Source organism: Mytilus trossulus, chromosome 6 (assembly GCF_036588685.1).
Source record: "Mytilus trossulus isolate FHL-02 chromosome 6, PNRI_Mtr1.1.1.hap1, whole genome shotgun sequence".
NCBI lineage: Eukaryota > Metazoa > Mollusca > Bivalvia > Mytilida > Mytilidae > Mytilus > Mytilus trossulus.
The window spans coordinates 62,432,679-62,504,767 of NC_086378.1; the positions used below are offsets into that span (position 1 = coordinate 62,432,679).

Here is a 72,089-nt window from a genome sequence, read left to right on the forward strand (position 1 = left end):
TCATGAATTGACCGGTGAAAAAGGTTCAAAAATGTCTGAAGCCATCAAGAGAATATGACACCCACTTAGCGCAGGTGTCATTTTTTAAAGTTTGCATTTTTAATGTCTTTAGCATATTAAAGAAATGCACTTCGAAATAACTGTGAAGAGACCTAACAAGCTTTTAAATTTAGAAAAAAATCATTTTATGACAAGACCGCTTTTCCTGATTAGGTAGTAAAAGTTTTGTTTTTCTCTCATGAAGGTTCTGTAGGATCAAATATATTAGAGGAGGGTAAGGAAAAGTTTTAAAGAATAAAGAATAATGCATGTAATGTTCACAATACATTTGTAAATAAAGAAAATAGACATACATGTAACAAAAAAGAAAAACGGGTTGTTAAGTTATAAGAAGTACAGAAAAATGGAAAAAAAAATAAAAAAAATAAATAGAGATAAATGGTATAAAGAATTAGATACGAATGAAATGAAGGACCCTCAATCCAGACCATCGGTAAGAAAGGTAGTTTTGTGAAATGATTCATTTTTTAAAATAATCTATACAGTCTAGATCCTGCTAACTTGTTTTACCCGCCACATTATTTATGTATGTGTCTGTCCCAAGTCAGGAGCCTGTAATTCAGTGGTTGTTATTTGTAAATGTGTTACATATTTGTTTTTCATTAATTCTTTTTATACAAATAAGGCCGTTTGTTTTCTTGTTTGAATTGTTGTACACCATGTACATCATGTACATTGTCATATCTGGGCCTTTCATTGCTGACTATGTATGCAGTATGGGCTTTGCTCATTGTCGAAGGCCATACGGTGACCTATAGCTGTGTATGTCTGAGCCATTTGGGTCTTTTTTGGATACATTGAAGACTTTGAAGTTGTCTAATTGGCAATCATACCACATCTTTTTTATATATAATAGATGGGTTTTGTTCTAACATGTCTAAATTTTAAGTGTGCATGCTTAACCAAAAATGTTTCGACTGGAATCAGGGCAAAATCAACTGCATTCACATTCGAATACTCCATGTTAAATCATGTTTACAACAATAAAAATTCTGTTTGCATACATGCAATTATATAAACCCCCTAATTTCATGAATCATGACCTTTTCTCCCAGAAACCTAAATGGTCTGAACCCTATGCAGATGACATATTTCTCAGGTCCATACATTTTCAAATCTATTACATGATAAAAGTACCATGAGCTATGCCTATCGTAACATTAAAATTAATTTACAGCCTGAAAAGGGGGGTGTCATTGTTTTGTTGTTCGACACGGATATTGTTTTGAAATTATTTATGCTTACATGTTATTTTTCAGTGGTCGTGCATCGGTTTTTAACATGTATAGTCAATTCATTAGTACTTACATTGTATTTGTCAGTTTATATTTCCCGCTTTTCATTATTTGTTTACATCATCTTTTCGCATGTTTGTCGGACCTTTTCTAGTGTAAGACAAGGGTGAAACTGCTTCATAAGCTACCAAAATGAAGATCGTTATCTATAATTTCGATCTGCATTACAGTATTCATGAAAAGCAGTTCACGTGTTCGATAAATATGAGTTATTCTCTCTTCATTCTTCTCCTTCGTCAACATGCTCTATATTTATTTTTAGAACGGAAGTACTATTTCAGCAATGACAATTGTAACAATAAATTTTATTAAGTTTTAAAATTGCATTTAAACGTTATTCAAATCTTTCTCAATAAATTTGAATAAAAAGATTATTTAAATGATCATATTTTACTGTTATTGAAAATTACGACACTGTACATCACTTACGATATCAATGCGCAACTTTACAAAGTTATTGTGAAACTGCCTATTCTAGAGGTGGCGTGTCAATTCAATCAGATGTGGATACTTAAAAATTCCAAAGATCTTTTAGAGTACATACAATCTAACTCTCTTTCATCTTGTAACAGTATTAAAACATTTGACTTTTCTACTCTTTACACAAGTATTCCACATTCCAAACTAAAAGACAAATTGAAAGAGTTGGTTTTACTTTGCTTCATAAAAAAGAATGGCCAACGTAGATACAAGTATCTTGTCTTAGGGAGGGATAAATCATACTTTGTAAAGAATCATTCTGATTCAAACAAAAAATTCTCTGAAACCGATATCATCAAGATGCTTGATTTCTTGATTGACAACATATTTGTCACGTTCGGAGGACGTGTTTTTCAACAGACTGTCGGCATCCCAATGGGAACAAACTGTGCCCCTCTACTTGCTGACTTGTTTCTTTATTATTATGAGGCTGACTTCATGCAGGAACTTCTTAGGAAGAAAGATAAGAAGTTAGCAATATCCTTTAACTCTACTTTCCGCTATATAGATGACGTTCTTTCACTAAACAATTCAAAATTTGGTGACTATGTGGATCGCATCTATCCCATCGAATTGGAGATAAAGGATACTACAGATACAGTTAAGTCGGCTTCATATCTTGACTTACATGTAGAAATTGACAATGAGGGTCAGTTGAAGACAAAACTTTACGACAAAAGAGATGATTTCAGCTTTCCAATTGTGAACTTTCCATTTCTAAGTAGCAACATTCCAGCAGCACCTGCATACGGGGTATATATCTCCCAATTGATACGATATTCCCGTGCTTGCATTTCCTATCTTGATTTTCTTGATAGAGGGTTACTGCTCACAAGGAAGCTATTAAACCAAGAGTTCCAAATGGTGAAGTTGAAATCATCCCTTCGTAAATTTTACGGACGCCATCACGAGTTGGTTGACCGTTATGGAATAACCGTTTCACAAATGATATCGGATATGTTCCTTACGTCGTAACTACAATCCCCTTCCCTTTCATGAATTTGACCTACCGAATTAGACTATTTACCGGATTTGTAATCACATAAGCAACACGACGGGTGCCGCATGTGGAGCAAGATCTGCTTACCCTTCCGGAGCACCTGAGATCACCCCTAGTTTTTGGTGGGGTTCGTGTTGTTTATTCTTCAGTTTTATATGTTGTGTCATGTGTACTATTGTTTTTCTGTTTGTCTTTTTCATTTTTAGCCATGGCGTTGTCAGTTTGTTTTAGATTTACGAGTTTGACTGTCCCTCTTTTATGCGCAGACGGCGCGAAAATTTAAACCCCCGAACTACCTTAACAGCAAAAGAAGGCGAGACACTTGGTTCCGTAGAACCCTTACGATTTTGTTGTTGTTTTGAAATGGCAATTTTAGCATTCTCTCCTCCTTCAAATGCATATAATCTATATAAAGTTCATTCCAAATAAGCAAGGGAGAACAATTTAAAATACCAAATGAATTCAACGGATAGATTAGCAGACAGATAAGCAAAAGATTTTTTTTTTTAAAGAGCAACTTAAGCGAATATTCTAAAATTGAGCGGAAGGAACACACGAATAAAATTAAAGAAAATGATTGTTCGAAGAAAAAAAATGAAAAGCTTAAAATAATATTAAATAATATCAACCACAATTAGTGCATTAAGTGACAACACAGAAATCGTTTTATAATTATCATCGATACTGAACGAAAAGTAATATACACGTGATTTCCCGAAACAAGAGATCTACAAGGAAAGCAGTTGTTCATGCCAGTTTACCAACCCCCCCTTAAGTCAGTGATTTGAGAAGGCAAAACCCTCATATAGGATCCAGTTAAAGGTAACCAAGGAGACTGGTACGCAATTTCTTGAAATGGTGAATAAGCAGATTCATTGAATTTGGTAGAAGAGTGAATAAGAACGGCATATCAAGTAATTACTCTAATGGCCAAATATGACAAAGCCAGCGTAAAGCCATATTATACATCAACAATCATTTGGATGTAAAAATGAAATAAAAGCCAAAATGTACATGATGTGATTAGGTTTCTGTGTCACAATTTATCTATTGATTCAAAAGTAAAGTTACAAATTTACTGCACTCCGAGGAAAAAGCTAGACGGAAAGTCCATAAGCAAATGTCAAATTGAAAAGCCCCAACACATCAAACGAATGAATAACAACAGTCAAAGTTATTTAGAAAACGGTGGTGGATTTAACCTGGTTTTATACATTTTAGTAAGCCAAACCTCTCACTTGTAAGGCAGTCGCATAATATTCCTGACCATTATATTGAACAAAACAAACAGACATATTAGGTAAAAATGTCAAAAACAGGGATAAAACAGTCAAAATTTCGTTATAATCTTAATCACTATAAAAGCAAGCAAATGTGTAAAGAAAGATAAATAAAAAGGCATATTAACAAAGCGCAATAGCAAAAATGAAAGACAAAAATACCAAAATTTACCATAGCCTAATGACGGGATGTATAAATACCGAGCCACGTCAAATGGATATGTATAAAGATAGACAAAACAGTAAAAGCAACCGACACAAACATTGGAAAGACGAACTGACAATAAAATAACTATCTACAAATGTATACATGCACCAACCGCTTCTAAAAGCTAAAATGTACAATCCATTTAACGCATTGTTTAAATTTTCTTCCGAGTCATATTTTTGGTCACTATTTTTTGTCTATACCCGACAGACAAGTTTATGTATTTAACCCTTCTACTGCCACTACTTTCATATTTTGGATCTTTTGCACTGTATATAAACGCAATGATTGGCGGAAGAGATTCTTGAAATATCGCAGTTCTAAGTATTTCAATTTATGTTTTTGTCGTTTGATCATAATTATCTTCCGTTTTCTCACCGAAAAAATGATCATAGGTTTCCTCTTTTCTCTCTTCTTTAATGTGTTGTTCAGCAGAATCATACACTGTATCGACAGTTCGGCTATACATGTCTGTATCATTAACAATATGCCTTCTATCATCTGTCTTGTCATATACCCCTTCTTCAGATAGGGCATACGGGGATTCTATGTCTTTGGATGGATGACTACAATCCTGTCCGTCTTCGTTCTTTGTCGTGTCTGTGTCGCGCTTCTGAACCTGGCTGTACAATACCTTGTTGTTGGTTGGATACTGAGGGAGTGCTATATCTTGCTGACCTAAGTAGTTCTCATCTGTTGCATTACTCATGAAGTTTGAGAATTTTTTATCCGAATTTTCACGTGTACATCTGTAAAAAGAAGAGTTTTTCCCCATAATACTAGATGGATATTTATTTAGTTTAGTTTGATGCCTTATACGTAATTCATTACGTCAGACACACGTTTGGTCTATAAAAGAATCATCATTGACGCTCGCAATGAAAAAGGTAAAATGCCAAGTGAAATACGAAGTTGAAGTGCATTGATGACAAATAATAATTTCAAAAGGTTTTTAAACATAATTATAGTTACATTTGTAATTTAAAAACATGATATACTCCATGGTAAATTATTTCTAGTTTGTCGAATAAACATTTGTAAACAGTTGATTTATTAATATGATCATACAATAGTTATCAAAGGTACCATGCTTATAATTGAGTACGCCAGACGAGCGTTTCGTCTACATAAGACTCATCATTCTAATGCAATTTGGATGTAACACTATTTTTCATTGGCTGAAAGTTGCCGTCAAATCAACAGTTGACCAGGCGTAACTAAGGAGGGACCCGCCATTTTGAATTGATGAATCAACAAATGTTCGATTACTACTATATTATCGAAAATAAAACAACACCTACCTCGAATTCGCCATTTTAATGTAATTTTATCCGAATGTGAAGCGTACAGGTAACGTACTAACCTCCAGTATGTAAGTTTTCAATTGTATGACGTCACGTTTAGCCATGACGTCTTTGTGCCAAAATCATTCCTGAAGTTTCGCGGATTTTTTTTATTTGACAAATTTAGACATTTTTTCAAGTTTTATCGTATTTTTTCTTTTTGTAATGCATTAGAATCGGAATAACAGTATTGTAGTTGAAGAGTTGCCACCGTCAATTTTGATTTGACGGTCGCAAATCTCCGTTTTACTGTCTCCGCTACGCGTCGCCAGTAAAACTGCATTTGCGACCGTCAAATCTACAATTGACGGTGGCAACTCTCCAACTACAGTTACTGTACTGTTATTCCTTAAGTGACACTCAGATCAAAATACAACTGACATTTTATGTCAACAACGTACATAAAAATGTAAACAGATCCAATGCGTGCACCAGATATGGCAGTGATGATGGTTACAACTAAACATATTTGGTTAATTTGACAGGTAAAAAACGTGTTTTGTTCACATACCGTCAATATGCAATTGTTTATGCTATATACGATACTTTTAATAGAATATTGTTAGACCTTTCATTTTGAAATATCATACTTCAGATGTAAAGACCCTTTGATATGAAGTGTCACATGAACTTCAAGTATATTTCATAATTGTTAACAATACTAATTTAAACATATCTATATCACACCTTCGTCTTATGAGCACGATGGCAACGATAATGCAGACCATACCAATTATACTAGCCGGTACCCCTACAGCAACTGCTGGATACAAAGAAATAAAAACAAAACATATCACTCTTTCATATGTTTCGAAGTTTAAATTTTAAAAGTCATAATGATTGAATTAAAAAATATATATCAATAAGCTAGAATTTAAGGAGGGGATAAGGTCTCTGCGCAATGCTAGGCGGTGTTGTCGTAGAAGTTAGAAATAAAAAGTACAGGTTCCAGCCACGGCCGGGGAGGAAGTTACGAATCAAATCTACTCTAACATCGTTAGGTTGATTTTCTAAGCACTTTATATATAGTATATAAATGTAAAAAAGAAGATGTGGTATGATTGCCAATGAGGCAACTCTCCACAAGAGACACAGAAATTAGCAACTTCATTTTCACACACCGAAACTTTTATTCGTCGTTGAGTGATATTGTATTGATGAATGTAAATCATAGACTAGTTAATTGCTTTTACTTTCGTACAATGTAGTGTTCGGTATGAGTCGTTTAGTGAGTAAGGATTTTAATTCATTTCGATTTTTTTCGAATTCGACCGAACAAAATTGATTACAAAGTCAAAAATTAATTATTCAAAATGTTTACCAAAATTAACTACCACGATATCGACTATATATATATATATTTTGTTATTAGTCAAAATGTACTAATGAAGTGTAACGCATACCAATGGTTTGAAATCCAGATTTTACTGAGGCCAGTTTCTTAGAAGAAGGATTCAGAACACATTCCCCCGGAATGCCGGTACCTAAAAAACAAACGATATATATTGTAATCGACACAAACAAGGTACATTTCCGAATTGTTTTTCCCTATATACCTTTATATAACACTTTAAAGGTATATATAAGAAATTTTTTTTCTGAGACGAGTGCCTGTGATTAGTTGGAATATAATTATACATGTACAGATACTATGGATGGATTAAGCATCTTACAATTGCAACGACAGTATGATAAAATAACGTGCTATGAAAAAAAGAACATGTACAGTGTAAGGAAAAACACTCAAAACTAAAAAGTTGAGAATTTGGCAACGCCATGAACAAGACAAACAATACGACGAAAAGACAAATAAGTCTACAAAACACACAGCTAAAGATAATGCAAGAATGATCTCGCAAATAACTAGGCATAATCTCTGGTATTCTTAAAATGAAAAGGCAGGTCATGCTCTACTACAGACACCTGTAATGTCGATTATGATTTTGAATTCCTACTAAAGGTGAATTACGAAATTCAAAGTTAATTTTCCCTCGTGACTTCATTTCTTTTATTGACTTCTCAGTCAATACAAGTGCCGGTTATATATATTCATATGAAACCTCAAATAAAAAAAAAATGATGCATATGTTTTTATAACTAAATGGATAGTTTTCCGAGTCATTATAAAACTTAGGTACATCTACTTTTTCTGAAAAAAATTCTTTAATTTGTCCATATTTAGAGGAAGTTTACTTTTTTTTTAATTGCTTGCTTTAATGAAGCAGTTCGCCGAAATATTTTCTGTATGCAAGTGACCTTAGCTTGACCTTTCTCGTAAAAATCCGGTGATCGCAATACGTTTGGATCTGTCATTAAAATAAACTATTATCTGATTGTACATGTTATACACCTGCTCAATAGCTATGCGTCTTTGTTTATTGTTTACTATAAGATGACAATCGGTAAACTAAGGCTTTAAAACACGACAATTAAGTAGCTGCCATATTTTTACATCATAACAGACAGAGAGATAAAACATTGACGATTATACGATATGTTTGCGTAAAAAGTGATAAAATCGTGCACGGAAGACTAAGTGATATATACATGCACTGGTTTAAGAATAGACCACTTTCGAGTTTATCCGTCACCGGCAAAAACTTGTCAATTATAGACGACTTTATGACGTCATTTACCAGATAGAGGGGCTCGCCTGTATCCCTGCACTATTTACGTTCATCAAGTGTCTTAGTGATCGTCTTTGTGCAGGATAAACTAGAAATAATGGTTGCTCTGTAGGTACTTACTGACATTTCCCTAATGACAGCAGTGTTGATTGTAAATTTTGAGAATTCAATTTGCCGAATAACTCGTACAATATAGAATTATAGTTTTCCAACCACTCGCTCAACATTGGAAGGAAGTGACGACGCCCCTGAACGCACAAATGACGATGATAAAGGCGCGTATAATTGACGAGTTTTTTCTGGTGACGGATGAACTCGAAAGTGGTCTATTGGATTAACTTTATTTTTCACCAGTCACTCGTTTCATATGACTTTAAAATAAATCACCTACGTTCGTTATTGGTACTGGTTATGATTACTTTAAATAACGTATTCTTAATCAGTAAATAACAAGTTTTGTACCTTGACAGCATGTGGCACCAGCTACTGTAGTTGTATTACAACCGTTGTCATCCTCTGTAAAGTTGCATGCTGACAAACTAGATTCAAGTCCACTACAATGCAGGGAATACGGAAGAGTTTGTATATCTAACAATTTGTCAACGGATGAAGCATTACCTATCCAAGTTCTGTTCAAGGATTTACAGAGTACCTCAGCAGCAAAATCATCCCACCCAACACTACAAAGGGACAGTGTTAGATTGCGCGAAGGGTAATATATTTCTACCCGGTGATCAAAATCAGTTCTAAATACAGGCAGGTTGTCATCTGAGGCTAAAGAAACAAATAAAATTTGTTATTTATAAATTAATTGATTCCCTTTAAAATATAAAACACATCTTATCAAATACCTACAACAAGCATTCAAACGAATTATAATACCTCCGAATTTCTTTATTTTCAAGCTATAACAACAGTGTACAGAAATAGTCCATTGCACAAGGTCATGATTTTCTCTGACTGTTTTTGACGTCTTTACACTAAATCCATTAGATGTTGGATATGTACTGATTGATAATTTAGTCTTAGATGCATGATTTTTTTATAAGTTGTTAGTGGCTTTGAACTACCTGTCAGTAACTGCGAATACTCTCAGATCAGTACTTTATGTATTTTTGTTGGTGCGATACACAAGTACCCAGCCACTTCCCCTCTGTGTGTTTGTTAGATGTATTTCTATTTGTATCCATTTAAGCCTTTTTCAACTGATTTTTACAGTTCTTTCTTATGATGTACTGTTACACCAATGTCCAAGATTAGGGTTGAGCTCCTGCTAACATGTTTAACCCGCCACACTCTTTATGTGTATGCCTGTCCCAAGTCAGGAATCTGTAATTCTGTGGTTGTCGTTTGTGTATGTGTTACATAGATATAGGAAGATGTGGTGTGAGTGCCAATGAGACAACTCTTCATCCAAATAACAATTTAAAAAGTAAACCATTATAGGTTAAAGTACGGCCTTCAACACGGAGCCTTGGCTCACACCGAACAACAAGCTATAAAGGGCCCCAAAATTACTAGTGTAAAACCATTCAAACGGGAAAACCAACGGTCTAATCTATATAAACAAAACGAGAAACACGTATATATTACATAAACAAACGACAACTACTGTACATCAGGTTCCTGACTTAGGACAGGTGCAAACATTTGTTTTTCGTTCATTTTTTGTACATAAATTAAGCTTATAGTTTCCTCGTTTTGAATTGTTTTACATTTGTCATGTCGGGACATTTTATAGCTGACTATGTTGTATGGGCTTTGCTCAGTGTTGCAGGCCGTACGGTGACCTAAAGTTGTTAATTTCTGTATCATTTGGTCTCTTCTGGAGAGTTGTCTCATTGGAATCATACCTCATCTTCTTAAACAATTAACATACTTCAGTTGAACAAGACAATCTACATATACTTACTTTTAGTAGTAGCACTTGCAGCATCGATAGTAGTTGTTTCAACTTCATAATTGAAAGAAAACAAATCATTTAGTTATGTATAATTAAAATAATCAGAAAAAAACAAGAAAACATGACTTATTTGACAGAAAGCAGAAGTAAAAAGTAAAATAGGAAAACATTCAGAAAGCAGACATAAGGAAGCATAAAGAAATTATAGTTATTTTCAGTCTAATAAAAAAAGCTTTGTTTGGATGCAAGCTTTTTATCAGCATTTTAATTGTCTGGGAGACATTTCGTGTGATACAAGATAAAAATTGAAAAAAAGCTCTAAAATTTAACGAGTTTAAATATCGGAGATGAAACATTTTACAAACATTGATGCTACATTTCATTACACACACACCTCTGACGTTTACCCTTTCAGATGAGACAACCAAGGTTGTGGTGAAATTTGTTTTGCTCAGTCTTTTTATTATTTTTTTCCCCGTATTTTTAAATCGTTGTATGTCATTTTGTCCTTCACACACATACACACACACACACACACATATGTCTGCATTATTCACAGACACCCCATTTTGACATGCATACATTTTGATACTTACTTCAAAATTTATGCTACATGTACAAAAACAATATTTCATTTAAAAAGTTAGTAAAGGTTTCATATGATTATAGCTAAGCTGCTTCAAGTACACACATTAGAAGGTGTGGTATGCTTGCTAATGAAACAACTGTCAATCAGAGACAAAATGGCGTTGATGTATGCAATTATACATCACATTAGGACTTTTCAATGATAAATATAGTACATTATTATATTAAAAGTAAGCTATAAAAAGCCTAGAGATGACAAAATGTTAATAAACAATTAAATCAAGAAGACTATGTGTTAGATTTTTGTACTTAATAATAAACGAAAAACAAATATGATAGACAATAACAATCGATGGCGAATTCCATTACAGTCTCCCGATCAGGGATATGCACATACACCTTTGGTGGATTTGAATTATTTGCGAAGGTTCAATGATATTTTAACCTTGGATAGTAACAAGACAATATACAACCAATTAAAATGGATAGCAGTTTAATTTGCAAATTTACCACAATTCTGTTTATTTATCAAAATTAAAATCATTAGATCGACAAAACAACAACTACCAAAAAGACGTATTACACTAATTACAGAATATAAATAGTCAAACACCCATTAACTGAAAGCTAGTATAATGGTCAATTACACTTGATTTAATCTAATTTTCAGGTTTCCATATCATTCAATGCACATGCATGCATACAATGAAGTAGGTATAAAACACCACAAACAGCCTGATATGACATTTGTTTGTTATTTTTCCCTATATTTTGATAATTCAAAACTCAAGACATCTCTTAAGGTCGAAAACAACGTTAAATTTAAAACTAATATAATATATTATTTATGATAGAACACTTTTAACCTGATGATGAGCTTGTTAAGGTCTCTGTAACTAGTGGATCCATTTGTCCTGGAAGGAAAGGGATACATTTACAAATGTCAGAAATGCATAGAACTGTACAAAATACAACCAGATACAACATTAAGTAAGCTATGCATCGTAAAAAGAATCGAAACATCAAGTTCATTTTAAAATATTTATATATACATATATGACTATTCGCTGTAAAACCAGGTTCAATCCACCATTTTCTACATTTGAAAATGCCTGTACCAAGTCAGGAATATGACAGTTGTGGTCCATTCGTTTGATGTGTTTTATCCTTTGATTTTGCATTTGATTATGGACTTTCCGTTTTGAATTTTCCTCGGAGTTCAGTATTTTTGTGATTTTACTTCTTAATATCAGTACAACATGTTAAACATGATTTTTGTTCTTCCCTCGCTGGGATTCGAACTTATACTATTAGGATATTGTTACAACTATATCACTGCACTGTGTCCAGTGCACTATACCAATCGCTGAACTAAATTGTCGTGATCGGTGGCCTTTTGTTACATTGTACCCTTTTTCTGGCGTTAGATGAATCTAAAGTTATAACACAGTACATGATATAATAGGCATGAAGATGGAATTGATTGAATATAAGCTAAATTATCTGTCCTCAAGAATCGTAAGATGTAGTCATAGACCGTTATGGAATAACCGTTTCACAGATGATATCGGATATGTTCCTTACGTCGTAACTACAATCCCCTTCCCTTTCATGAATGTGACCTACCGAATTATACTATTTACCGGATTTGTTATAACATGAGCAACACGACGGGTGCCACATGATGAGCAGGATCTGCTTACCCTTCCGGAGCACCTGAGATCACCCCTAGTTTTTGGTGGGGTTCATGTTGCTTATTCTTAAGTTTTCTTTGTTGTGTCATGTTTACTATTGTTTGTTTGTTTGTCATTTTCATTTTTAGCCATGGCGTTGTCAGTTTATTTTCGATTTTTAAAAGAGTTTTACTGTCCCTCTGGTATCGTTCGTCCCTCTTTTAAGTACGTTATAGATGGCATATTAAATTCCTAATTATTCATAATATCAGCACAATAATGTTAAATCTACAAATTTGCGGAAGCAAATGTTTTTTCCTTGCCGGGATTAGAGCTCATGCTATTGGGATACTGACAAAACCGCCTGTATTGTGTCTAGCGCATTTGGACACATAGCTATAGACTTAACTAAAATCTAAGCTTTCAATGTATATATATGTGTAACGCCGATATCCATTATATGCTTACTAGATGTGCTGTTCATTATAATACTGTTTATACTGCACTTGTTCTCTTTGAGCAGTCAAAATGCGTTGACTATATATTTCTATGTCATATACAGTCACTGACCCGATATCACTTTTCCTCATGAATATCTAAATACAAGTTGCCGAAACTATACATGTATCTAATTATTCATACAACCTCTTCAATCTGTTCTTGTTTCCAATGTATACAACGAAGCGTGGAATATGGAACCTATTGCACACAGCAAAGTTTTGCAATCACATATCATACAATTGTTTGACCAAACAAATAATTAATTTTACATAACACAGAGATGAAGTGTCAGGAAATAAAGGCTCCTGCACATAACATTAAGAAGAAATGACCGGACGTAAAGGCAGTGCGACAAAACACATTAAATATTTACACTATAAGACAGTTCTGGCGTTCCATATTTCCACGTCTCAAACTTATTTCTTTGCAATTTTTGGAAAAACATATTTCACTTGGTTTTATTTTTTATTTGAACCCTATAAATCATTATGTTTTATGCTTATTGTTGAGATTTTTGTCCAAACTCAAACAAAATTCGTTCGCCATCGATTGCAGGTTTCAACAGGTAATATACATTTCATTCATTGTGTTGTATATTTCTTCGCCTGACATGAGGCCTTTTTAAAGGGGGATTGTCCCCAATATTTAAATCAAATAAATAACATTAACACATTAAACAACAATTGAAAATGTGTTTTATTCTAGATTGCACTATAAAGACAATAATAGTGCATTAACTTGGCATATTAACGATCAGCACAGTCTCGCAGTTCCTCGTTTCTAAGCCTCATTCTTATATCGTTGATATGTCAAGTCAATGCACTATTATTGTCAGATTTTCACTATTGAACGTGTAGCTATATACTAGTTGTTACATAGATATTGATAGCAGCTACGTAGCTGCTACGATATTGAACTCAACCCTGGTTTGCTTTTTTTTACCGTTGTGGATAGTAATCGACTAATCAAATAGCATGAAGTATCATTGATCTGTACAACAGTGGCTTTTTAATCTATAAGAATCTGATGGTTAGTGAATAAACCATTATATAAATAACACATAGCTGAGAGGGTGATAGAGCAGATTGATACCCCGAGAAAACATTGTCAACCGCGGCGAAGCCAAAGTTGACAATGCTTTTTCGAGGGGTACCAATCTGCTCTATCACCCTCTCAACTATGTGTTATTTAATTTATTTTACTGAATGTCCTATCATTATTGTCTTTTACAGATTACTTTTGTATTTTCTATGACGTCACGTACATAACAACGTTACGGGTATTTGAAAAAACAACAAAATTTGTTATATTTTTTTATTTTAACAGTCAAATAATAAAATATGAGCCAAAAGGTATTACTTGTGCATTGTATTTAATAACTTGATGTAAATTCAATTCATTTTCCCTTAAATTATTGATTTTTGATTGGTCTGGACGAGAGGGTAACATTCAAAAAATTGTCACCCGCTCAGCCATGTGATAGAGTAAATTAACACCCTCATATTAGCCAATCAAAATATGGCATTTTAACGTGAAGTATAATAAGATGAATATGTTCAAAGGTTAAGGATATGGCAACCAAACATAAAAGGCACAAAACAACAAGTATCACTTAGTTGTTGGTCATTGCTGTAGCCAGGACAAACAAAAAATGTTTTTTTGACATTATCAATTATTTTTGTACGGGAACTAAATAAAATGCTTAAAAACGACATACCTCTTTTAAGATTATTTTCATAGTTTATAAATGTTAGTGGTCAATTTTAATATACATCTTCAATAATAGTTATCAACATTCTTACCTTTGCATACGAAGTAAATACTAGCGAATCTTTCGTGAACTAGGCAGGAGGTTTTCGTAGTATCCGGCAAACACTTTTGTTTATCATTGCATAGTCCATTAAGAATACCTTTTGCACAGCTAGTATCCTTATTATGACAATCAGTTTCCCCACGAAATGACTCGACATATTTAATATGCATGTGGTATTTTGAAGGACACTTTACTTTCAATAAAGTTTTCGAACAGGTATCAATAGTATACCGTTTATCCCGACGCCAAAAAGCTAACCAGTGGTCTCCTAAAGATACAGATAGAACAAATTATTCATTCAATGAATCCAATACTACAAAACATGAGGTTGCATGCTAAGGTTATTTCCCCGACTACTTCAGCCCGAGGAAAATAATCTGTAACAGCGTGAACAATGTTGGATATATCTCGACTCGTAGAGGCGTAACCGTTTTATGATACAGAAAAAAAAAATATTATTGGCCAAACTGGCAATGAATACAAGTATTTACTGGAGGTATTTTATCAGGTGTCCCCAGGATCATCTTAAATGATGTAATGAAAAGGACACATGTGCAGTCTTCTGAATCCTCATTGTACTATAAAAATTCAGACAATTTTGTTTATATTCGGCCCTGTACTGTTCAACTTTCAGATATTTTAGATTTCAATGACAACCACCAATATTGCTCTATTTCCAAATGTAACCGTAAAAATTGTAAAACCTGTGATATACTAATAATTGATACCCACTTTCAAAGTAGTTTAACCACCAAAAGTTAAAATACACACAGTCATGAGGATTTGAATTGCACCGCTTCCAATATTGTGTATGGTATTGAATCTACTTTTTGTGGATTGATCTACGTCGGGGAAACTCGACAAAGACTCAATTTTAGAATGAATGATCATCGGTCTAATGTAAATGATCCTAATAACAACAAATTGCTCTATAAACATTTCAATCAGCCTGACCATTCTATTGTGTCAATGAAAGTCCGGATTATAGAGAAAATATATCATTCAACAAATGATCCCATATTGAGTACACCATACCGTTTACAAAGAGAAGACTTTTGGATAAGGGAGTTGGGAACAGCCATTCCCTATGGATGCAATGACAAAATTGATGGTGTAGGTATTTTGTTTAGTCCCAGGTGTAGTACTATCAATACATTACAATTATTTAATACTTTTGCTCGACGAAATAGAAGTTATGGTCACAGAAAATATATACCACCTGCTGTACACACCGTGACAATTGATAGTCTGTTAACGTCTGTTCAAAAACCGTTAGGAATTCATCATATCAGAACTAAATTATACTCCATTCCATTGTCAAAACTTTCTTTACTATTTCAAGAGGCCCAAAATACTTCCGTTACTGATTCTCGTTCTGTTTTGTATAGATTAGTTGCAATAATCATGGACATTGCTAACCATAGACTATTACCGTATCGACTACATCCAATAATGAGGAAAAACGTTATTTTTTTAAGGTAAAATTCGCCAATAAAGGTTAAGATGCTGTAAATATTAGCAATATTTTCCATCAAAAATGTGTACAAAAAACTATACCCGACTACTTTAAAAATAAAGGTACACCTGGTATTTCTTATACTGACACCAAGTCTATTGCATCCAAGATTATTTTTTTTTAAATAATTATTCAGATTATTCCACTATTGGTTGTTAACAAATACCATAAAAGGTACAACTATCCCAGATAGGTTTATCCCTGTGTGTGAATTATCAAATGAACCAGGGGATTCACAAGATAAACTTATCATAAGTTTCAAAAGTGGTTAATACATTATTACAATCTATAAAGTTTACAAAATCTGCATAGCAAAAAAATCCGGAAAACATACGTTCTCTCTGTTTACGTTTTTCTACTTATTTTAATTGTATATCACGTGGTAAAGATGTTTATTATGTATCTCGAACACGTGTATTTTATTCATTCTTGTCTGTTGGAACATCCAAGATTTTTAACCACAAGAGAGTTTTAGAGGCCTTTAACCTCAAAGATGTGAAATCCAAGCTTCCGGATTGCTCATGTTCATCGTCACAATACAATTATAGTCCAGCTGGAAATATTATTACAGATGACCTTGGCATCGTTACCAATGAACAACTAAAAGAGTTGTTAGCCAAAGGACCAAAATATAGAATCCCCCAGGCCATCAACTGGAAACAGAACTTCAAGTTACTGATGGATGCAGTTGAGGACTATGCAAGAAAATGGATAAAGCGCGAACCAGACGAACCAGCACTGGACACTTTGTCTGAATGGATCAAAGCTATTCGATCATGCATTCAGAAGCGCATTCAAAAACTACGATGCAATATGAGTAGAAGAGTTACTAACCCTTTCAAGAATCAGGATGTTGTGGATGCTTTATCCTCTTTGCATGACAAATATGTCGTTGTTCCAGCAGATAAAGCCTCAAATAATATTGTCTTCATATGTAAAAACCATTATTTGCAATGTCTCACAACAGAGCTTTGAATAAACAAAACTACTGGTAACCCTACATATTCTTTAACATCATTTACCAAGGACGAAATTTTACAAAATCATAAATATGTCCTTTCTTTTGGTATCAACATCAAAGAAAACGAAGAAAATTTACCATCATTATACATACTGGATACCTAAATTACACAAAACTCCATATAAAGAACGATACATAGCTGGGTCTTCAAAATGTTCGACTAAACATCTTTCTAAAGTACTGACTACTATTCTTTCTACAGTTAAAGATGGGCTTCAAAAATATTGTGATGAGATTTATTCTACCAGTGGTGTTAACCAGATGTGGATTCTCAAAAATTCGAAAGATCTGCTGCTTAATCTTCGATCACAATCTTTGCAATTTTGCAGCAACATAAATACTTTTGATTTTTCTACGCTTTACACTACTATTACCCATGCTCAGTTGATAGATCGACTTCATCATCTCATTAAACAGAGCTTTTTCTATAAAAATGGGAATCGTAGATACAAATTTCTTGTTTTGGGCTACAATAATTCATATTTTGTGAAGAATCACACTGAATCTACCAGAAAGTATACTGAAGATGATATTATCAAAGTGCTGGATTTTTTGATCGACAATACATTTGTTGAGTGTGGAGGATTTATATTTCAACAGACATTCGGTATTCCAATGGGTACTAATTGTGCACCCCGACTGGCCGATTTGTTTTTGTACTTGTATGAAGCAGAATTCATTCAAAACCTTCTAAAAGACAAAAAGAAAAAGCGCCTTGCGAAATTCTTTAATTTTACTTTCCGATATATTTATGATGTTCTATCATTGAATGACCCATATTTCAGCCAATACTTACATCTCATATATCCCAGTGAACTTAAAATTAAGGATACTACTGATACTAGAAGGACTGCTTCATACCTTGATCTTTTCCTCAATATTGACGCAGATGGACGACTTCACACAAAAATCTATGATAAACGGGACGATTTCAACTTCCCAAATTATCAATTTCCCATTTCTCAGCAGTAACATACCCTCTGCCCCTTCGTATGGTGTTTACATATCTCAATTGATACGTTATTCTCGTGCTTGTTCACACTATACGGACTTCATATACAGGAGTGTGCTCCTTACGCAGAAACTGCTCCAACAAAATTATGAGGAGAACAGATTAAAATTGACACTCCGTAAATTTTACGGACACCATCAGGAATTGGTTAATCCATACGATGTGTCTTTGACCAAACTAGCTAAGGACATTTTTACCACATGTTAGATTGTGGTTTGTCATTACGTCGTCTTATCTTTTAACTACCAAACGTGACTTGTTCCCGATTGTGACTGTTTTGCTGAGTGTGAACTCGCATTGCTATAAGATGTGTTACGGTACTTTTCTATTCCAAATTCATGTATTTAGTTTTGATGTTATATTTTTGATTCTCATCTGATTTTGTCAAATGTCTTTTCGGTTATATTCATGTGTTATGGTAAAAAAATTAATCACCGCCTTCATTTATAAGATTTGATTTGGTTCAACGTAATTTGTACGATGTATTACGTTTGCAGTTTGATTCAGAATTAACCGGACATCATGGACATAGAGTATAATTAATTGTCTAATTGCTACCTCAGTTTGATATTGATAAGTATTGCAATTTTCATTGTTAGTCTGGCTAAGAATCATGCAAAATGATGAAATAGTGATACACACTGTATCACAGAAATCCACAATACTTTTTGTGTTGAAAGATATTGTGAAGTAAGAGCTAAATTTGTAATATGAAACCATTGAACACAGTATATTTTTCTTGGTGCTTTATTGAATATTGGACAAATATGAACTTTCCTCACTTATTGCAGTATAAGAATTTCACTATTTTCTCCTAAGACCGGATGTTTTAAGGAAAATGTTTATATGCAACCTAAAGAGAATAATTTTCTTTAAAAAATATCAAAAAATAAAATATGTAGCCTAGTACTGATTTTGAGTAAATTTGATTTCTTTTTTATTCAAAATGGTCTAAGGGAGATAACTCCTTTGAAGAAACATTACTTTCTCTTACATAACAACAGTTGCCATGTGACTTAAAAACATCTAACGTCGTTATTTTAATTGAATTAAACATAGCTGTACCATTTTCTATCTTTTTATGAAAATACAGAGTGGTTCCTATTTAATTAAAAGGAATAAATAGTATAAAGACTATATTTTCTTAATTCACCCCTGAACTGCAATGTTTACAATAACTCATTTCCTGTTTGCAAAGATTTTGCATCTGCTGTGTTTCCTTAGATATTACACAGTTTTATTCCGTTTTTACTGTTACGGGAGTCCATATCTACTTTAAGAAGATACTGTGCATGATGTGGAAATATTTTAGAACATTTTTAGACAAAGGCGAGTCCTTTCACAACTTTTCCAGTGTCACTGTCAGTTGCCTTGTTGATGTGTATACCATGCTACCGAGTCCGATGCCAGTATTAAAAGAAGCTTGAGAATTCCTGTTGTAGTTTTCAATTTATCAGGACTGTATCATGATCAAAGACATCCCAACGAAGATCAGCTAGTCAGACAATAAGACTGCAACTCATACATTGTGTAGAAGTACCAAGATTACATAGACAATATCATTGTCAATGTCCATGACTGCATGAGCAAGCAATGAAGCATGACATAACTTGATAACTTCTAAGTACATTTTTGTATGTGTGGCTTTTCACTTGACTGTCTTTTGACTGTGTGGCACAGTGTCCTGTTTATTGTAATAAAAAAGAGAAAACAGTGTTCATGGTGTATGCACCCTCTATCCACTGTGAAAAGGGAGAGCAATAACAGGAGTATGCAGGCATGACCAAAACAGAAAGATCCCTAGACCATGGAGTAATAGTAAGTAATAGTCATACTAACTTAATTTAATTTAAATATTCTTTTGTATGGAGGATAGATTTATATTGAGATAATGAATTCAAATGATATTAGAGTGCAATAAAATGTCTAATAATAATGATGTAAAATGTAACTTATTGTTACCTACAGTGAACTAAAACATTCAAATGTTTTATACACTGTAAATCATTACCCAACCCCTCCATTTTCTATGTTTCATCTCAAAACAAGTACTAGTAACTACATGTACCTATTAAAACTTTGTGGAACTTGACCAGCACCATGATCACACACAAAAAAAGGTAAATTGGCAAAATGTGACTAAAATGTTCATGTACATGTATATGATTTACAATGATTTAGCCTGACTTTGTAAATGGGGTATAGCCTAATAATCTTATAATTGCCAAAACCTCACTCATCTCCAAACTATATTTCAGACCATACATGCCATAATATAATACAATAAAATGTATAGTAACAGTTACTTGCATTTATTCAAAAGAAATAACTAGGTATAGAATGTACATGTAATGAACTACATGTACATGTTTTTCTACAGCATGGATAACCTACAATTGATCAACTAATATATTTAAGAAAAATATATCAGTTACCAGTTACATACATGTACAATAAATTTGTAAATGTACATTACATCTACATGATCTATAATCATATCAAAGAGTCAAAGTTTTAAATCATTTCTTGAAGTTTTGCATATTTGGGTTACCCCTTCTGACAACAACATGCATGACATGTATTGTATCAAATGCCCCTCAATGGGCCCTCATCCAACTTTTCCTTTTTAAATAAATGTAAACCAACAAATAAAATAGCTACAAAGGTACCTTCTACCCCTTTTGAAAAAATATTTAAATAAAGTGAGGTGTTCATTCTGTAACAGTGTTACAAGTCTGATAATATCTAATAATGTACATCAGTTGTATATATACATGGATATGAAATTCAGAACCTGTCATTCAATTAAAAAAATAAACTGCTACCCATCTAAAATAGCAACAAAATTGATGCTATTTTTAAGAGTTGTGGAAAAGAAAAAAATCTGGATAATTTAAATTACCTTTCTTTGTTGAGAGAGATTTACAACTGTTTGATTGAAATTTTATTAATTGTATATACATTTGTACCATGACCACTCAAATGACAATTTTTTAATGACTAAATACTAAAAACCACCTCCCCATATCTCATGTATGTTATAAATTCTATTAATTGTTATGTAATAAATTTTATAATTACAGATTATTGTATTTACTGATTGAAGATCATCCTGATCTTTTAACATTGTTTAACAAAATGAAAACTTGTATTTTCTATGTTATACATGTACTGATCATGATGTACATGTAAATTATGTTCAACATTTTATGTCTTATTTTTTAGGTACATGTATTTCTAACCAGTGTTACCCACAGTCTACCAAGAAAACTAGTACCGAATAAGGTAAGTGATATTTTTTAAATAAATAATAAATGGATTATAAAACTGATGGTCAATTTTTCAGCAATTCTTATGTACATGTACCTTCAATGTCATGAATGTATGCAGTGAAATTGTTTCATTAAAACATATACATTTATCTTGATATTTAAAAAAATAACTGGTTTATACATTGTTCATGTTTGCAATGAACTTTAAAAAAGCATGTTAGGAATTTTGTAATGTAAAATATTGTACATCCACCCTTGGATTTCAAGCATCACTTGATTTTCTCAACTTTCTCTCTAAATTTGAAGATTGTATGTATAAACATGTATGAATGAGATTGAGAGCAGTTAATAAATTTCTTCAGTTTTCATTAGGTAACATCTTTGCTAACCAAGGTTTCTGATCTACTACCCTTTACATTTGATCAAGCTATATTTGTTTTCCAATTCATGATTACTTTCATATATCTTAAAGGGGAGTTACATAAATACATTATATACTGACTTTATTCTTTTATATTAGGAAATTCTGTCTTTTATTTCAGGTTTCACACACACAATGGTGGTTCATGTGAGAGGAAGAAGTGATTTGTTGGAGAAAGTTCTTGCTTGTCTTTATCTACAAATGATGTTCATTTTACAGTACACAGAACATTGAGGGATGGATTGAACAAAGCTATATATAGAAAATATATCAGAATATTAACTTTATAAATGAATAATAAATCTTTAAAGAAGACATATTTTCATTTCCTCTTGTTTTGAATAATCTTTTGTACATGACTTTTGAATACTGCAATGGGTTTTTAGAAAAGTCAATTACAATACCAGCTGTTAACCATAGCTAATGTACTTTTCTGTTCCTTATCTCCCCAAATAACTGACCAAAGGAGATGTAATATGATTGCAAATGAGACAACTATCCACAAAAGACCAAAATGAAACAAACATTAACATAGTATAGGTCACCGTAGGGCCTTCAACAATGAGCAAAGCCATACCGCATAGTCGGCTATAAAAGGCCCTGATAAGACAATGTAAAACAATTCAAACGAGAAAACTACGGCCTTATTTATGTAAAAAAAAATGAACAAAAAACAAATATGTAACACACAAACAAACAAACAACCCTGCATTACAGGCTCCTGACTTGCGACAGGCACATGAATAAATAAGGTGGCTGGGTTAAACATGTAAGCGTGATCCCAACCCTCCCCTATCCTGGGACAGTGGTATAACAGTACAACATAAGAATGAACTATCAAAATCAGTTGAAAAAGGCTTAACTCATCAGATAGACATAAATACAAGTAGACGTGGCCGAGTACTTATACATCCAGACACAATGAACAGATCTGAGAGTACTTGCAGTTATCTGACAGCTAGTTCAAAGCCACTAACAACTAATAAAAAAATCAAGTCTATATGAAAGAAAGGAGATGTGGGTTGTAATGTATAAGTCAATGAAACAGAAAACAAACACACAAACACATCTATTATGAAACAACAAAACCAATTGCGAAAGGCAATGGTTTGAATAGATTAGTGGTACATGTATTTGGTTTAATACAAAAAAATGTGGCTTCCTTTTTAACAATGATATTCCCAACAACCTTAATACATGTACTGATAACTCATCAGTTTTACAAGGTATCAAGAACATGAAGAAGGTATGTAGAAAAGAAAAAGAGATAATCCTAACAACTGAAGTATACACTAGGAAGACAGCAACTCAACATCACAAATATGTCACAATTATTTTGAATACCATACAATTATCAGACCGCTAATGTCAAAGCAAGAAAACTGAAATATCTTTATTTTAATCAGAATATTTCACTCGATTTGATCAATAACACTTTCAAATTTTAGGAACAATAAAACCAAACAAATAATGATATGGTCATATAAATCTTAAGTCGAAAAATTGATTTTCCAAATATCTTGTCATTTCTGAAATATAAAGCATGTCTTTTGAATACCAAAAAATCTGCCTAATCATCACCAACAAAATAGAGATTTGTTTGGTACTGAAAGTCTAAGGTCAAATTCTGGTCACTGGTACAGTGTGTACAGTTTAAAATGTATAAATATAACCTAGGATTTGTATAGTTAACTATACAAATCCTTGATATAACTATTGTCAATCGGTATTTAAGATCTGAGAATACTCACTTGCTAAGAGCTAGATTACAGCCAATAACAATAAGTACAAAATATGTTTAAAAGACTAAAATATCAGTCAGTACACTTACAGTACACCTCCGACATCCAATGAATCTAGTGTACAGACGTCTTAAACAGTCAGGGAAAAACACAAGCTTGTGCGATGCTAAAATATAGGTACCGACATTGTTTTGAAGTTGCAGATCTAACAATAAGTAATGTTTTTTTAGCTTTCTGTGTGAAATATTTAGCTACATTGTGATCTGACCCAAACAGCATGAATAAACTTCTGTCTGAAATCAAAATTCACCTCATGTTTTGTGCATTTTTCAAAAATCATACCCTTTGCAAGGTGCTCTAAACGTGGTCAATATGTTTGTAAATCCGTCTTCTGTTAGCCTTCCTTATGACCATGATTACTCTAATAATAATTTCGTCGCTACTTAACAGATCTTAACAGAATTGTATATTGGGTCAGCATCTTAAATATAATGATATATGTTATGAAAAAAAAGAAGATGTCATTGTGGTATGAGACACCTCACCTTTAGAGACCAAAGGTATTAGAAGGTGTATAATTTTGAGATTTGTCGGGTACTTACTTACCTCCATCTCAAGCTGGGACAAGACAGAATATTTGAAAATTTTAGAGTAGCAGCAAATATTAGTACTAAATAATGTTTGCTAGGAGTCAGACAATTACTTTGGTCTAGGTAATTTTCTTCTTGTGGAGTCTTTTGCACATATTGCAGTTTAAAAAAAGACTAAGTGTTCTTTTATCATTCATATTTCATTAAAATTAATTGTCAGAAACACGCATGAAATATTTGCCACTGTATGTTCTAAAAACTAACAATCAGAAACAGATAATCATCCTTTGTTGGGTAGATGGCGTAAACCATGTAAAATAAATATGTGTATTCCCCCACAACTGAACGTTGGGGAGGGGCATATTGTTATACCCATGTTCGTCCCTTTATGGATACATAGTTATTCAGCTTAACTCCTCCTAAAGTTTGAAATCTAGGAAGTTTTCACTTTGCTATCTGTTTGCACATATATTAAAGATGTGCATGTGGTCAGGGTTTGATTTTTATTCTTTTGGGAGATACCAACGGGAGTTTAACTTTTGTCATTTTTTAGGGTATAAGGGGTTAAATGTTAAAGTTATTTTTAGAACAACACTTTTGTACTGTGGGGGCATCAATTACGTCTCCCAGCTGACACAATAATATATCAAAGAAAGTCATAAATTGACTTTGCTGTAATATAGTTACTTCTGAGTGCAGTTCTGGGGCGTCACTTTGTATAGTTTTTCATTCAATCTTTTTAAAAAATGTGTAATTTTGCTCCGCTTACCGGTATACAACATATATTCCGCTTTCTGAATTAGACCCCCCACCCACTTTTTTTTTTGGGGGGGGGGGGATTTATGATCTACCCCTTTTTTACATGATACAGATATCATTCAAAGATAATGTTGGGTCAAACCTAGCTATATAGCAAGCATAAATTAATCTGCCACTTGTATGACAATTGGTTATCTTTCCATTTTGTATTAAAAACAATGATGCTTCCGACACGTCCAAGTACTGATGAATTTAACTTATTTCAGGGAAGTCCCCCGCCCCCCCCCCCCCCCCCCCCCCCAGGCAATTGATTCTTAAGATGTAAAGACATGCTTTTTTTTCAATTCATCTATTAAGAAAAGGTTGTTTTAAATAAGTGTAGCCACATAAATTTGTACCATTCTAGCATTCTTCTTAGTTAAGTGTCTTCATGAACCTGAAAATCAACTTCTCAAAAAACCAGATCGTATTTACCTTAAAATGTCCATATTCACAAAAATTATATATGCTTTTGCTTCAGAATTCAACAGACTATCTTTTAAAATGGTTTAAAAACATTATTCACATTAAACTAGCAATAAAAAGTAAATAAGGTTATCTACAGAAAGCTTATTTATATAATTTTTGCGAAAAAAGTGCATAAATATTGTAAAAAACGTGACGACATGATCAACATTTTTATGAAAATTCTGTACTAGGCTACATATTTTTATTTTTGATATGTTTTAGACAACAGTCAACTGAAATAGAAGGATCAAACAAATCAATTCTATCATCAGGGTCTAGGGAGATAATAGAGTTTGAAAATGTCTAATTTTTGACAATTTTCCATTTTGAAAATATTTGTTAATTTGGTTGTCATGGTAACCAAGTTTCCCTTTTTGCATCCATCTTTTCAAATGTTTCCTATTTAAGTTGAACATTATAGATTGAAGTATCTGGTATATACTTTTTATAAAGTTCATCAGTATTGCACTTTTTCCAATTAGAAAAAATATGCAAATTTTGGGTATTTATGGCCATTAAACACCTTGTTGCTAGGAACAGCTGTTTCCATAGCAACAGCTTGATTTTTTGAGTGCAAATTGCCATTTATATTATTTTTGCCTCAAGTTGAATCAATTAAACTATAGCAGATGGATATCCTTCACTATGGATGTATCACCCGTTGCATGATTCTTAGCTGGACTGCTACTTAAATGTAATATCAGTATTTAGTACAAACATAATCTTAAATCAATCCTAATTCTATCTTATTTTTGATAGGTAGTTTTATTCATTCAAATATGACGTCATTTTGTGTGTTGTTTTACAAATTCAAATGTGACGTCATTTTTTTGTCCTTTTTTACAATTTCAAATGTGACGTCACTTTGCGTTGAGGCCTTGTCTAATTCGGGTTTGTCTATTTTTTATGTTGGATTGTGTTGGATTTTGTCGGTTTATGTAATGTATCCGGTTGTTTTCATGTATATCTTTTATATAGTCATTTTATAAAATTTACTGTTTGCAAAAGTATAAATTATTCTAAATAATAGGGATGTTCTGGTCCCAAACAGAAAACCCTGGCCGTTTTTGGCACAACTTTTTTGAACTTTTAGTCCTCGGTGCTGTTCAACTTTGTACTTGTTTTGGCTTTCAACCTTTTGTATCTGGGCGTCACTAGTAAGTCTTGTGTAGACAAAACGCACTTCTGGCATATTATATTCTAAACCTGGTGCCTTTCGTTAGCTATTATTCGTGTGTTTCTTTGTCAAATATGTTCTCCTATTTATTTGTATTGTAGTCCTGTAATATTGTGTTGTCATTTTAATGTTATATTTAACATGGCCATTAAAGAGGGAGGTTTGGCATGCCACAAAACCAGGTTCAACCCACCATTTTTTTCTTTAAAAAATGTCCTTTACCAAGTCAGGAATATGGTCATTGTTATATTATAGTTCGTTTCTGTGTGTGTTACATTTTAACGTTGTGTTTCTTTTGTGTCGTTTGTTTCCTCTTATATTTAAGTGTGAATTCATATTATTATAAGACGTGTCACGGTACTTTTCTATCCCAAATTCATGTATTTAGTTTTGATGTTATATTTGTTATTCTCATCGGATTCTAATGCTTAGTTCGTTTCTGTGTGTGTGTACATTTTAATGTTGTGTCGTCATTCTCCTCTTGTATTTAATGCGTTTCCCTCGGTTTTGGTTTGCGACCCGGATTTGTTTTTTTCTATCGATTTATGAGTTTTGAACATCGGTATACTACTGTTGCCTTTATTTTAGAGTTACTCATCAGACGTTCATTTACCCTACCCATTTGAACGAAAATATTCAAATTAATTCTCCTCACGTAATATTCTATTCGGTAAGAGATTCATTCAATAGACAACTTTCGAGTTCGATGCATTTCCGTTAAATTTTTTGAATATTTTGGTTTTAGTGAACACAATTCGTGCGTTTAAAGTCATATGAAACAAGTGAGTGGTGAAAAAAAATGTTTATCCAATTCTTTTACCAATGCATGTGTATATCATAAACTTAGTCCTCTAGAGCTGTGCACGATTTTCTCATTTTTTACGCAAATATAACGTATAATCGTCAATTTTTTTTCTCTCTGTCTGTTATGATTAAACAAATATGGCTGCTAATTAAATGCCGTGTTTTGAAGCCGAAGTTTACCGATTGTCACCTTATAGTAAACACATAACAAAAAGCATGGGTATTGAGCACGTGTTTAACATGTACAATCAGAGAATTGTTTATTTTAATGACAGATCCATGCGTATTGCGACCACCGGATTTTTACGAGAGGGGTTACGCTCAGGTCACTATGCATACGGAGTAAACTTCTTTTAAATGTAAACAAATTAAAGAAATTCCCCAAGAATAAAGTATATGTACATAAGTTGTATAATGAAAACTATCTATTTAGTTATAAAAAACATAGGCATATTTTTTTTTAATTTGAGGTTTCTTATGACTTTAAGGGCGTCGTCACTTCTGTTTCCAGGTTAAGCTGGTTGTTGGAAAAATATGATCATAAATTACACGTATTATTCGGCCAATTAAATTCTTATAATTGACAACATTAGGGAACAAGGATAAAACCCATACGGAAAAAACATTATTTCTAGTTTTAATTCACTTTAAAAGACACAACTCATGAACATTAGAATTACATCGATTATCAGATTTATCTTCAATCAGTTTGAAGATATTCTAAGAAATTTACAATTAATCTCTATGCTATTGTGTTCCAGGTCAGTGGTAGACTGGTGTAGTTTTTTGTTTGAGTGGTCTGACATTACTGAGTTGTCGCTTCCTGTCATGCATGTTTGATATTCTAAGAAAAAGAGGGTTGTTCAATGACATACTATAACTATGACTATATATGGATATCAATTTTCATAAATTAAGATTAAAAAAAAAGTATTAAAGCTTACGGACAAAGCCTAAAACTTTAAAATAATGAATAATCGTAGTAATGAAATTAAATGGGATAATTCCTGAAAACTATATTAAATTCCATTTGTTTCCTTTTCATACATCTTTCACCGTGGTTTCATGTTGGTTTGAAAAGACCATATAAGAGTCATTCATTATTTGATTTACTTTATTTACACTACGTGTTATTGGACCGTATTCTAAGATCTAAATATATTTTGTGTTCGTCGCTTGTTTCACTGATGCAGTGGTGTGTATATCGTTATAATTAGTTTGAACAGAAACCGAATACTGAGCAATATGTATGAACAAATCTATTATATCGTCAAGATTATATTTACAGTTTTAAAATACTCACTATAACACTCAAAGGTTACTTTTAAATGTCTTGAAGGTTTCTGGCAACTATTATTGGACAAAATGTCGTTTGGAAGAGTGCAATTGTTTAGTCCAGCACAATGGTTCTCGAAGTAAGCATTTAGAGTTGAGTGACATACAAGGTTGTTATCGGAATCTTTACACCTTGATTCACCGTAGACTATCGACTTCAAACTTATTGTTCTGTTTTCCGGACAGGTAACGCTTTCGTTTCTTTGTCCATAATTTTCACATAAAGTAACCTGTAACACTTCTGCAAAAACATACAAAAACCTTATATAAAGTACATGTACATAAGTCAGCTATTGGAAATACCCACATCTATTATATTTGCTATTTCATCCTTTCTTCTGTTTCTTAAAATACTAGTATCGGTGTTAAGCGTATGCGTGTGTGGTATTTTTTAATATTTTTAGAACAAAAAGGTATCGTTTGAATTAAAACAAAAACACAAAAAAACATCTCTCTTATTCTTACTTGCTTTTAATAAATGACACCAATCGAACTATCTCTCACGAATGTTTACGAGAGCATTTAATTCAACAAATACTATTCATCAGCATAAACTGCCAGATGTAAAATACTATTATGTGTTATTAATCCCTGAACTTAACAACAATGAATATTGTACAATGTTGTATGGCGAAACTATAGAAGAAAGGCAAATAAAAAAATACAAATACCATTGGGACATTCAAACTCACAACTCGAAAACAAACTGATACCGCAGGGCTAAAAAAAGAATTAAAGACTTAGCAACACGAACCTCGCCAAAAACTGGTGGTTATCTCAGATTCTCCGGAAGGGTAAGCTACTGAGTTGTGCATTTAGTATATAACAAAAATGAAGAAAGACTTCAAGTAAGGCTTATATGTCATACAATACAGAACACTCAATGAATCATGCTTATTATCGTTACATCAAATTGTTGATTTATAATAGGTTTTTCAATCCACTGACAGGAAAGGCTTATATATGTTAATACGCAGTTTTAAAGGACACTATCTGTCAATTGTATTAACCGATTTGACTCAAATTCTTATTTTTGGTTTAGAACAATGTAAAACATTTATCCATACTATTAAAATGCTAAAATAAACAATTTACAGAACATGGGCATGCTAATACGTAGCTTCGTTTCGTGTGTATTTTAGTCTAGACGCCATCTAATTTACTATAGAGTTGACCTCCAAAGTCATCCGATGACCATATTAGCGAGGTAGACATAAATATAGATATATATAGATTAAGCGAACTCGTGCTATTGGATTTTTCTAGGTATGTTTAATTTCATATTTTAGATTAATTAATAAATCTTGAATCTTATCAATATGAAGTTTAAAACTGTATGGCAATGAATGAATGAATGAATACTTTATTCTCTTAAAACAATTGTTACAGAGAACATATACATATTAACAATGTACAAACTTATATAGCATGTGTGAATTACATATACATATATAAAGTGATACTAAGAAGTTCTAACCTGGAGGAACGACCTTCTCTTGGACGTTCTTTATAAATTTACATAGTTTTTCTAATACAATTACATTGTTGGAAGCAAATAGCTGTTAAAACTTATAAATGTTAACATTTTCGTTACAAAAAGGGGGAAGCAGATTTATTCTTTCCTTGATAAAGTAGCTACATGTCATTATATAGTGGTATTCATCACCGATATCCATAGAGTCACATAGAGAGCACACACTTTCGCTTCTTGGTAAATTACGCCATCTGCCGGTCTCGACTGGTAATCGGTGACTACCACATCTAAATTTACAAAGGATGTACATATAATAGGGTGATAATTCTGAGATATAATTTTCAAAACAAAAATGTGTTTTAAATAATCTATAGCACAATGCCTTAGGAGATTTGGACATTTCTGAATACCAAAATTGTATAAATTGATCCTTTAGTTTCTGTTCAATACACTTTGAAATCCATAATGACGAAAAAACAGTTTGGTTTTGCCAAACATTTGACATACCACAATCATCTAAAATATTCTTTATAAACTTTAACCACTTAGATTCATAACCATAATCTGTTTAGTAAACATGTAACAATTTATATAATAAGGATGAAAATTTTGTTTCATTTCCTCTAACAAGTCTACACCAGAAATTTATCATACGTATCTTTATTTGTATCGATAAAGGAAATATTCCTAGCTCACCATATACAATAAAATTGGGTGTAGATTGCTTCAAGTGCAAAATAATTTTATAAAATCGCAACTGTATACTTTCAAGAACATCTAAATTTTCAAAACCCCAAATTTCTGATCCATAAAGTATTACAGGTTCTACTAATTTTTTAAACGAATCAATTTGACATTCAATAGATAAGTTATTTTTTCTACATTTCTTCAATAATCTAAACATAGCTTTAGTTGCTTGTTCCTTAAGATACTTTCTTGTAGACAAAAATGATCCACTTTTACAAAAGAATATACCAAGATATTTATAATCTTTAACTATTTCAAGCTCATTTTTTTTTAAATAAAATTTTGTGTTTTTTGACATCCTGCCTTTTGAAAAAACTAAAACTTTAGTTTTCTCTACATTTACTTTAAGTTTCCACATGAGACAATATTCTGAAAAATTATCAAGCATAAGTTGTAGATCTTCAACCGATTCTGCTAATAAAATGGTGTCATCTGCATATAAAAGCAAAAATATTTTTAAATACACTGTAAGTTCATTTTCAGCATCTTTGCTAATATATTCTAAACCTTTAATATCTGTTGATTCTAAATATGATTGCAAATCATTTAAATATAGTGAAAATAATACAGGCGATAAATTTTCTCCCTGTCTTACTCCAATTTCAGAGAAAAAGATCTCCGAAGTTTCATTGTTATGTTTAATACATGACTTTACATTTTCATACATATTTTGAATAATTCTTAAAAATTTGCCAGTAATATTTGAATGAACAAGCTTAAAAAATAATGAGTTTCAAAGTCGAATGCTTTTTCGAAATCGACAAATGCACAGTGCAGCTTTTCCTTTTTGAGAGAGAGTAATTCAAATAATGCATACAATGCAAATATGTGATCATTTGTTGAATAACTATGCCTAAAACCAGCTTGGTTTTCATGTAATAATTTATATTCTTCTATAATAATATTTAATCTATCATTCAAAATGGATGTAAAAACTTTTCCTAAACAAGATAACAATGTAATAGGTCTATAATTTTTAGGATTCATCTGGTCTCCTTTGTTTTTGTATACTGATATCATGTGACCTATAAGCCATGCTTCAGGCAAAATACCTGAATCAAAAACTAAATTAAATAATTGAACATAAATATCTATCATGCTATCCAAAGAAGAACAAATATATTCATTAATTATTTTATCTTCTCCTGGTGCTATATTATTTTTGGCATTTTTTACAGCTTTTTTTATCTCATCTTTAGTAATTTCTCCATTTAAAATTTCATTGGAGTTTTCTGGATCCATGTTATTTTGTATACTAAAATCTTCTCTTTTGTCGTGTTTGTTTTTATTCAGATCTTTAAAAAAATGGAATAGTGTTTCAAGAGAAATTTTTGATTTCTCTCTTTTTCTATCTTGATTAAGGATTTTCCAAAATTCTTTCAAATTTTTTACTCTTACATATTTCATCTTTTTACGCATATCACGATTAAATTTAATTATATTTTCATCCATAATATTTTTATAATACATTTCAGAAATTTTAACTCTATGTTTAAATACATTTGAACCATAATGTTTATATAGCCGCTTAGCTCTCCTAAGCTCCTTTCTAGCTTTATAACAGTCAGAATTAAACCATAACTTGTTTGGCTGCTTTTTAGAATTTTCAGAACTTTGCTTTCCGCAAGTTAAACCCAGAGAATTTTTTGAAGATTCTAAAAGTATATTAGAAATTTCTTGTACAACTTGATTTACGCTGTCTTTCTGAACATCCGTCGTATTTGTATTCAAAATGTCTAAATTTTCTAGAACTGCTTCAACTCGTGAAAGATCAATATTATTTTTAAAATCCAAAGATTTCTCAAATTTCCATGGTTTAATTCTTACTGGAATGTTTCTATCACATTCGTTTTGATGTATAAATTCAGGCCTAATCTCTCATAAAACAAGTGAGAGTGGCGAATGAATATCTGAGTACAATTTGCTAAATTCTAGTACTTCAAAATGTTTTACAAATTTAAATAAATGAGCCGTGCTCAAGGCATAATCTACTACACTCAAGTTTTTGCTGGTTGATTTCCCAGCTTTGTCATTTTCAATTCTGCCATTGTATATAAATACATTATTATTTTTACAAAAATCTACAAGTTTTCTCCCAAAATTATTGACAACTAAACCAGGACTATTTCTATGTTTTGGAATACACAATTCATCTAAAATTTTAATATCAGTAAGTTCTGTGATATCTATAACATTATTGACAAAATAGTCATCTGTATCATTATTTTCTATATAATCTCTTAAATTTCCAGTTCGAGCATTAAAATCTCCAACTAAACAAATCAGGTTTGTATTTTCATTAAATTTATGAAATTCTCTTTCAATATCATTAAATGCCTCAACCGAAGAATATGAACTATTTTCAGGCGGTACATAAACAATACCAAATATAACATTTTCCGGTGAATCAAAAACTTTTTTTATCGATACTGAACCAAAGTACAAATTGACAGTCGGTTGTAATTGGTTTAATAAAACTTTCTAAATAACTTTTATACCCAAGGGCAATACCCCCTGATTTGTTAATAAATTTCTTTCGATTTTTAAGATGAAATATGAAATCATTACATTGTATTTCATCAAGGTCATCTAATTTAGTTTCTGTTAAACACAGAATGTCATAATTATTTAACAGTGATTCAAATTCTGGATATAACAACTTCTGTTTAATACCGCATACATTTAAATATAAAAGACAAATGTTATTATAATCTTTATGTACAGTATGAGTTTTTTTCATTGCACGAGAGGTCGTCAGTTCCACTAGAGTAGTCACGTTTACTACGATCATCTGATCCTCCATGGTTCACCTATTTATGACCTGGTCGAGAATGTCCATCCTGGGGTCTTCTTTGGGTCTTCTTAGGTTTAGCCCCTTGCTGTTCATACGTCTGTTGTGTATTACGTTTTCTATTAGTCGGTTGCTCGTTTTCGACGTCTGGGATTATAAACTCGGTACCATCTATAAAAAGTTTATCTCGTTTAAGATACGCCTTTTTCTGTTGATGTTTAGCTTCTTTGAAGTAAGGCCATAATACTTTGCGCCTGTCATTTATTTCTTTCGGGTATTGTTCACTTATCCCGTACTTTGTTCCTTTTAACTCTTTGGCTGATTTTTTAACTATTTCACGATCTTTAAATGTTTTAAATCTACAGACTATCGGTCTCATATTTTTGTCGGATTTCCCGAATCGGTGAGCACGTTGGAATTCAACTGGACTTTCTATTTTTAAACTGGTTTTCATAAAGTTTAGGAGTATTTGTTCCGTTTCCTCACTTTCTTCTCCAGGGTTTGTTTGAGGTATTCCAGAGAATACAAGATTTTCCCGCATAGAGCGGGTCTGTAAATCAATATGACGTTCTTTGAGGTCTTCAAGATCCGTGCAGAAATGTGTTATATTTGAACTTACATCTGTATAACATTGTTTGATTTCTTTTATGTCTTTCTTAACTATATCGTGTTCTTGTTTACTGGTCTCATATTTTGTATTTAGAAATTCTAAACTCTGTTCAATTTCGACGACTCGTTTTGTTACATTGTCAACGTTTGACACCAGTGTATTTAAAGTTGAATGAAACTTGCTCATTTTATCGGAGAGCGAATCGAGAACGCTAAGTGTTCATTTTTGCCGTTTTGACATTGTTATTTTTCGCTACTCCTTTATTACAGGTCTCTTTGTTTACATTTTTGTTACCTTTATCAACAGTGTGAGTAGTTTTCTGTTTTATTTTACTAGGTTTCTCACCACTTGAGTTTTGTCCTTTTGAATTCTTCCTTTTTCTTTCATTTTTTTCACTCTTTTTGGAATTCATCAGTTATAATGTTCATAAAACATAGTCAGGTTCACAAATTTGTTGCAAGTTAAATCCAAAATCACAATATTTTTATCATAAATTTTCACAATTCAAAAAGACGTCTTCCATAGTTGACACATGCGCAACATAGAACCATGTTGGGCTCTTTTACAGCCCAATATACAGTATGGGGTTTTCATAATTTTGAAGGTGGTGTGGTTGCCTGTAATTTCTTACATCCACTTTATTTGAATTTAAGGGAATAGTTGTTATTTATATAAACAAATCCCACATCAATATATTGCATGTGCAACAATCAGACATCAATCAAACACCAAACTGGATGTAATTGAAAGACACCTAGAGATCAATAAACAGTCTGGAACAATAGACATGATAGACAAAACAAGAAAAAATATAGCGAATTATTGAGAAGAATAATAATTACATGTATCTGCAAGATTTAAAATATTTTGTTTAAAATTTTTTGAGTTATAGGTTCCACCTACCATTTTAGAAAACTGTGATTTCATTGCAGCTAGTCTATTAGAGTGGTATTTCATTGGTCGTAGATTTGGAATCTTATTTTATAAGGAAGTCAGATATGAACATCCGCTTTAGGAATGAAGGTTGAGTAAAGGCCGGATGTCAATTTTAGTCTTATATATATATATATATATATATGTATACATATATTATTGATTCAGTGGTGATGATAATATAAATAGACACTGACGAAGTCTAATTTTCTTTTAATAGTTTTGAATGTTTCCTAAGTTTACTAGGATTAGGTGGAGGCGTGTACTTATTTCCGACAGAGGGACACTCAATCTATATCAATTTGTGCATAAAGCGATTGTTATTTGCTATATACTGAATGATTATACCACACATTTGTGAAGGTGTTAACCGGTGTAAATATACTGAAAATACAATAAAAAAGTTCATGTCTTTTTCAGGACTTCTGATCCAACCATGTGGTATGGCATGTTTGTGAGATGTGGTTCTGGCGGATGGATGTTCATGTGTGACCTGTATTACTGTGTATTTCACTGGATTGAGTTTTTTTGTCTAAGTAAATTATTAAAGAGCTTTGCTTTGAGCTTAGTTCATTGTCATGCATTTCATTCTTTGTGAAATAATGATTTGACAGACAACTGTCATTGGCACAATGCATTGTCAAAGTAACATTAATTATATGCACAATGTACCGATAAGTAGTAATGGGGAGATTAAAGCATTTTATTTAGATTTGAACCATACATTTTTTGTCCAGAAGCCAAATTAAAAAAAAAAGCACAAATTTACGTAACATTGCTTCTCGTACAATAAGCTAAGCAATATGATGCTAGGTGGTTTTGTTACACTTTTTGATACATCTGTACTGCCTACTGACGACTCAGTCCTGAGTGTAAATGACCATTCAGTTTGTTAACAAACAAAAAAAAGAACAACATTTATAAGGCCTATCCGGCCTAATTGATTTCTAAAATTATATTTCATTGTTGAACATTTATCATTCATTCGTTTATTTCTTAATTTGCGTGAATTAACAGTAAATCTTTTACTGCACTTTGAAATTCATACCACAACAAAACTGCCTTACTGTTCTGGTATCACTTTTATTTGTATACATATATATTACACAAAAAAATTGAAAACAAGAATAGTTTTGCAAACTTTTTTCATTTTGAATACTATAACTCGCCAAAAAGGTTCACAGTGTGGCTCGCAGCTGATATTTTAAGATATCAATGTGTAGAAACCCCGATAATCTATACATATTAAGTAGATGTTCATATCCATCAGAAATTTAGTCAGATGACTTCTGTAGCAGTTATGAGTCTTTGAAGCATGCTCACAAAGGTTCTTTTGTTGATATCATTTTTATACTGGTCAAAACTTATTTTTGCTTTCACCAGGCTTTGGAGAAGATATTTTTCGAAGAATTAATAACACAGAAGTTTACTTTCTAGCTCATCTAGCCCCAAGCATCATGTCAGGCATTGTCATTACTTTAAAAAACACTAAATGTCTGCTAATCTGAGAAACAATTTCAACATTTAAACCAACCACGAAGTAACATAAATAGAACCATTCACATAGTACGCAAATACATGTTCTCAGATACCATGTTCCATATAAAAAAATTACATCATAAACAATTGAACTAATATGTGTTCCTCTCCTAGCTGTAAAATGTATCCAAGTCAAAGATGTGAAACATATTCCATCATAATTATTAGGTAGTCAATGCAATCAGTGTTTCTTCCATGACAGTCTTGAACATAAACAACTTAATATTAAATAAACAACACTCCTGATGCTCAGGTTGGCTGTCATTGTGCAACACAGTTAATAACATAGAACCCTATTGAAAAAAACAGAGAACTCCTTTTGTCAGAAAACACTGTCACACATTCATATATACTATCCACACTGATCTGTGTCCACACAAAAATATATGTTTATCATCGTTTTTACCTGTATAAGAATGATTTTTTGTGGATCGAATCAGTCAATCAAATGATTTACCTTTGTTTCACTTTTTATGATGACATTCTTTTCCTTAAATAACTTTACACATACAATTCACGGGTTATCCATCTATAGCTAACTTAAAGTAGATACGAATTCAATGAGGTCGAATTATTCACTTGCAAATTTTTAATTCATTATAAATGTTTTTTTTAGCTTATTTTGAAAAAATTAAACAATGCTGGCTGCTAAATGCGAATAACTATTTCACTATTTTACTTTCATTAATGATTGAACAATTTTTTTATATATATATATCTCGTAGCTAGTGCCCCTTTAAAGGACACTGCTAAACGTCAAAATGAATCGGTCGCGTCTTTTAAAAATGAAGGTTTTAAAAACATCATAGTAATTAAATAGCTAAGTATCAAAATTATTCTTCACTTATGTTACAACTTATAAATGCCTTCATTGCCGCATCGAAATAACACATATCCGATATTCCTACACATAAGGAAGCTTTTATGATTCATTTTTTTTTTAAAGATATACGTGTCATGAAAGTGGAAGGTGTGGTCGACTCCACAACAGAAGATTCGCTTCTTCCATTGACTGTTAGTGTGATTGTCAACAAAGCTCAATGTAAAACATCCTAGTTTAGTTGAAACATATTTATTTATATTGGATTGGGATAACAAGTTGTAGCAACTTATATAAATCCCTTTCCACTTTGCTGAATTCCTATTGAGCAGCATTGGTGATACATGGCCGTGTTCACACCAAACGTCACGTAAACCTGTTTACAATAAGTTTCATGTAATGGACACTGGTTGCACATTACATTTGTTCTCATTTGTACATCGGTTGTAATAACTTGTGCATGTAAATTTTTCACATCAGTATAAACATGTACACACGATTTATATCCACTTCAAAGCAAGGACCGAAGTTCATAAACTCGGCAATCAGACGCAGGAGAGCCGACAACCTTGCTTCTGAAGTTGGATTTATATGTACATAATATACTACTGCAAAAACAAATTATCAGTTGGGCGCACAGTAATTCGCGCACTTTGACTTCAATGGAAAAAAAGTACAGGTACATTCAATATCATGGAGATTTTAAAAATGTTTCTTTATGTTAATGAGAAAAAAAACGAAAAAAAAAACCCAATTACGTATTTTTTTTAGTAATAAAGAAATTGCTTCTTTCAAGAAGATGAATGATTGGTACCTTAAATAAATCGTTCTATTGATTTTGTAAACTATACGATTTACATTGTATACAGATGACATGATAAAGTAGGTTAAACAGAGGTGCAATAGGTGAAAACAGGATTTTAAAAATTATTGCTTGATTGCTGTTTGCCTAAATGTGTGTCAGTGGCAAATATTTCATTCATGTTCTGTAGAGGAACAATTTCATAAAAAAAAACAATAGGTTGGTCATGTTTAAGAGGCCGTCCATGATAAAGATCTGGGCAATTCGGGCTGTCATTGGACAATGGAAGTATATGTTTATTGGATAACACAGAAATTGTGCCTTGCAACAGGCAACGTACGTATCCCTTAAAGAGTTGTTGCGAAGGTTCTTAAAATGCAGAGAGCGTGGCACTCTTTCTCACTTCTGTGTTGAAATGAATGATATGATCATAATTATAAATTTTCTACTTCAGGCATATAGATAACTATAGCTGCAATTGGCAAAATTTTTAGTCATCAAGGCTTCTTCTACTTTGTATTTTATTTGGCCTTTTTAACTGATGAAACTTTGCGTCTGGTGCAAATACAAAATTCAATCCTTGTATCTATGATGAGTTTATTTGTACACTAGACATCGGATTTAATGCCCGTTCTGATAAGCCAAACTGACGCTCAACTTTGGCAAGTGCGTTACGGCCAATCGGAAGGAATTAAAAGGACCATATCTCTATTCCTCAGTAAACCATGGGATGATTTCAGAAATGAATAGTCTGGAATTGATCTTACTGCTAGAAATAACCTTATCTAAAACACGACGACAGGAATATTTTGTCCTCAAAATGCAGATCTTTGCAACTAACCAGAAAAACAGGCACATATTTTTTTTTTTTTATTACGAATAGGTTTGCGTTTGAATGATACAAAAAATATACTTCAATTCTATGTAATGTACATTTAAAGCACGAGTACACGGTGTGAACAATTTTTCATGTACAAGTAGTTAAAAAAACTGATAATTACTTTGTTTAAACAGGGCCAAAATGTATTAGTTTTTTCAATGCTTTTAGGTAGAGAAAATGTTTTCTGGATAAACTGACTTAAAATAAATGTGAAAGAAAGCTTTCGCAATTTTTGCTTTGATGCTTGCGAAAGACCAAAAGACAAAAAGACCAAAAACACAAATATAACAAATCATTATTTGTATCAACGAAGATAAGTTAAAAAATTCGAACTAAATACACTGCAAGATGAATAACATACAATACATGTATATAGTCTGTAGATGGTCATGAGAAACCATGATTATCTTTAAAAAGTTGTAGACACAAATTGTTCTTGATAGTTAAATTCGCACAATAATATAATGAATGTCATATTAGGAGCATTATTGTGCTGAGTGTATTAACAATATGACTCACCGTTGGCTTTGGCGAAAACTAACATTTCAAAAACAATATATATCCGTATTTTAAACATCTTGACAACAAGTATATAGAGTATCAACCAGGAAGATATAGGTAGCCATACATGTATGTGTACAGGAAATTAACTGTTGATTATGAAAAATCAGTTTTGAAAGATAAACTTATTTAATATAGATAAGTGAATATCTAAATTAAGGATAAACAAATGTCTACTCATGAAATTTTCAATGAATAACATTTACTATTGGAATTAAGACATTGTAATGAGTTCATGTTTTTTAAGAAACATAAAAGATCACAAACATGCAATAAATGTGTTTCCTAAAAATTTATTATCAATTCAAGATAACATTCAATTACTTGTTTTGATAAAATATCTTATACGAATTTAGAAAAACATAGACACTGCATTTGAATACGAATATAGTATTTAACCGAATATTTCCTCATAAACATAATTGCATCGTTCTACTTCAGATGTTTCTTGTGTCTCGTTGACAGTTTTACCACTTGATAGTTTAATATGGTTAGCAATACTGGTAGTGCGAATGATGATATGGAGTTACAATTGTTTTTGTAATATTAAAAATCTAAATCAGCGCAAAGCCTCACTGTTGCATATTATTGTAAATTAAAGTGAAATAAGTTATATAGATCTGTTATGTATATAGATTTTTGAAATTAGAATATATTTTTCTTAACAGAACATAATACGCCTGTTTGTCTTTGTTGTTTGAATGTTTCCCAGTCAAATGTTTAGGAGTAAATTTAAACGAGGACTTGCAATGGAAACACCATGTTGACATCACTGCCACAAAAACAATCCATTGGATTCCTTAGACGTAACATGAGAGAATACAGTAAGAGCGTAAGAAATGCAGCCTATATCTCTCTAGTCAGACCAACTCTAGCATTTGCAAGTGCGGCATAGGACCTTCATATCACTGAGAACATAAACAGACTTGAACAAGTGCAAATGAGGTTTTAAAAAGGGTGATTTTTCAGTTTTGAGCATTAATTATAACACTTAATTTTGGTGACTGGGATTTTTCTATTTAGATAAACTCCCCTTTTTTTAATGGATTTATGAAATTACATTGAGAAGTTATTGTCACAAAATTGAACTTTAATTTATTCTTTTAAAAAAAACCGGGGTATCATGCTCTCATGGCCAGCTGTTTATTATTAAATCACCAAAGATTTTCAATTTGATATCTTCTTTCTCGTTAATATGTTAGCAAAAAATGAAATGAAATAATATTGAGTCTCCCTTTTTTACATATTATTTAAGGTCATGCAAGTCTAATTGGAGTCAATACTGGGAAAGTTGTAGAATTTGACGTCAGAACCAGAAATTGTAGTATTTGCCAATATCACATAGGAAAAAATGAACCAAAGCCACCACTTGAGTGTAATGTTAACTGGACAGGTATAGAATAATGATTAATTCATAGAAATTAAGGGGCGGACTGTTCAACTTCAATATATGTATAGGGTCTTTGCTATTTTTCATATTTTTTATAATCCGCCTAGAAGGGCATTATGTTTTACGCCAATTACGGTCTCTCTGTTCATTCGTCCATAACCATCTGTCCTGCTTCAGGTAAAATTTTTCATGAAGTTGATCAAGTCCCATCAACTTGAAACTTAGTACACATGTTCCCTGTGATATGATACTCCTAATTCTAATGCCTAATCATATTTTTAACCCGAATTTTATGATCCACTGAACATACATAAGCATAAAGTGCATGTGGGGCATCCGTAAAATATGGACACATTTTTGTTTTCTTTTAATGAGTTTTGCTCACATTTAACTGTTACAGTATATGGAAATGTTACACTGTTTTTATCAAAGACAAGATTTCAAATAGTTTGGTATTTCTGAAATGTAAACAAACATGGTTAAACACACTGAGAAGGTCATCTGTCATATTTTTAAAGAGAAATGTAACTTAAATTTATGGGATGAAGTATGTAAAGGGACGAATTGACACCTTCGAAATGAAAAAGTTGTCATATACATGTAGTTTCCCTCTCCGTTCTGAATTTTGCTTTGTAGTGGAAAGAGTTGACAACTTTGAAAAATGTTTTTGTAACCCTTTTAAGACGAATTGAAAGTGCTATTTGATTTAAAAGATGTATAATTTTGAATTTAGATAGTTGTTTGTATAAAAATTCAACACCTTTGAACTGTTGTAAGTGTTGACTAAAAGGTCATGTAATGAAAGGTGGAATAGGGATGTTAACAGTTACACAATTACTTTCCTGTTCTCCATGTTCATGTTTACTGTAATACAGGTCACTCATGGGGGTGTCCAAGTAATCATAAATTCACAAAAAGTTTGCCAATATAATCATATCATTATTTTTTTATACGACCGCAAAATTTGAAAATGTTTTGGTCATATATTGGTATGACGTTTATGACCATAAAAGGAAGGTTGGGATTGTTTTTGGTTGTTATGGTCCCAACAGTTAAGGAATTAGGGGTCAAAAAAGGCCCAAAATAAGCATTTTTCTTGGTTTTTGCACAATAGCTTTAGTACAAGTACACAGAAATCTATGAAATTTTAACATAAGGTCTATGACCACATAAGGTCTATGACCACATAAGGAAGGTTGGGATTTATTTTGGGAGTTTAACCCTATTAGTGCGTAGCTAAATATCAAAACATTGTCCAGAAACGGGACAATTTCAGTAAAAAATATCAAAAATATTAAATTGTTATTTAGTCTTGAATAACAGTATGTTAACTTAAATAATTGAGAAATTACTAAGATATAAAGTCAACATGTTTATTTTTTTTTTAAAATAACGTTATTTACATGTCATTGCATAACGTCATAAGGTTAGAACGTCACGTCTTCAGCAAGTTTGGCGCTTTTCAATTAAATAACGTCAAGCACTTTATAATACAAAACAGAAAAAGTTTTTTTTTACCGAAGCGTCATACAACCACAAAAAACTAATGAAATCGTTAAAAGAACTATTTGAACCCTATACAATTGGTCTTTCTCATGTCATTAAGTTTGAGGCATTAAATTGTATCTTTATTTTTATTTGGTCAACAGAAATAAAACATACATATTTTCATATTTTTAATTCTGTTCAAAAACAGTTCACCTCACACATCATTACAAATCGTATATATACATCTAGTAATACAGCGACGTACACAGTGGTAATGAATTTTATAAGTTAATTTACTCTTCGTGCACGTCTTGACGTTGCTTTTGTTTGTGGAAGTCCTTGAAACATTTTCCTAGACAGAGACCTTCTCTGCACTGTTGGCACCAAGTTCTAACCTTCCGGTTATGACAGGAAACACAATTCCTTCTTTTTCTTCCAGGGATTTCAAAGAGGAAATGCTCTGAGGTTGCTCTACTAGTCGCACCTTCTCCATTCCTATCCAAAACTCTTCGTTGAATTGTATGGTCCCCAACTAAGCCAGTCACAATTTCTTGTTGAAACTGAAGATGGGTTAACTTTCTACCCAAGAGGAATGATCTCTTGTGGCAAATATATGCATTCACTGTAAGCAGGAATAGTATAAAATATATATAGTAACATGAATAGTAGTTTATTTTTTGGAAATATTTTACATAATTAAGTTTTAACTGTGAAAAAACGTCCAAAGATCGTTTCAGCGATTACGTCATTGTGTTGCTGCCGTACATTGACAATTTGACTTTATGAGCCAGAATAACATTCTACTTTTGTGTATGAAATCTATATTAGTTGTCAATTTTTTATAACATAAAACGCGCCCTAAAATCTGTTAAACCCCGCCATATTCTTCCAGTGCCTGTCCCAAACCAGTGCCGGTAGTTCAGTGGTTGTCGTTGGTTCATGTTTTTCATATTTGTTTTAGTAAACTATTTTATCATAAATTATGCCGATATTTTTCTCAATTGAATTGTTTCATATATTCATGTCGAGGTCTTTTATTGCCGACTTTACGGTACGTTTTTTTCCCTTATAGTTGAAGGAATTACGATTGTTTATAATAGCTTAGTACATTTACTTCATTTAAACTTTTGTGGTTAGTTGTCTCTTTGGTAATCATACCACATCTCCTTTTTTTTTTTATTACACAGCTACGCTATATTTTTGACATCCTCAGCTAATTAAGATACTTCTTTAATATGATGAGGATAACGAATTTAATATTTAGCATATGCATGTTGAATTGTTTGCTAATAAGACATGTAAGACGGACGTTGGTATACTTTATATCATTTGAATCAATTTATATACGTATATAATCCAGGCGACGAAAGATAAAAAAATTGCGAAAACAAATTTACAGATCAAACATTGTTGGGTTGATGTTTAGACGAGTTGTAAATATATATACATATATGCATATATATGTATATGAACAATATATGATTTTATTATTGTATTATACATGTAAGTTACTTTAATACTAACCACAAGCAGTCAATAAAAGATTAACAAGAATCTTTTTCCATAGTTTCACCGAACGTATGTCTGGATCATACACTGATAAAAGTTGATCTCCTAAATCTACTCCTCCCATGTTTTCATTGTAAGTATGGACAACTCCCGGAGCGACCTTTTCCTTTCCCTTAGAATTTGAAGCAGTTTCCAACCTTGCAATAAAAATAACTATCAAATAAGATTTCTAATAGAATATAAGTCTACTTTTATATTATAGATTTTCCTACAACAGAACATTATCATTCATCACCTTTTTTATCTATTGTTATCATCGCCAGTTATCATAGTTGTTGTTGTCGTTGGTGTTGTTGTTTACTATTTCTCTTATTTCTATAACTATTACTGTTATAACAAATATTACTCTTATTAAAATTATGATTTCTATTTTCGGAACACATCGAATTGCAAATGTATTTAAATATCATTATTATGAAAATATGAAGGTTCTTAGGCAGCTTATCTATTTATAGCTTAAATGCACATAACAAACCTGCAATGGTCAGATGATGTAAGAAATCGCACCTGCCGACGATCAGACCAGTGAATTGCTAGTATATTTCCCTGCTTCTTAGCATTAACCGTTCCTTTAGGGGTTTTCAACGTTTTAAAACTTAATGGCATTCCCTTCCTGCCTGCTAAGACTGTTCCAGTGGAGTAAGTGTCATTACCCAGCAAGTCGTGTGTTAGTTTAGGACTGGTAAAAAGGCTGTCTGTTGTGACATGATGAAATTTATTATAATGTGGCTCCACTAACTCTGTAACAACTGAATAGCCAACTCCATTGGGATATGGCTGCTGACGGTTACGTCTTCCAAAGTACAACTGTACTTGCTCAGTATAACCTGTATCAGATTCACTTAGAACCCATAGCTTGGCTCCCCACTGATGGGACTTTTTCTTTGAAATATATTGGACGATATTATGTCTACCTTTAAATCCGACTATTCTTTCATCTACACAAATGTCTCTTCCTAACCTGAGGTAGAAAAGATTTCTAATGAAAATCACTTTAATTTTAAAACGATTTTTTTTAAATATGTTGTCGTGGTCTAATCAATTAAAATCTTTATAAAACATCAAAAAAATCGAAAAGAGGTAATATTTTAATATACATGATATACACGCGTGTTTTGATAAAAAATATATTTATTGACCGCTCAGAAATTGACCGAATCAACCTAATTCCATGGCAAATTTGTCATTTAGTAAATACAAATCGGATAAAACTATCCTCTTGCATTCTTAAAATTGATCGCTTCTGCATGGAAAAAACATCTATCAATTTACTTGTGTACTGAAGTATCTACTTTTTTTTTATTTGTTCGTGTAGTAATTTAACCGTTCTATTTACGTTTTTGTTTATGTAATTCTTTACAATTGACTTCTGTCCAAGTTTGTATGTAATTTAAATATTTGCCACTGGAAATTTATAGCTTGTCACAGACATACTTTTTCATTCGATGAAAATGAGATCATATTAAAGAATCATTGATGAGGTACCTGTAATTCTTCCTAAATGCCGTGTTGCATACATCTATAGCTGGTCTCACTTTATACATTGGATCATACTGTGGATGGTCCCTTGGCAGTGCTGTCTGGTTATTATTGATGTGAAGATTAGACAAAATGGCTAAAAATCGGTCCCTTGTCATCACGGAACGGAAAGAAGGCGTTCGTCTCAACCACAGCTTGTCTTGTGTTTCCCAATACGAAGCTAATGTTGGCTTCTGTATTATTCCCATTAGCAGCAGGAGTCCCAGAAAAGCTTTCATTTCTTCATTATTGACTGGACGCCACATATGGAGCCTTGATCGTGGTTTCAAATTTCCGACTGCTTTCCTATCTTCTGCGTATCTGTTGGTTTCTTTTACTAGAAGGTCCACCACATTGTTGTCCACATTTTCTGGGTCCGTCACCATTGATAGGAACAATTCATGAGGCTTATCATCCGGCCGAACATCAACTGGTCCCAGACGATTTCCCCGAAATTCCTGCATTTCTGGCATGTCAAACTCTTCCGTGTCAAATACAGGAAACCATGGACCAGGATTTAACATTTCATCTTCTAAATCGGACGCTGTATCCATATTCATTTCTGACATTTCTGAGTCGTATTCCATGGATTCAAAATCGCTCATTTTTTTGTTAGCTCTATTTTACCGTCAAAATGGTCAACTCGAATGCTACGTCTTATGACGTCATATAAGTTATGACGTAATCATGACGTTTCACGAAAAAGAAGAGTAAACAAAAACAAATATTTTAATTATTCTAATATTTTTAATCTATACAATAAATGAGGGAAGGGCTATGTAGTTTAGCACATTCTATGAAAAACAGCTGTATTTAATACACAAAGGACATATATGTCCTTCCCGCAGTAAGCCAGGGGAGGACACATATGTCCTTCCCGCAGTAAGAGGGTTAAGTCCCAACAGTTTAGGAATTAAGGCCAAAAACAGGTCCCAAAATAAGCATTTTTCTTGGTTTTTGCACAATAACTTTAGTATAAGTTAACAGAAATCTATGAAATTTTAACACAAGGTTTATGACCACAAAAGGAAGGTTTGGGTTGATTTGGGGAGTTTTGGTCCCAACGAAATAGGGTGCCAAAAGGGTCCAAAATTAAACTTTGTTTGATATCATCAAAAATTGAACAATTGGGGTTCTTTGATATACCGAATCTAACCGTGTATTTAGATTCTTAATTTTAGTCCGGTTTTCAAATTGGTCTACATTAAGGTCCAAAGGGTCCAAAATTACACTTAATTTGATTTTAACAAAAATTGAATTCTTGTTTTGCCTGACCTTGGAAAAAGTAGGAAGCATTTTCGAAAACAGAAATTTTATTTATTTTATTAGACACAATCACTTTATTTTTATTTTGTATTGCAGGATCAAGCAAAGGTATGGAGCCAGACATGGCATGTTCAATGATCCAAAGGCTGGCTGAGGATGGATATACAGTTGGAACTTTACATGCTGATAATGATGCTACTACTCAATCAAGACTACCTCGTTCAATAATAAAAAAAAAGGTGATAAAACACATGTGAAGAAAAATATCTCCAAACTTCTTTATGGTCTTTCAAAAAACTACAAACAGTTAAAGTCATCAAAAGTCATCCCCTACATAGTGAGGTGTTTTATGTATACTATTTCAAAACACCAAAATAGTAAACAATCAATGAAGACAGAAAAACTCGCCACTATAGTGCCACATATTTTTGGACACCATGAACAGTGCAGTTCAACTTGGTGTACATATGTTAAAGATCCAACCAAATTTAGGTAATTTACACCATGACAGTGATCCCTGATAAAGTGATCATTTAATGTTTTAATGCTGCAATAATTATTTTACAAGTTCTAATTTCCTAGAGTTCAGTAAAGTATATATATATGTATAATTAACACAATTGTAGGGCTATGTGAACTATTGTATTAATCATCTATCCATCTTTGTCTTGGCTCATCTGATAACTTTCAAAACTTCTTTCTTCTAAAAGTACTGTGTGGATTACAAATAAACTTTAATGTTAAGAATTTAATTTTTCACATTTGATCACAGGTCATATTAATATTAACTACAGTAAGATGTGTTCAGAACAAAAAAGATCATTAGACTGAATGACATTTTTAGAAATTTGCTATAAGTGTAGAAAAAAACCCAGTGGCAATGCAGTCTAATTTTCTGTTTGTTTATATTACAGATTCAAACATTTACCCAATGGGAAAGCCCTTTCTGGAGACAAGCTGAGGGAAGAGCTGGACAAGTTGGCACAAAGTTATATTGAAAGAGCAGATAGGCTGTTAAACCTAGGGTCAACGCAGTCAAACGAAAGTTTGAACAACAGTGTTGCTAGTTTTGCCCAAAAAACAGGTATGATCAGGTATGCCTTATATTACTTTAGGATTTCTTTTGATTTAGGTTAAAATCTCAGCAACAGAAGTGTGTTTCCACAAATTTCCTTAGCTTCAATGTTGTAATTTAAAACATTCAAAGTAAAACAATTCCAGTTTTAAACAGACATTTTTGTAAGACACAAAAATTGTCAGTGACACACCCTCTGGTATTGAAATAATGTGTGGTAACTGTGATTTCAATGCAATCTGTGGTGTTTAATGTCTAACTTTTTGATTAAAAATGGAAAACATAAATACAAATTTTGTAAAATCATGTAAATGTCCTTGATGTGGAAGACCGTGACAGCTCTGAACTCAAGCTCATCTCAATTGTTTTACCATTATATGCATATGCCCCACACAGTTACGATCCACTAACTGTCATTTTCCAGGACTAGCTGCAACAGAGAGACATATTTATGTGTTTTAATTTTGTGGAGCATAAACTATTTTGTTTGTATGTTGAATATTTATTTATGAGATTTTTTCAGGTTTTATGGATGGACTAAATCATTAAAAGCTAGAGTGTCTTCAGCTGTGATGCAAAAGAACGAAGGCTATGGTTGGTTAAGCAAGGTAAATGTATTTAGGGGCTTTCCTTATTATGTATGCTTAGTTTAAAAACTTATTTTATTTGCTGAATTAAAGCAAAATGGATTAGACACAAGTAAATCCTACTTATGAAGTTTTCTCCATAATACAGTATAAAATTACAATAATAGTATAATATAATGGACCTGCATATAAAGCAAACAGTTTATAGAATATAATACTAGCTTTCATTGGTAAAAAGAGGAGAGAGAATTTAAAGAGAAATAGAAAGTTTGAAAAGTCGTATAATTCTGTGTATAAATGTGGTTATTTAACTCCCCTGACACCATACAACAATAGGTTTTGTCATGTTCCTTTACATTTTCTACCTTATTTTCAGAAGAAAAAATGCCATTTGCCAGTGTAATAAAAAGAATAACTAATGCAAAAATTCAAATAGAGAAAAATATTCAAATCATGACCAAACAACACTTATAATTAACTCATGCACTACATACCTTCCGTTCGTGAATTGATGTGAAGTTATTCTATAATTAGATCTTTTTTGAGATATTATTTTTTTTCAGATATGTACTTTTTTCCGGAAGCCCTGGAGTGCCATGCAAAAAAAAATATTTCAACTTGTGCGCACAAGTTACCAACTTGTGTGCACAAGTTACACAACTTGTGCGCACAAGTTGCACGTATTCTTATAGACATGCGCTGTTTGGCTAAAGAGACTACTTTATGGAACGCCGTAGGTCTTCAATATAGCGAGAAATTCCGTTCTTCAGCTGGCCACTAAACAAATATATACTAGTTCAGTGATAAAGAACGCCATACTAATTTCCAAATTGTACACAAGAAACTAAAATTAAAATAATACAAGACTAACAAAGGCCAGAGCCTCCTGACTTGGAACAGGCGCAAAAATGCGGCGGGGCTAAACATGTTTGTGAGATCTCAAGCCTCCCCCTATACCTCTAGCCAATGTAGAAAGGTAAACGCATAACAATACGCTCATTAAAATTCAGTTCAAGAGAAGTCCGCGTCTGATGTCAGAAGATGTAACCAAATAAAATAAAGAAAATGACAATAATACATAAATAACAACAGACTACTAGCAGTTAACTGACATGCCAGCTCAAGACTTCAATAAAACTGACAGAAAGATTATGATTTCATCAGGCACAATCCTTCCCGTTCGGGGTTTAGTCTCATACCATTTTGACATATATGAGAAGAACATAACCCGTGTCATGCCAACAACTTGTTTTTGAATACATGTGTTTAGTTCCGACTCAAAGACCCAATAAGTGAATCAATATTAATGCCAAAATATGCAACCTTTAATGACCTGACAACAGTATCGTAGCTATATCCCTTCTTAATAAGTCTTTTCAAAAGTTTTGTTAGTTTCTGAGGTGACACCTTAGTGCTTTATAAAGAATATTTCCATAAAAAATTGGATGTGAAATACCTAAACGTATAAGAAGTCTGCATGTTGAGCTATATTTACGAATTATGTCCTTATACCGATGATAAAATTTAGTTAATGTTTTGACTAGTTTGTGATATCGAAAACCCTGGTGTAATAATTTTTCAGTAATACATAAATTTCTCACGTTAAAATCTAAAACATTGTTACATACACGAGCGAATCGTACAAGTTGAGATATATAAACACCGTAGGATGGTGACAAGGGAACGTCACCATCTATGGATAATTAACGATAGGAAATGAAAAATCATCTCTTTTATCATAAATTGTAGTATTCAGCTTTCCGTTAGTGATATAGATATCAAGATCGAGGAAAGGGCAGTGGTCATTGTTAGTATTAGCTTTATTTAAAGTAAGTTCAACAGGATAAATTTCATTAATATACATACTGAAGTCGTCATTATTGAGACCCAAAATATCATCCAAAAATCGAAAAGTATTATTAAATTTATGTATCAGATGTTGTTTCGATGGGTTTTTTGCTTATTTTTGTCATAAATTGTAACTCATAGCAATACAAAAACAGGTCCGCAATAAGTGGTGCACAGTTAGTCCCCATTGGAATTCCGATAACCTGACGATATACGGAATCCCCAAAGAGAACAAAAATGATATCTAGTAAAAATTCAAGGGCATTTATAGTATCAAAGCATGTCCAATTGACATAGTTTTTTTGTTTATTGCTACTAAAAAATGACCTAAAAGAGTTTGAACATATATATTCTCATTCTGACTTTTTAAATGCCCATTGGATTAGGTGTGTGAATTTTTTCTTAATGAGAATGTGAGGCAATGTGGTAAACAGGGTAGAAAAATCAAAACTTTGAACAGATTCAAAATCACCAATATAAGTATGCAATTTATCAACTACTTCCAACGAGTTCTTGACACTCCAAAAGTAATTAATTCCACTATTTTCGAAAGCCTTATTTGAATAATTTATTATCAGGTTTTTAATTGTACAAAGTGTGCTGGTAAGAAGAATAGACAATTTAGTTGTGTAACAATGGCTTGAAGACAAAACAAATCTATATTTGTTAGGTGTTTTGTGTAGCTTCGGAAGCCAATACATAGTTGGAACGTTCATTGTATTTGGCTCTGCTTGTAAAGCGGTAGCTTAAATGCATTAACATAACTTGTGACCCGTTGTCACTGAATTGTTGGGACAAAAACCACTGAATTCAACACGCCATTAGTGATAATAATCCTTGTGTTAAAATGTAAAACAAACGACTCATACAAAATACAAAGTTATGGCATTAAAACTATAAGTGACTATAGATGAAGACAACAGCGCCATACCATCATACATGCCAAAATAGTATTGCATTCATATGAAAATGATTTCAAAAGTTGCTTAATTGAACAACATACATCATTAAGAAATTCTTAATTCACATTCTTTTTATGATATTGGAACCCTTAGGCTTAGTCCAGTTTGAAAAAAACAACAGAAAAGCATAATATGAATTGTAATTCTCACGTTGAAAAACTATGTCCATATATACTGAGTAAAGTATTCACGTGCAGAACTACATTTGTACATTCCTATGTAGAATAAGTCTGTGCATATATAGAAAAAAAGTATATGCATATGAGGTTAACTATGTTCAAATAGATATATAGAAAAGTATGTGCATATAAGGTAAACGATGTGCATATGTAGGAAAAGTATGTGCATATAAGGTAAACGATGTGCATATGTAGGAAAAGTATGTGCATATATATATAAAAAATAAGTGCATATAAAGTAAACTATGTTCATATATATGCAAAGTATGTGTATACATAGAACAAACATGTGCAGACATTGAAAAGTATGTGCATTAATGTATATAAACGTTTGTATTCGGCAGCTACGGCGTTCCATAAATAGTCTCTCTAGCAAAACAGCGCATGTCTATAAGAATACGTGCAACTTGTGCGCACAAGTTTATAACTCGTGCGCACAAGTTTATAACAAGTTTATAACTCGTGCGCACAAGTTGTGTAACTTGTGCGCGCAAGTTGTGTAACTTCTGCGCGCAAGTTGGTAACTTGTGCGCACAAGTTGAAATTTTTTTTTTGCATGGCACTCCAGGGCTTCTGTTTTTCTCTACATTCTAAATTTTATATCTATAAAGTAAATGAATCATTCAAAATAGTTCAAGTTAATACATTACATGCAAATATCTTCATTCTTTTCAGGTGCATAAGAGGTCTCTACTCTCTCCTGGACATTTGACCATACTTCATGGAATTCGAAAGGATCGAAGGCGTAAACAGATTAGGAAAACACAGTCAACTATTGATTTCAAAAGAAAAAGACTCACAATAAAGGAAGGCTTTTTTTTGGTGTTAGTCATCCAAGTCAAACAAATTATTCCATAATCATTAAAGCAATAAATAGAAACTCAGAGGAGGATCACCTTATTTTGTACTTCTATCCTAGCAATGGAAGTATGGAATATTTCTGTAAAAAGAAAAATGAATGGAAATGGGGAATGTGTAAAAGAGACAAGAACCTAACAAGGTAGTGAAAATAGACATACAGCCCAGGACAACCAATGGGTCTTCAATGAACAGTGTGGAATCCTCATATCCAGGAGAAGCCTTAAGCCTTTAAATTTATTAACATTTTAGTTGAAAACCCACAGCGGGAGAATTCTCTGGCTCCTAATTTTGATTTGAAGGAGAAATTTGTTCTAATGTACAAAAGGTTAACATAAAATGTTTCAACATAGAATAGCAGTTGTTCTAAAGATCCCACTGTGCATTTGCATCTGAATCACTTCTTCCATAATTGTTCATAACTTTTTTTGTATTGTTTCTAGTCCAAGAAATTGAAAGATAATTAGCGAGAATCAGTGAAAGAGGGAGACACCTATGGAGGAGAAATAGAAGTGCAAGAACATATTGACACAGAAACTATTCCATCAAAGATGAAGTTAGAAGGAGAAGAATCTGTAGTAGTTTTTGATTTAGAAACAACAGGTAAGTGTAAACAAACAATTTGAATCACAGATATCAGGCTAAAAAAATTGCACACAAGACACATGATGTGCCTACTCATTAGTGATTCTTTAATCAAATATTGATGCTTGGAATAAGGTTACTATGACCTTAAAACTTACATTGTTATTGGAAGTAAGTGAAATAAGCTTACAATGTAATTGTAACTCCGTGAAATAAATGAAAGTGACATAACATAAAGCGTAGTAAACATCCATTCTGTGGTATTTACAAAACTTGTACTTGGAATACTTCAATGATAGTCCTGGAATAAAGTGATATATTACTGATGTTTGTTGGGAGTTATGCCCCTTACATCATGAAAAATAAAATTGACATGGATTACAGTTTGACAGCATACACTATAGGCGATGATTTAAATTTTGCTTTATTCCTGATGAACTTGATAGGTAAAATTAAGTTAGATGAAAATTAAATCGCAATATAATGTTCATGTGAAAATAGGGTGGACTGCTAAAATTGAAACAGTTTTTCTTGTAATCAAGAAATTTGACTCCCATTAATTTGGATGCACTTTTCAAGAAGCCATAAGTTTTCAAAGAGGCCACCATTTAATACTTGCTACCGCTTAAATTTATAAAATGAATAGGACAAAGACAGTATTTAAAGCAGAATTTAACCAAAAAGTCATCTCACATTTCGAGAAGATAAACTTTTAATTATTAATGCAATATTTGTTTATTTTTGTTCCAGGATTATCAAGGAAGTCTGATTTAACTCAGCTGGCTGCATTTGATGGAACCACTGTATTTAATGAGTATGTATCACCTAGGGAGGTTATTTCTCCCAAATCGTCGGAAATAACAGGATTGACTTTTGATTTTTCTTGTGACCAGATGTACCATCATGGTAAACCAGTTAAAAGCAGAGATAGTCAGATTGTGTTACTGGAATTTATTGATTTTATCAGCAAAAAGAAGAAACCAATTCTTTTCGGTCATAACATTGCTTCGTTTTTCATTCCCATATTGATGAACAAACTACGTCAGCACAGTCTTCTTTCAGAATTTATGTTACATATCTATGGGTGCATTGATACAATAAAATTGGCAAGAAGGAAATTCAAAACTAAAGACATAGGAAATCATAAACAACAAACATTGATCACAAAATTACTTGGCGTACCCTGTACGAACTGTGACGCCCGTATATGACACGGAAACCAGGCGTAAACATCATACTTTATCCTGGCGGCATTGCAGTGTTAACAAAATGCATGTCCAGGCGTAAACTAGGCATAACTGAGGCGTACACCAGGCGTAAAATTAGGCGTAATATTTAAATGAGTACGCCTGGTTCACAAAAAAATAGGCGAAATATGCAAATGAGTACGCCTGGTCAATAAATAAACCAGGCGTAACATCCTTACATAATACTACACTTATTTTAGTTTAGTGTATTAACCTAGCTACGTACTTTAGTGTATTTGATACAAACTTTTGTACTGTTGCTTTTATTTCTTAGTGTTTGACAAAAAACTTGAAATATTAATCATTGAAGAAGCTAATATAGAAATAAATACATTTTAGGCAGACACTGGCTCAAATAAGTTTAAGTTTAAATAAGAATTATGACAATTATTTTATCTTGAAATAAAAGTAGCATTTTAACTAAGTTGTTTTTGAAATTTATTGTCTTTCGAACTAAAATGTAAATGATAATACTGCAATTTAACTTCAAGTAAAAGATTTTAATGTTATTATCCAAGGATAAAGGTCTTGGGATTTCAAAATTTCTGATAGAACATAATACTTAATAACTTAGTTATACTCACATTATTATTATTTACCATGTATTACTACTTTCCTTTTATTTCACAATTTTCATTAATTTATTTGATTCAGTATTTCAAATTTCAGATTCTTCCAAAAAGCACAAAATAAGCTAATTATCCCTGAATATCTATGAAGCTGCCATGTGTCTTACTCTTGCAAACTAAAACCAAAGAGCCAAGTTTTGAAAAAAATCCCATGATCCTTTAAACAAAGCATTATGGGTATTTCTATTTACGCCATACTAACAGTTTTATGTTCGTAAGAAAATTTACGCCTTGCTTATTTTAATTTACGCCCGTAAGAAAACTTACGCCTTGCTTATTTCAATTTACGCCAGGTTTACTGCTTTTTTCTACGCCCGTAAGGACTACAAATTTACGTGTTCTGCTCCCTTACATTGTACGCCTGGATCTAGGCACGTAACTACCACTTACGCCTGGTTTACGCCTTATTTGCAGGCGTAATACGCCTTATAATTTCGTACGGGACAATATGATGCTCACAATGCATGTGCTGATGTCACAAGTCTATTTCAACTTCTTGAGCACTTTGAATATTCAGAAAAGGATGTTTTTCCATTCAGTTCAGCTTTGCTAATAGATTCTTACATTCCATTGATCAGGGCCTCACACATCACCAAGCTTACAGGTAGACGTTTAGCACACAGTGTACTTTGTCTGAAACATCTACAGTTAGCATTTAACAGAGACAGTGAAAATGGCCTCACATCTATTTTGTTAGAGCATGGCTTTAATGCCAAAACAGTCACATCTTTTACTAAATATTTTACATGTACTGAGGAATAACTTGTTATAGATGTAATACCACCAAATCATAGAAAGTTACATCCAATTGCATAGGAAAATTGTATTCGTTAATATCCAGTGATGGTTAGTTTCTTACATGCAATTCAATGTACAGTGACATTTTTTTCTATAGTACTAGTACATGCAGTACTGTACAGGATACCTTACTCAGGCTGAATACGGAAAAAGAACATGTGGTATGATTGCCAATGACACAACTCTCCACAAGAGAACAAAATGACACAAAAAATAACAACTTAATGTCACTGTACCGCTTTCAACAATAAGCAAATCCCATACCGCATAGTCAGCTATAAAACGGCTCCAAAATGTCAATGTAAACAATTCAAAGGGGAAAACTAACGGTCTAGTTTATGTACAAAAAATTATCGAGAACCAATATATACATGCAACACATAAACAAACGTCTATCACTGAATTAAAGGCTCCTGAGTTAGAACAGGCACATACATACAGAATGTGCCAGAGAAAGTATATTTTATTAGAAACAAAATTAAATTCTGTACAATTCTTTGAAAAGTGCAAATTTAACAAAGACTGTAGGGGAAAATCAATGGTGGTATTACATCAATAGGTGACCAGATTGTATTGGCACAGCCATTTTATGAACATAACATGGTATTCAGAATTGAGATTATGGCTAATCGGGTCCGTATGAGTGCATGTTATTTTTTATTATTAGAGTCTTTGTGCACTCTGCATTATACCAAAAGCCAAATAAATTATATTCTTCAGTCCTATTGGAACTGAGATATATTTTCAATGCTAGGATGAGAAAAGGGGTTTTAAGTGCAAATTTGATAGGCATGGGAGATAAGTACAAATAGCGTTAAAAAAAGCAACACAAACATATATTTTTTGTACCAAATGATACTGACAGAATAACTTTTCCTTAATGCTAGCAAGGTTTTGTCAATAAAAACAACATTATAAAGTGATTTTTTTTGTATAAATAGATTATTAATACACAATATGTTTTGTGCAATGCAGGTACATATAATTTTAATTGGGAATCCCTGTCTGCTATTTGGTCCAATCAGCTTTTGGGTTTTCCCAGTTGCTGCTGCATGTGAAATCTCGTTTACTAATTACTTTTTCAAGATTATCCTTATTAACCAATCTATATTAACTCTGCATTTGAATTAACCAATCAATGCTTAATTAACAGGGCTTTTGTTTTAGGCACAAACACATAATTATTCTGAAAGCAACGCTTGCTTTGAGCAGACATTCGAATTTTCTGGGAAATTATTTATTTCCACCCTCCGCTCCGTAGATGATAGTTTTTACCTTATTGCTATGTCATTTCAGCCTTTTATTAAAATAGAAAATCTATTAGTACACAAGTCTATCAAAATGTGCTTGGTGTCCATTTAACGATATTCTCGTGTTTGCATTATTTTGATAGAGGGTTGCTGCTCACAAGGAAGCTATTAAACCAAATGTTCCAAATGATAAAGTTGAAATCATCCCTTCGTAAATTTTATGGACGCCATCACGATTTAGTTGACCGATATACAAATGATATCGGATATGTTCCTTACGTCGTAACTACAATCACCTTCCCTTTCATGAATGTGACCTATTGAATTAGACTATTTACCGGATCTGTAACCACATAAGCAACGCGACGGGTGCCACGTGTGGAGCAGGATCTGCTTACCCTTCCGGAGTACCGGAGATCACCCCTCGTTTTTGTCGGGTTCGTGTATTTTATTCTTTATTTTTTTTATTTTTTGTAATATGTACTATTGTTTGTCTGTTTGACCTTTTCATTTTTAGCCATGGCGTTGTCAATAGATATAGGAAGATGTGGTGTGAGTGCCAATGAGACAACTCTCCATTCAAATAACAATTTAAAAAAAAGTAAACCATTATAGGTCAATGTACGGCCTTCAACAGGGAGACCTGGCTCACACCGAACAACAACCTATAAAGGGCCCCAAAATTACTAGTGTAAAACCATTCAAACGGGAAAACCAACGATCTAATCTATTAAAAAAAATGAGAAACGAGAAACACGTATAACATGTATAAATTACATAAACAAACTTCAACTACTGTACATCAGATTCCTGACTTAGGACAGGTGCAAACATTTGCAGCGGGATTAAACGGTTAAATGGATCCAAACCTTCTCCCTTTTTCTGAAACAATAGCATAACATCACAACATAGAAAAACAAACGATAAAATATCAATTGGCAGGCCTAACTCAATCAAAAAACCAAAATTAATACACAATGAACTATTAAATTTGATCGGCGATATCTGAATTGAAATGCACAGTTAATAAAATATTAGGAACAAATATTAAAGGCCAAAAAGTAAACCAACAAAGTCCAAACAAAGCCATGGCAAGACACCACTGCGAAATATTTAACCCTTCGGAAATATTTGCTTAAGAAAAAAAAAAAAAAAGGTTTTAATAATACAGGTAAATCTTGAAATTTATACAAATAGAGTAAGAAGACGTAAACATCTAAAGATATTCCAAATAATCAAAGCTGGTGCATAGACAAGATCCATATAAATATAAAATAACAAAAAAACATTATCAACAGGTCGAATCAACAGGAAAATACGATTTGAGAGTACTCGTAGTTACTGACAGCTAGTTTAAAGCCCAACACAATTAATAATAAAAAATCATGCATCAGTTTGTTTTCGATTTATGAGTTTGACTGTCCTTTTTGGTATCTTTCGTCCCTCTTTTACAATATATTATTTACGAATTTAATGTCTTCTTAAAATATTCATTCTGACATACTAAGCTAAGTGTCATCGTCATAATGTACAATGGAAGGTGATAAACACTTTAGAATATACAACACTTTTTACCTGCACACAGATCTTGTTACGTAACAATTAAGTACGAATGTATAATTATCCAGTCGAATATACACGATATCTCAGGACGTTGGTATTTAAGATTTCTTGCGCTTTAAATGTATGTAAAATTATTTGTGCTTTATGAAAGAAAAAAATGCATCTTTTAAAACTTCTTTAAATTGAGTTGACTTTGAGCATATATTTATTTTCAAAACTGGAGACAAATTAATATATGATGTCCAATTATAGACCAATCTCATTAATATTATCAGCAGTGGGAAAAGTATTTGAAAAAAGTGTATTTAAAAATGTATTTAATCACTTTTAAATTAGTTATATTTTATATATACAAAAAAGCGTTTTTGTTTCAAGTTCATATTCGCCTTTAGAGATAACCAATGCTGAGGGGGGGGGGGGGGGGACAGGGGTAAGGGAGACAGGGAGAAAGGGGTGGGAGAAAGGAGAACAAGGCCGAGAGAAAAGAGATAAAGTTGGAGAAAGGAGAAAAAATAAAATATCTCTCCTTTTAAGAAATGATCTAATATTTCAAGAAAAAATATCAAAACATTATCATTTAATCGGATTTCAAATTGATACCGATAGCTTAAATGATCAATCTAGTATGAATTAGACGTTCCATTAGATTAAATCCGGATTTTTACTAAACGTTTGTTTACGTTTTGACTTCGTTATTTACAATTTTACTTTGAACGTTATCATTTCCGGATTTCTATAATGAAAACAATTAGTGCTGGGGTCCATATATTTGGACGGATGAAAGGAAAGGCCTTGAATAATAATTTCATTTATCTGGAAATATCGGCGGAAAATGATTTCGCGTCATTCCTGAAAACCTCAAGGTTGAATAATGGATTTAGCGAAAGGTGCGCGTAGTTTGGAATAACTAACTTTGAAACAGAGCTGTCCATTTTAGAAAAAAAAGACCGTAAACTTGTTGTTATAAACAACAATTAATTATTCAAGGATGCTGTTAAACTGCTTCTTAAGGAAGAGGCTGATCTTCATGGTAATCAAACTTAATTAATTTATGAAATCACACATTTGTGACATCTGTATTTCTATTTTCGTACTATGTCTATGATCTTCTATGAAATTGAGAAGACCATTGTCAGGTAATTGCCTAGTTTTTAAAACTGGGGCTGTTTTAATAGAGAGAGATTCCTTTTCTGTTTTGGCAAATAGCCTTTAGATATCACAGTCGGTAAACGGCCAATTGACAAAGGTTTAATTTGATTTCAATTACTTGTTGGTCGGTCGACACACTTATAGTTAGTTATGTTACATGTTTTCTCATTGGTTCAAATGATAATTTTTATTTACGACAGCAAACCAGCAAAATTACAGCTTATTTCGTCTCTATTTTTTTCGGTATCCTTTAAACATCAAACACATGACTGCCTTTTTGATTCTTTTCTAACCTGTTTTTTTTATATTATACCGTTTTTGTCCTTATGTATGGCGGACATCCCCTCTTTTTCAATGTAGATCGAATATTCTGACACGTGCTTTCCAAAACCTCTTTATCAAGTATGCACCGGGAATAATATATTTGCTACTGTTCTAGACTGTTTTGTTAAAAAAAAAAAACTATTTTAACACAGGGCGTGAAAAAGAAAGCATGTTTTGCGGTACACTCACACTTATGACACAGTCGCTTGAGTTTTAGTGACAAAAATATAATAAATAAATAAAAAATAATAAAATAGTGTGATATCTAAGTCATCTATGTAATAATATAGGGGCATATCACACGATTTTTTTTATTTCTTTTTAACATTTTTGTCACTAAATGTGATTCGACGCTTGTTTCGGTCTTGACCATGTTCTAAGATATGTATTAGTTACCCTATGAAAAACTGTTGGTTAGTATGTAGATACACTATGGGTGGGACTAAATGCACGAGCTCTGCTTTCGAGTGTGTTTTAGTCCTACCCATCGTGTATCTTCATACTGACCAATCGTTTTTCATTAGGGTAAATAATATGTGCCATGGTTGGTTTTAGAAAACAATAGATCCCGTGCATTCGCTGCCCAGTATTTTTTTGTCCTGTCCATGGTGTATCTACATACTGGCCAATCGTTTTTCATATAAGGTAAATAAAATGAGTAAAGGTTATTAGGCCCGTGCATTCGTGGCACATAACCTACACTACGATGGACGTGACGGAGATAGATTTTTTTAGAGGCACACTGGGACAACACTGTCGATGATGTTACTTTGTCGCAAATTTGCAATGATATAGAAAATGAAAACACCGCATTTGAGAAGCTAGAAGATTTCAGTTTGAGTCAAGTTATGGACCTGTATGAAGTAAACGCGGAGATGGATAAAATGATAGACACGCCGGGTAGTTTAGATTTAATGGAGGTTAACATAACTCCTGAAAATGTTATTGAACAGCTTGAGATGGCGCTTGATAGTTTGCATACTTCGCGGTATTCGTTTGTCGACGATGCAAGTGTTGGAACTTTGATAAAATCTACAGAGAGCAAAAACACACGGAAAAATACCAATAGGAGTAAAGCGACTTTTAATGACTGGAGAGGAAAACAGATGACGAAAACAAAGTGTGCTATTCCTGAATTGCTGAACTTCACGGCTATGGATATAAATCAGTGGTTGAACAAATTTGCAATTGAAACTCGCTGGAAAGATGGCAAACCTTACCCTCCAAGAACACTGTACATCTTATGTGTCGGTTTATTCAGGTGTCTCAGAGAAAATGGTGTCAATTTGAACTTTTTAGATGAACGTGATTCCAGGTTTTATGAATTCAGATGCGCCCTTAGTGCAAGAATGATAGAGCTTACCGCTCAAGGGGTGGGAACTACAACAAAACAAGCCGAGCCCATATATCTAAAGAAACAGAAAAAAAACATCTCTTGGATAAGGGCCTTCTAGGGAAGACCACCGCAAAATCCCTGACCAATACCATGTTCTACTATAATAGTAAGCTATTAGGATTACGAGGGGTCGACGAGGTCAAACATCTAATCACAGATCAGTTCATCAGTTCGACCTTAGAGTAGATTAGAGAGGGAAATACATAACTTTCAACGGGAGGGCTAGTAAAACATACAAAGATAAGACGATTTTCCTATAATTGTGTTGATAAAATGCATTTGATATACCATTGTATATTCGTTGTTACTAATTCGCTGAGGCGAAAGACTTTTCGAACTGTCTGTGTTTATCGGTGCTGATAACAGGAAAATACCGAGAAAACGAAAAATTGAAAAATGGGGGGGGGGGGGGGGGGGGGGGGGCATGTTCATGTATCTATACTACTAAAATTACGAGGTCCAATTTGTCAGCCGTCATCACGTAAAATCGACGAATCAAAGAATTCAACTTTATATATAACTAATATAGTACAAAGGTGTAGATTAAAAATTACACCACTCCAGGCCCTTTTGTTTTCCACGTAATTAATATTGCCAATAATTAAGAAGTTCCGGGTCGAGTCCGATACCGATACCAATAGTATAATTACCTGTTACCTATTACCGTATCTGTACGTTCCGCATCTGACAGGCGCACCAACAAACGGTGTATTCAGATATACACGGGTCATAATCACAGGGTTGACACTACTAAATTGTCAAATTGTTACCTATTGTAGTATTTTAATCAGTAAGAATTTCTAAGATAACATTACGAATACTAAAAATCTGGACTAAAAATAAGGCGTAAAGGTACAGTTTTCAATTTGTTAGCGGGCATGACGTAAAACAGCGAATCAAAGAATTCAACTTTATTCATAACTAATATAGGACAATGATGTTGATTAAAAAATACTCCATTCCAGGACCTTTTGTTTTCCAAATAATTAATATTACCAATAATTGATAAGTTCCAGTTCGACGGGTTCAAACAGAAAGATTTGAAGCAGAGAAAACTTGACTTTATCAGATGACAATACTTATATTAAAATAAGGCTTGCGCATAGTTATATACTTTAATTCAGTCACGGACCCGCGAGTAGTTTTCAATTTGCACCACCAAACGGTGTATTTTATAGGATTTTGCTATATGCACGGGTCATAATCACAGGGTCAGATTGTTCCCTATTGTGTAGTATTTTAATCAGTAAGACTTTCTAAGATAACAATATTACGAATACTAAAAATCTGGGCTCGAAATAAGGCGTATATGTACAGTTTTCAATTTGCACCACCAAACGGTGTATTTTATAGGATTTTTCTATACACACGGGTCATAATCACAGGGTCAAATTGTTCCCTATTGTGTAGTATTCTAATCAGTCAGACTTTCTAAGATAACAATAAGAATACTAAAAATTTGGACTTGAAATAAGGCGTATAGGTACAGTTTTCAATTTGTTAGCGGACATGACGTAAAACAGCGAATATAAGAATTCAACTTTAATTATAAATAATATAGGACAATGCTGTTGATAAAAAATTTCTGTTTTCCAAATAATTAATATTACCAATAATTGATAAGTTCCAGGTCGACGGGTTCAAACAGAAAAGCAGAGAAAACTGTGTATCTTATAATCGGTATGACTTTATCAGATGACAATACCAATACTAAAACAAGGCTTACGCATTGTTACATATACTTTAATCAGTCACGGGACCCGCGATATCACGGGTGTGTTCTAGTGTTTTTGAAAAATAAGACAAATGACCCGCCAGTTATTGGGGAATAAACTTGAGTAACAAAAAAAATAAATTTGAAAAAACAAATACCTAATTATCCGCCCTTTTCCCCCAAATCACACACATTGTATAGGTTAGATCAGTGGTCGGTCCCTTAACATATTTTTTATTTGAATTATAGAGTATGTGGTAAATAAATTATAAACAGTATTGGTAACTACAAAAATGTTCCTAGTGATGATAAAATAACCCCGTACTGTAATTTTAATCGGGTGAATGAGCCAGGGTTGGGGATGGGGGGTCACTTCGGTTAAAAATAGGTACAGGTGTGCCGGCGGGAATCATATATTTATCTGTTTATGCTAACAATTAGTATCTATAGTGCGTTATTAGTTCAGTGTTTGCTATATCATGGTTCACTTAAAGGCTGTTTATCACAATGCCAATTATATAAGGGACGACATCAAAAGTTCAATGTAGGATAAGAAAAACCTTAATTCACATAGTTTTTTCACTGACCCCCCTTCCCTTCCCACCTCTTAACTTAATTTTGGAAAAATTGATTTACCTATATGGATATATGTAAAATCGATTTTAAATTAACAAAACTTGCAGCAATGTTACCCCCCCCCAAAAAAAAAAAAAAAACCAACCCCCAAACTATTTGATTTCAGTTTTTTATCCTACATTGATCTTTTGATGTCGTCCCTAATGCAGTATTTAAACTAGAATGTTTTTTTGTGAAATTATTTTGCTATGAATAGATGTAACATTTTTCAAAATGACACCCTTCATACCCTTTTAAAAAGACCAAACTTCTGTAAAAAGTCAATAGTTTTGTTGACTTTTGCAGCCCAAACCTTATATTGTATTATACTTGGTACGCTAATGAATGATCTGAAAACTATGTTAAAAGGTTTAATTTGGTCAATTATTTTTCGGTTGTTATGACAAAAAAATCATAATATAAAATATGTCATTATCTCCAAGCCCAATTTACCTCCTAATACTTATTTTGATTTGGACTGGTCATTGTTATTTAATTTCCCACAGTTCAATTGGACATGGATATAATTTTTCAACTTTTACCTATTACATTTCTATTTAAACACACGTTTATCACGGCCGACACTCGGCTAACCGAGATATAGGTCGGTTAATCTATATTGAGTATGCGTCTATATCGGCGGTGGGTCTGTTTATCGGGTTGGTTATACGTCTGTTAAGAGTAAAACTCACAATTTAATGTTAAACTCTGTTAAATATACAGATTTTTTGGCATATTATGAGAATCACATCAAAAAAAGAAAAGTGTCTGACAAAATGATATCTATCATAGAACATTTTCCACCATTAAAAAAAAATCATAGCCTGCGCAATTTTAAGTAAAACGAAAAGGCGTCGCGCAAGTATGTGGTTTTGATGCTTGTACGCATAGCAATATTTTAGATAAAAGGCCTAAAACCATTTTTAGATATGATTTAAAGGACACAAAGTAGTACTTTGGTTCTAAAAAATCAATTGTCGTTGATAAATATTTCATAATTGTTATATAAGGTGAGTTATACCACATTTTAATGAATATTAGGGGAATACAGTCTGTTAATAGGTTGGACAATTTAAATCTTGTCAGTTAAGAGTTATTTAGCCACGACAATAGTCTTACTACCTTGAGTTTATATTTTCACATTGAATAAAATGAGATGTACTTGTGACGAAAAATTACAATACGGTGCAACAGTATCCTTATAGAAAGAGCACTTTTTTTTCTCTGCATTTCATTAAAAGGGTGTGTCACTTCAAATTAGCGTTATATGGACTGATTGGCCGCTCGAATTTGCATGAATATATAATTTACGCCAAGTTATCAATCATCCTTATTTTTTTGTCTGTTCAACATCTGTAACATCTGAATCTGTCATGTGTTGCAATGCAGCTGGTTAAATTCCATGCGTTTTCTTTGGAATACTAAGACTTTTCTACCTCAGGAATAGATTACCTTAGTCAAACCTTGGCGGACAGACCGGCGTGCACCAAACGTAGAGGAAACTGACAAAGTCGGTATACGTTAATTGCACGCCATTAGGGACGACATCAAAAGTTGAATGAAGGATAAAAAACTTAATTCACATAGTTTTGTCACTGACCCCCACACCCCTCTTAACTTAATTTGGGAAAAATTTATTAACCAATAGGGATATATGTAAAATCGATTTTAGATGAATAAAACTTGCAGCAATGTTGACCCCCACCCACCCCCAAACTATTTGATTTAAGTTTTTTTTATCCTACATCGATCTTTTGATGTCTTCCCTAAGAACGCTAAGCAATCGTTCAAAGCGCGTTGCATCAGTTTAAAGTACGTCGAAATACAAAGGTAAAATTAAGAAAGAAAATGGGGAATGTGTCAAAGCGACAACAACCCGACCATAGAACACACAACAGACAAAGGCCACAAATGGTCTTCAATGTTGAGAAAAACTCCCGCACCCGTAGGCGTCCTTCAGCTGGCAACTTAAAAATATGTATACTAGTACATGTGCAGTGATAATGGACGTCATAATAAACTCCGAATTATACACAAAAAACTAAAATTCATATAAAACTAACAAAGGCCAGAGGCTCCTGCTTTGGGACAGGCGCAAAATTGCGGAGGAGATAAACATGTTTATGAGATATCAACCCTCCCCCTATACCTCTAGCCACTGAAGGAAAGTAAATACGCTTGATGAACACTACAACCCGAGGAAATTTTTATGCAGCATAAAAAGCATACAACATACGTTTCTTGGACGCCGGATAAACGCTAAGCCTTAGGTACGCTTCTAGTACGCCCAACACACGCTTAAAGCATATTGGCAGCGTAAATGATTTTTAACACCCCGCAGCTATACGCTAATGTGTGACGCCGGTATTAGTTGCATTTCCTCAATGCTTTTCAACTTTGTTTTTGGCCTTTTTAACAGTTTTTTTCGAGCGTCACTGATGAGTTTTTCGTAGACGAAATGTGTTTTGGGCGTAAATATAAGGCGCAAATATCAAATTTCAATCCTGGTATCTATGAGGAGTTTATTTCCGGTATGTATTTTCCTTTGTACCGAGTCATCATTCTGCCGCTTAAGGAAATGTCTGTTGCAATTAAGTTCTAAACCGTGGTTCTAAACAAGAAATAGACATTAGTAAGGTTTTTTTTTTGTATTAGTGTTGGGTGCTGATTTAATGTGTAACAACAAGACAATTTTATATTCCTGTAAATCACAATAAATGTATAATATTAATTTTATTTTTCGAGTAATGATGTATTCCTATGATATTGTAAGTCATTTAGCCGACTCGCAGTCCGCAAACGTGCTTGTTTTTCTATCGAGTGAATTCAAGGTGGTGTAGATAAAGGTTGATACTGAAAGGTTTGTCTATATGTGTTTGCATTATAAACATATTTCAGTTCATTTGATAAAAAAAATCGAAACATTACGAAGTTTTTCTCTGATTTATGTACTTGTAAACTATGTAAATGACAAATTGGTGCCATGCATATCAATGAAACAGAATCCACATGATATATGCGACCATTCTTTGATGAAATTAATATAACTTTGATTTTACACTTTTTAAAATCATTTCTATCAATTTTCAGATTCCATTGTCTAAACTTATGTTTCATTGTTCATGTTTTGTTTCCATTTATTCTAGCCACTAATCTTGAGCCTATCTCTTTAACACCCCATATAGCAATTAAATTATACTTGTAATATCATTCATAACTCTAAACAGACCATCTAACAGACATAGTTTTATACATCCAACCCATTAACAGACCATTTTTTTTTTTATCAAAAATTGATTTATGTCACCAAAATACAGTTTTTCGTGTAGATTTTTCACATACTTATGTTAATATCATGGTAAACAAACATAATGCCAGTCTTTTTGCGATGTTCAGAAGATTGCATACAAGTAAACTCAACCAACTTGTCATTTTTGTGTTCATTTTGTGTGTGTAAATTGTGTATAAATTTACTGATAAGTAACTCGCCTTTTCATTTTATAGATCGTTTATTAAAGCTAGAAAAATGTATACCACGGGATTCAGTGCTTCAAATCATTTTGTCAGACATGAATAGTTTTAATGATATAAATATAATTAAAAAGTTATACAATGAAACATGATGACCTTGCACTGATTTTCACGATAACACCTGATTAACAGACTCTAGCCAACCCGATTAACAGACCAGACCCACCGCCGATATAGCCGCATACTCAATATAGATTAACCGACCTATCTCTCGGTTAGCCTAGTGTCGGCCGTGTTTATACAGTAATTTAATTGACATCCAGTGAGCACGCGGACGAGTTCTTCTTGTTTATGAATGATCACAAGGTTTTGGAAGGATCTTACTTTTTCACATATTTTTCGTATTAATACAAAGAATCTTTAAAGTATCAAAATAGCACATTTGTGGTTTTAGATATGTTTTTTTAGCAGTGCTTTACATGTATTTTAATGTACCTTAAAATTTGCTGTTCTATATATATATCTTGTCTGCATGTTTGTGTGTTTAATGTTGTGCTTATGTTATTTCATATCATGTTTGTATCTTTATATGTAAACCGAATAAAAAAAAAACTTTCTCAAACGTATCCGTTTTCGTCAGAAATGGAAGAAACTGTATAGATTACCCCTTTGTATCCATTTAACGAGTTGTTATTTAGAAGATAAATTCTGAAAAAAAAATTACACACGTTTATGCAAGGTAAACAGTAAGCTATCCGAAAATGCATTTTTCACTACGATTTTGCTGTTACAATTCCGAATAAAACAATCTTATAAAGGTGCGATTTTCACAAATAACTCGACAACAATATCCATTTCGATAAGTATACATATAAGGGACGACATTAAAAGTTCAATGAAGGATAAAAAACTAAATTCATATAATTTTTTCACTGACCCCCCTACCCCCTCTCAACTTAATTTGGGAAAAATTGATTGACCAATTAGGATGTATGTAAAATCGAGGTCAATTTAAAAAAAAATTGCAGCAGTTTGACCCCCCACCCTCAAACTATTTGAATTAAGTTTTTTATCCTTCATTGATTTTTTGATGTCGTCCCTAACCTAACAAACTTGTTTTTTTTTATTTAGGCCGCATTTCTTTCTAACCCAAATTTTGTAAACGTTGTGTCGCGTTTGTTGTTGTTATCTAAACGCTGCTACAAAAGTAGAAACAAATACATCGTTTAATAATTCTTTACTGACCCTGTTTGAACTTTCAATAAGGCATGCACATGTTGTAGGTAAACAGACTTTTAAAAACATAGAAACAATTTCAAATACTTCGTTTAATCAGGTTGTAGTAAGAAACAAATGTAGCGTTTGTACTGTCAAACGACAAACTGCAGACGCATTTTTATCGTTTTCATAGTTTGTCAAAGGTTGAATTCATTCATTGATTGCATTTTGTTTCCCTAACACTCTGACATCGAGCCGAACGCGCCAGGTCTATTGGCAAAAGTGTATTTTAATGAAAGTAGAAATCATAATTGCCGCGTCTTAATTGATGAATGCGCTCATAGACTACTGAGTTGAAAAGTAGATATATATATCTTAAAGAACTATATCAATGTATACTTCCCTAATTTTTTTTTTATTGAAGGTGGACTTAACCAACGCCATTTCTCCGCCAAGAACATCAAACACTACTTCCAGAATGATGAGCTTTATGAGATTTACGAATACTACTTCCAGTTGGTCGGCAGTTTAAAAGGAAATTGTTTTTTACAGAAGACCGTTAGATTCATGTGTGTTTCATTTTGGAACTCAAAAGTGAATGAAATGCTTATTGTGCTATTGGAATGTGTTTGGGATTATATATTGAGGTGATACTTATGTTTACTACAACTGTATGCTGGTGCCGATTACAAGGGAGTAATTTTGTGTGGTTATTATCTGATTATCAAGTGCGATTTCGTTATATTTTCGACCATGCGTGTGATGATTAAAAACGTATTAATCAAATTGAATAAAAGTCTCACTTTAGTTTCTATTTCATTGTTATGTTCCAATCAATCAAAGTTGACGGGGGTATATAAGAATCACCGGGTCAGTCTTTATGTCCGTCCGTTAGTCCTTCCTTCCCCCTTTCGTTAGTGAGTCTATCTGTATGTCTGTACGTGGAACTTGTAAGCACCCATAAACAGATGCATGGATCTTAATGAATCTTTAGAAAACCATTCATATATAATACTATGTGAAGATTTGCACGAAGAAATATCAATTCGGAGAAAGAAGCGATCCGGGGTTTGTAAACATTTCGTTTGAAAAAGAGTGAGTTATACGTATACACCACTGTTAACAAAACTTTCAATTGGTTAAACAATTGAAGGCTTTGTATAAAACAGTGGGTTTGTATGTAGATACCTCACTGTTTTTTCAAGGGAAATTTGCTACAACTATGGTACATGAATGATTCGTTCATTGATCAAGACTACATCGACTGGCAAGATGAAGAACAGGAATAAAAACCCTGTTCATTGATTATTTGTATTTTGTGCGATTTTGTCCCATGTTCATCTTCTCCATATCCCTTTATTTTCAATCCAATATATGAATTGGAGCATTTTTTAAAACTCATGCTGAGCCCCCACTCCCCATCCCCCCTTTTTTCCATGCAGCTCACTCCAATATAGAAACTATTGTTTTGTCATGTGACAGAACCAGACGAGGGCGTACAATTTATAAACCAAGACATTTACAAGATTTTTATTGAAAACAATTAGTGTCGTTTCCCTTACATGAGAAATGGTTGCCGCCTTTAACTTCTTATTGTTATAATGATCAATCATAAATTGTTTTTGTGCTAATAAATTGTGGCTTATGTACAGACAAAAACGACAGATACAGATTTATTTTAATTTATCTCAAAAGGAGATGTTTCATTCTGATGGGAGAAAGGAGAAGGGTACCCCCTGTCCTCCCCCTCAATGCTGGAGTTCCACAAGGCTCTGTATTAGGATCCCTACTATTCATTATTCGTGTATCTGACAAAGCTAGTTATTTGCAATGTGTGCTAATGAAACATCCCTTTCTTATTCAAGTAATAGTCCGTACGCATTAGAGGATGTCTTAAATAGTAATGTAGTACAAATCAGCATGGTCTAAGCATTGGTTTATTGTTTTTAAATGTAACAAGACGATTACTATGTTATTCTCCTGTATTTCTTCTCCAGATGATATTAAAATAAAACTACAAAATCATATAATAGAATTGTCTCCTGTCACAAACATTTGAATATTACCTTTGATTCCCATTGTGAAGTCTATACAATATAGAAAACATTTTAAAATGTGCATATCGTTTCCATAAATTACTTTAAACCTTTATAGTCCATCAGTTGGCAGGGCAAAAATTCAGTTCTGTGTTACACCCCAGAGTACCGCAATTTTTTTGTATAAATTTAAAGAGTAATATCTGAAGAATATTTTAAGAGGTGTTAGACTTTTGAAAAAGTGTCCAAAAGGGGTTAAAATGGGAATTATTTCAGGGTATATCAAAAATTTTGTTTTGCACACTATTACAGAAAAAATGTAAAAATAACCAAGTATTCGGTACTTAACTTTTTATTAAATGGAACACATCATATCTTATTAAAACGCAGGCTAGTTTTTAATTATTTTTTAAATCGTAGAGGACCAAGAAAAAAAGGGGGAGGGTCAATTTCCAAAAGTCATGATTTTGAATGAAAAGAAGCATACGTAGTAATTTTCTTGATAAAATGGTATATTGTTTCACATTGAAACATACAGCATAAAATATATAAAGGCTGTTGAAAAAAAAATTACAGGTAAGAAACAAAAACAACGAGAATCAACTACAAACACAAACATGAGCAACCAGAAATGAACTATTCTGTCACAAATTTATACCTCACATTCATGAATTAACTCACATATTAAATCACACAAAACTGTCAGGGTTTCTAAGTTTCTTTTTTTTTCTTTTTTAAATTTAACAACCGCATCACCACATTGTAAGGTCACACAGAAGGTCAATCCATAGAATCATCATCAATTTGGTCACCTGCATCTACCGAATTGTCATCTTTTCGATCATCTTCGTCGTCATCGTTAGCAATATCAACGATTTGATAATGCTTATATCTACAAGCTTTCGAGCATTTACATACAGCTATCTGTTCAGCATAAGCCTTTTTGAACACATGAACATCTTTTTTTTGCACAACCAGCTTTACATGAACAGCACATCAAAATTACCAAAGCATCTAACGCTGGTGGTTGGTCTATCAAATTGATACTGATCATAGCGCTCTAACCAATCCAATCATAGTTGTTTGGCAACAGACCAGTGTTGTGTTTAAGAGCAGATTTCCAAATCTTCGTCTGAAAGTTGACTTGTTTAATGTGCTTTAACATTGCATCTTTTGCATTCCAATACGTTCTGATTTTTATTTATCGATATTTTTAATTTCATAGCCATATATAGAACACGAAAACCTCTCGAGTGTTTTGACAACTCTT

General features: G+C 32.7%; 5 protein-coding genes and 1 long non-coding RNA gene across 7 annotated transcripts; 4 read left to right on the plus strand and 2 right to left on the minus strand.

Annotated features, from left to right (window-relative positions):
- Nucleotides 1-3,445: 3,445 nt before the first annotated feature.
- Nucleotides 3,446-40,136, minus strand: LOC134721653 (uncharacterized). Of its 2 annotated transcripts, none has more exons than XM_063584792.1 (9): nucleotides 40,043-40,136; nucleotides 28,896-29,168; nucleotides 14,761-15,039; nucleotides 11,651-11,698; nucleotides 10,206-10,247; nucleotides 8,756-9,067; nucleotides 7,070-7,150; nucleotides 6,354-6,426; nucleotides 3,446-5,072 (listed from the first exon to the last, which is right to left on the minus strand). In XM_063584792.1, the coding sequence occupies exons 1-9, from the start codon at nucleotides 40,098-40,100 to the stop codon at nucleotides 4,658-4,660; spliced, it is 1,581 nt and encodes a 526-aa protein (XP_063440862.1). In that variant the 5' UTR covers nucleotides 40,101-40,136; the 3' UTR covers nucleotides 3,446-4,657. The 2 variants fall into 2 exon arrangements, with proteins under 2 accessions (XP_063440862.1, XP_063440861.1); XM_063584791.1 differs by having other exon boundaries at nucleotides 6,354-6,429.
- On the plus strand, nucleotides 19,505-22,274 carry LOC134723635 (uncharacterized). The gene is made up of 3 exons (XR_010108139.1): nucleotides 19,505-20,138; nucleotides 21,546-21,605; nucleotides 22,135-22,274. It is a non-coding gene; the product is annotated as an uncharacterized LOC134723635 (long non-coding RNA).
- A 708-nt stretch (nucleotides 40,137-40,844) lies between the features above and the next one.
- Nucleotides 40,845-47,643, plus strand: LOC134722882 (uncharacterized). The gene is made up of 3 exons (XM_063586515.1): nucleotides 40,845-40,908; nucleotides 41,340-41,477; nucleotides 47,412-47,643. Exons 1-3 carry the CDS (start codon nucleotides 40,845-40,847, stop codon nucleotides 47,570-47,572), a joined length of 363 nt encoding a protein of 120 aa, XP_063442585.1. The 3' UTR covers nucleotides 47,573-47,643.
- LOC134723636 (piggyBac transposable element-derived protein 4-like) lies at nucleotides 42,915-46,619 on the minus strand. Its single transcript, XM_063587194.1, has 4 exons — nucleotides 46,017-46,619; nucleotides 45,007-45,492; nucleotides 44,487-44,668; nucleotides 42,915-43,584 (listed from the first exon to the last, which is right to left on the minus strand). The coding sequence occupies exons 1-4, from the start codon at nucleotides 46,616-46,618 to the stop codon at nucleotides 43,256-43,258; spliced, it is 1,599 nt and encodes a 532-aa protein (XP_063443264.1). The 5' UTR covers nucleotide 46,619; the 3' UTR covers nucleotides 42,915-43,255.
- A 60-nt stretch (nucleotides 47,644-47,703) lies between the features above and the next one.
- Nucleotides 47,704-56,047, plus strand: LOC134722883 (uncharacterized). The gene is made up of 6 exons (XM_063586516.1): nucleotides 47,704-47,807; nucleotides 48,230-48,409; nucleotides 48,914-48,998; nucleotides 53,292-53,427; nucleotides 54,160-54,339; nucleotides 55,803-56,047. The coding sequence occupies exons 1-6, from the start codon at nucleotides 47,704-47,706 to the stop codon at nucleotides 56,045-56,047; spliced, it is 930 nt and encodes a 309-aa protein (XP_063442586.1).
- A 5,197-nt stretch (nucleotides 56,048-61,244) lies between these two features.
- LOC134722884 (uncharacterized) lies at nucleotides 61,245-61,823 on the plus strand. Its single transcript, XM_063586517.1, has one exon. It carries the CDS (start codon nucleotides 61,245-61,247, stop codon nucleotides 61,821-61,823), a length of 579 nt encoding a protein of 192 aa, XP_063442587.1.
- The last annotated feature ends 10,266 nt before the right edge of the window (nucleotides 61,824-72,089 follow it).

Bases quoted from the DNA above. Each gene is read 5' to 3' on its own strand.
- LOC134722882 (XM_063586515.1), top strand. From the start codon at position 40,845: ATGTTGACATCACTGCCACAAAAACAATCCATTGGATTCCTTAGACGT. The intron at 40,909-41,339 runs GTAAGAGCGTAA...ATATTATTTAAG, and splicing joins ACGTAACATGAGAGAATACA to GTCATGCAAGTCTAATTGGA. The intron at 41,478-47,411 runs GTATAGAATAAT...TTTGTATTGCAG, and splicing joins GTGTAATGTTAACTGGACAG to GATCAAGCAAAGGTATGGAG.
- LOC134721653 (XM_063584791.1), bottom strand. From the start codon at position 40,100: ATGTTTAAAATACGGATATATATTGTTTTTGAAATGTTAGTTTTCGCC. The intron at 15,040-28,895 runs GTGAGTATTTTA...CTGTATCTTTAG, and splicing joins AGTAACCTTTGAGTGTTATA to GAGACCACTGGTTAGCTTTT. The intron at 5,073-6,353 runs GTGTGATATAGA...TTCTTTTTACAG, and splicing joins ATCGTGCTCATAAGACGAAG to ATGTACACGTGAAAATTCGG.
- LOC134723636 (XM_063587194.1), bottom strand. From the start codon at position 46,618: ATGTCAGAAATGAATATGGATACAGCGTCCGATTTAGAAGATGAAATG. The intron at 45,493-46,016 runs GTACCTCATCAA...TTTCTACCTCAG, and splicing joins GCATTTAGGAAGAATTACAG to GTTAGGAAGAGACATTTGTG. The intron at 44,669-45,006 runs GTTTGTTATGTG...TTTTATTGCAAG, and splicing joins ACATCATCTGACCATTGCAG to GTTGGAAACTGCTTCAAATT.
- LOC134722883 (XM_063586516.1), top strand. From the start codon at position 47,704: ATGAAGACAGAAAAACTCGCCACTATAGTGCCACATATTTTTGGACAC. The intron at 48,999-53,291 runs GTAAATGTATTT...AAAGATAATTAG, and splicing joins GCTATGGTTGGTTAAGCAAG to CGAGAATCAGTGAAAGAGGG. The intron at 54,340-55,802 runs GTCAGATTGTGT...TTGAATATTCAG, and splicing joins ACCAGTTAAAAGCAGAGATA to AAAAGGATGTTTTTCCATTC.
- LOC134722884 (XM_063586517.1), top strand. From the start codon at position 61,245: ATGGATAAAATGATAGACACGCCGGGTAGTTTAGATTTAATGGAGGTT.